This window comes from Nicotiana sylvestris, chromosome 12, assembly GCF_000393655.2.
Source record: "Nicotiana sylvestris chromosome 12, ASM39365v2, whole genome shotgun sequence".
Taxonomy (NCBI): Eukaryota; Viridiplantae; Streptophyta; class Magnoliopsida; order Solanales; family Solanaceae; genus Nicotiana; species Nicotiana sylvestris.
In genome coordinates this window covers 166,123-238,211 of record NC_091068.1, presented here as the reverse complement: position 1 = coordinate 238,211, position 72,089 = coordinate 166,123, and the positions used below count along the sequence as shown (strand labels likewise).

Here is a 72,089-nt window from a genome sequence, read left to right as displayed (position 1 = left end):
GGCCCATCAAAAATGGCCTAAGTAACAATAGCCATCGGCTCACCATGGGCGTTACTCTTTTTTGGCGTTTTAGGACCATAAAACGGGAACTCCATCTAATTACTCAATTTTCGTGTGATATTGCCCTCGCCTTCTGCATGGGTTCGGGTGACACGACCCGAATCGCCAAAAACTTTTCCAGCCCATCAAAAACGACCAACGGAACAATAGTCACTGCCTCGCCATGATCCTTTTTTATTTTTTGGTGTTTAAGGGCCACAAAATCGGAATTCTGTCTGATTCCCAAATATTGGTAAGCAATAGCCCACACCTTCTGCATGGCCCCAGGAGACCAGACCCGGATCGCAAAAAGTTTTGCCTTGCAATCAAAAACAACCTAAGGAACAATAGTCGCTATCTCTCCATGTCGTTACTCGTGTTTTTGGCATTTTAGGGCCATAAAAATAGAGTTTTTCCTAATTCCTAGATGTGTGATATAGCCGACGCCCTCTGCCCGGTGATGTTTGGCTAGAAATTCATATTTTTGTATGTAATTTACCTTGCATTATACCTCGATTTTGTTAATTTGTATGTGAATATTTGTGACTCGAGTTTAATAATGTTATTTATATGTGTAGGAGTTAATTGGAAGTGATTTGGAAAGTTTTCATGCAAAGTGAAGTAAAACAAGGAAGAATCTGGAGAAAGTATAAGTTTGGTGCCCAGGTCCCGGACAGCGAAGCAAGGGTCACTTTGCAAGACCGGGACAGGAGCAGAAGAAACCAGAAAAGCCCCGGACAGCGAGGCGAGGGTCACTTTGTGAGACTGGGGCCAAAGCAGAAAAAGGGGAGAACACTTTAGGAACATTATTTGGAGGCAAGAACAGCACGTGGAACAACGTTTGTAGGAGAAAATCATCGAGTTCTTCATTCCTTCATCTTTTCTTTGTAATTAATTTATGCAAAATACTTGAAAAATTATTACTACGAACATGAGTGTCTAAGAACCCTAATATTCTGGGGTCATGGGTGCTACATGAATGTGATGTTTGAAGTTTAATTTGACAAGTTTGAGTTTATTAGACTGGATTATTTATTTAATTCTATTTTTACTTATTATGCTGAGTAGCTAACAGTGAAATATTATCTACGAATCTAGAGTTGAACTCAAAAGTGGGAATTCTAGATTGCGTATAGAATTAAATAGAGCAAGTTCCTGAACTTGGGCATCGGGGAACAGATTCGCAATTAGGATAAACATATACCTAATTGTCTTGGTTGGTTGAAATAGAGGAATTATAAATGCATTCTTGTTAATCTTAATTCCATAGACATATAGGCATTAAGTTAGCTTGAATAGGCAAGTAAGAACTCGACAGATTATTATGAGTAATATTAACCCTGTCAATCAATAATCCAGATAAAACAATTAGTCATTTTAAGCCAAGAACGCAACATGATCGTTACCTGGCCCGTGACCCTGTAATATCCTCTCCTACTGATTGTTATCCAAAATTACTTAAGTGCTGTGATTGATTGATTTCTATTTATTTCGTTGCTTGATAGTTATTTTAGGTAGTAAATTAGTCAATTCCATATTTTGTGAGAAATGTCTTGAATCGATAAGTTATTTGAGTTTGAATCAGTCAAAAGTTAATCATAAATCTTCGTGGTAACGATACTTTACTCACTACTCTATTACTTGACGACCGTATATATTTGCGTGAGTGTGTTTGGTCGCAACAAGTTTTTGGCGTCGTTGTCGGGGACTTAGAAATTATCTACTTGATTGAGTTAAGCTTTTATTAGTTATTTGTTCAAGTTTTAATTTTTAGTTTGCCTTGTTTGCGTTAACGCAGGTTCTTCTCTTGAATGCGGAGGAGTAGAAGTACAAACAACCTCGTTCCTTTTGATCCAGAAATTGAATGAACACTTCAAAGAGTGAGGAGGGAAGTCGAAGCTAGAACTAGAATTGAAAGAGAGTTGGTCATCGTAATTCAACCATAGCCAATAGAGATGGCAGTAATGAAGAGCGCCCGGTGATAGAATTCACAAGGCCCAATCTTGCTAATATGACTTAGGCTATTGTGAAGCCTGACATCATGGGGCATTTTGAACTCAAATAGTATATGGTACAGCTGATTCAATCCATAGGGAAATATATGGGTCTATCTCATAAGACCCGCAGAGGCACATTCAGAATTTCCTAGAAATTACGGACACTTACAATTATTTGAACGTTTCCAAGGACTATGTCAGGTTGACATTGTTTCCCTTTTTACTACTAGGGAGGCTAAGGAATGGTTGAAAAATGAGCTCGCGAACTCTATCCACACTTAGGATGATTTGGCAAGGAAATTCTTAATCAAGTTTTTTCCCAGTAAGAAGACAAAGTTGCTGAGGAGCTAGACTCTTGGGTTCCAACAACTAAATGGTGAGACTCTTTGTCAAGCTTGGGAAAGATACAAGAAGCTACTCAAAGACTTCCTGCATCATTATCAGACTGATAAGGTGTTGGGTCATACTTTTGTTGATGGGCTAGGCGAGACATCAAAGATGAATCTGGATTCAACTTGTGGGGGTAGTTGCATGGCAAGGTCGTATAGTGAAATCCAACTCCTGCTAAATAACTTCACTGCTAATGATCATAATTGGCAAGGATATGAGGAATCACGAAGAGCAATTAAATAGAAAGAAGCCAGTGTAATTAAGCTTGATGACTTCTCAGCCATGAGAGTAGATATAGAAAAATTGGCAAATTAGATTAATAGAATGACAATGCATCAAACACAACATGTACAACATATGTCTACTTGCTGTGAATTATGTGGTGATAGTCATATGAGTGACATGTGCCCCACGAATCCTGAATCTATTTACTATATGGGGCAACAGAGCAGGGGTCCGATGAACTAGCATGCACAATATGGTAAGACTTACAATCCAAATTGGAAGAATCATCCTAATTTCTCATGGGGTGGAAATCAGCGGAATCAGAATCGCTTTAGGCCCCAAGAAAATTTCAATCAACCTTAGAAGCCACCCCAGCAAATAGAAAAGAGTACGGATGACTTGTTGAAGAAGTTGTTACATGAAAATCAACAGGTCAGGACCGATTTCAAAAATCTTGAGAGGCAAATGGGGTAGTTAGCAGCAAATCAAAATACTAGGCCCGCAGGCACTCTTCCTAGTGATACAGAGAAGAACCCTCAAGTTAATACAGTTACACACAAAAACGGGCGGGAATTAGAAAAAGTGCCAAAGAAGAGAAAGGAAAAGCCTATACTTGAAGGGGAATTGATTCCTTAGGCAACACATGAGTCAAAGAAAGATGATGCAAGTTTAGAACCAGTGAATGTTGCAAGGCCACCACCACATTTCCCCCAAAGATTGTAGAAGAAGAATGATGATCGCATGTTCAACAAATTTCTCTCTATGTTTAATCAGGTTCAATTGAATATTCCATTGGCAGATGTGCTTCGCAAAATTCCAAAGTATGCTAAGTACATAAAAGATATAGTGGCTCACAAGAGGAGATTGACTGAATTTGAGACAGTCACACTTATGGAGGAGTGAACCTCATGGGTCCAAAACAAGCTTCCTCAAAAGCTTAAGGAACCTGGCAGCTTCACTATCCCTGTGCAAATTGGTAATATCAATGTGGGTCGTGCTCTTTGTGATTTGGGGGCGAGCATAAATCTAATGCCCTTGTCCTTGTTCGAACAATTGGGTGTAGGAGCTCCAAGACTAACCATTGTGATGTTGCAACTAGCTGATAGATCCATAGCGTACCTTGAAGGAGTAATTGAAGATTTGTTGCTGCAAATTGGGAAATTCATCTTCCCACCAGACTTTATTATCCTAGATTATGAAGCTGATAAACAAGTTCCGATCATAATTGGCCGACCTCTCTTGGCTACAGGTGATGCGATTATAAAAGTAAGAGAGGAAAAAATAATTATGAGGGTGGACAACGAGGAAGCAGTCTTTAATGTCTACAAGGCGATCCAACTTCCCCGCAATTATGAGGAGCTCTCTATGATATCTGTTGTGGAGGTGGATGAGCAACTTCTTGACACTAGTGTATATCTAGACAATTCTCTAGAGAAAGCACTCATGTTATTCGATAGCTTGGAGATTGATTATGAGGTTGAGGAGATGATGCATATCCTAGATGCATCATGTGCTTACATGCAAGGATTAAACCTATTTGAGCCCCTAAATAGGTCAAATGGGCCTTCTCCAAAGCCGTCGATTGAAGAAGTTCCAAAATTAGAACTTAAACCCTTGCCCCCTCACCTTCAATATGCCTATTTAGGTGGTTCTGACACTCTAACTGTTATTGTTTCCTCTGACTTGTCTAAATTGCAGGAAGAAAAGCTATTAAGAGTGCTGCGTGAGCACAAGCGAGCAATTGGATGGACGATGTCTGACATTAGAGGCATTAGTTCATCCTTCTGCATGCATAAAATCCTCATGGAGCACAAGCACAATCCAAGTGTAGAGCAACAATACCGTCTAAATCTAATCATGAAAGAAGTGGTAATAAAAGAAGTGATTAAGTGGCTTGATGGAGGTATTATATTTCCAATCTCTAATAGCAAATGGGTAAGCCATGTCCAATGTATGCCTAAGAACGGGGGGATGACTGTAGTGGTTAATGAAAATAATGACTTTATTCCCATAAAAACTGTCACTGGGTGGAGAATTTGCATAGATTATAGAAAATTGAACAATGTCACCCGAAAGGACCACTTTCCCATCCTATTTATTGACCAAATGCTTGATAGATTAGCTATCTAGGAACACTATTGTTTCCTAGATGGTTATTCAGGGTATAATCAGATTGCTATAGCCCCAGAGGACAAGAGAAAACTACATTTACGTGCCTCTATGGCATGTATGTGTTTAAGAGAATGCCCTTTGGTCTCTGTAATGCACCTGCGACTTTTCAAAGGTGTATGATGGCTATTTTTACTGACATGGTTGAAAGATTTGTAGAAGTGCTCATGGATGATTTTTCTTTTGATAGTATTTTAATGAACCTTGATAAAGTGCTTGCCAGGTGTTAAGAGACGAACTTGGTGCTAAACTGAGAAAAGTGCCATTTCATGGTACGTGAAGGTATAGTCTTGGGGAACAAGGTGTCCAAAATTGGTTTGCAGGTGGACAAATCAAAGGTGGAGGTGATTGAAAAATTGCCCCCACCGACGTCCGTCAAAGGCATTCGCAATTTCTTGGGCCATACAGGTTTTTATCGTCGTTGTATTAAAGATTTTTCAAAAGTTCTTCTCCTTTCCAAGATTCTTGAGAAAGATGTCCCCTTCAAGTTTGATGATGCATGTTTGAAAGCATTTGAGGAGATGAAGGGAAAATTGGTGATTGGACCAATTATCATTGTCCCGGATTGGGCACAACCATTTGAGTTGTTGTGCGATACGAGTGACATTGTAATCGGAGTTTTTTTAATGCAATATTGCATGATTGTCATGCTTCTCTATATGGAGGTCACTATGGTGGGGACAGAACTGCCCAAAAAGTGCTTCAATCGGGTTTGTATTGACTAAAATTGCTTAAGGATGCACATGCCTTTGTTAAAAAGTATGACAGGTGCCAAAGAACCGGAACGATCACGAAGAAGCACGAGATGCCTTTGCAAAATATTCTGACAGTGGAGCTTTTTGATTTTGGGGGGATTGATTTCATGGGACCGTTCCCATACTCTAATGGTCACAGGTACATTTTGGTGGTAGTCGACTATATTTCTAAATGGGTAGAGGCCATTGCTCTTCCTACTAATGAAGCAAAGGTAGTGGTAAACTTTGTAAAGAAGCACATCTTCACACGCTTTGGGACTCCAAGGGTGCTGATAAGTGACGGAGGTACTCACTTTTGTAACAAATTATTGAATAATGTTTTAGCAAAATATGGAGTTAAGCACAAGGTTGCCACCGCCTATCACCCCCAAACGAGTGGTCAAGTGGAAGTGTCAAACAGAGAGGTGAAGCAGATTCTGGAGAAAACAGTAAGTGGAAATAGGAAGGACCGGGCCAGAAAGCTGGACGACGCATTATGGGCATATCAAACTGTACACAAGACCCCCATAGGTACTTCTTCGTAAAGGTTGGTTTATGAGAAGGTGTTCCACTTGCCCGCCGAGCTTGAACACAAAGCCTATTGGGCGATTAAAAAGCTAAATATGGATATGGACTTAGCCGGTGAGAAGAGGTTGCTACAACTCAACGAGCTTGATGAGTTTTGATTGCACGCGTATGAAAATGCCAAATTGTATAAAGGAAAGACCAAGAGTTGGCATGACAAGCACGTCCAACATCGAGAGTTTGAGCCAGGTCAAGAAGTTCTCTTGTTTAATTCGAGTTGAAGCTTTTCCCCGGAAAGCTTAAGCCTCGTTAGGCAGGTCCTTTTGTTGTGGTAAGTGTGAGGCCTCATGGAGCGGTGGAATTGTGTGATATGAGCTCAAGTGGTACCTTCATGGTAAATCGGTAGAGAGTAAAACATAATTGGGGTGGTGACATTGCACGTCACAAGACCTCGGTAGACTTGGCCGACGCTTGAAAACGTGTTGAGTCGTGCCGCAATATTAAATCAGGCGCTTGTTGGGAGGCGATCCAGCTTTACTACTTTCTTTTATTGTTATTTATGTAATATTTTGTTTGTAGTGTCTATTTTAATTTTGTAAGATTATAAGCATAGGAAGCAAAGTCATTGGAAGAGTGCAAAAGCGAGCTGGATGGTAAGAACTAAGTGTGGGGTGCACATACAAAGGATCATGCCTGGGTGAAGTCTCAGTACCTCGTGAGACGTGATTGCTTCAGCCTTTGGCCTTTCAGGGAGTTTCTTGTCCACCTACATTATTGTTTTGTTTATTTATGCATTGGGGATATTGCACTCTTTTAAGTGTGGGGTGGGAAGACTTATCTAGATAATTGTTAGTAGTATGTTAGAAAAATGTTAACTTTTTTTTAGTAGTTGTGTCGTATTTTAGTAGCCCTAAATAACAAAAAAAGTAGAAAACTTTGACTTTTCCCGACGATAGATATCATAGACAGTTTTTTGAGGGATTTAAGTCTAAGAAAAAGGATAAAAAGATTTTCTTTGTAGGTAGTTTAGTAATTTCCCCTTGGTTTTTCTTTGTGTCGCGGTTCTTTTCTAAGGGTTTTGTTGAACCGGGTGTAGTTAGTTTTATTTTTTTAGGAGTAGGATATGTTGTGCTATAAACTAAATTGAAGCAATATCTCTTTAATTTATTATGCCTTGAGAATAGTGAGTACTTTGGTTGTGAAGCTTAGACTCGACTTTTGACTCTCGTAAGTACCTTAAATTATATGATCTTAACTAATCTTGAATGTTTTGACTAGAGTGTCTTGATGAATCCAATCCTGAGTGAGTTATGTGTCATGTGTGTGTGAGGTTTGTATGTTATTCTGTGCATTGAATTTGATGTCTAGAGCTTTCCCCGTATGTTTGCAAAGTGAAATAGTAGTTTTGTTCAGTCTTTGAAATTATATAGGCATTTCTTTGTTGAGCCAGATATATATAGTTTACTCGCCTAATTGTTATGTAACGTAGTTAACCCCTTTAATCCTGTAATCCTATTTCTTTGGCAACCATATTACAAGCCTTACCCATTTGTTTGAATTAACCATCTATTTGAACCTTTTCACCTCTCATGAGCACTTGAATTGTTATGAACTTTGAAAACGTTAAAGTGTGAGGTTGTTGATTTGGCTTTTGAGTGGAGCTAATGAAATAAGGAGAAAGGTGCACTATTTTAAAAAAGTAAGAGAAACTTGAATTCAAAAAGATAAAAAAGAAAAAAGAAATAGTGGTATTGTTATGAAAATATTCCTTGATAGTGGTGACTCTTTATGTAATTGTGCTTAAAGAAGTATGGAGTTAATATACATTGATGTGAAGGTGGAGTTATGGATTGACGTAAGTATGGGGTTTGAATGTTAAAGTGTATATATTAAAGTGCTTAGGGAGGTGCAGTCACTCTTATATCCAAATATATCCTACCGATCCCGCAACCTACATTACAACCAATTAATGTCCTACTTAATCCTAGACTGAATGAGCTCGATTGGTAGAGTAGTACACTACGGGCAAGCCTATGATGCATCTATTGTGGCATATGAATGTTATTTCTGAGAGTGAGTGGATTCTTTCTATCTTGAGTTCCTAATTGTGCTTAAATTTTATTGTGTATGGAACTACTCTCTTTTGTTGTGTGAGGGCACTTGATTCATGAAGGAAAGGTAATGTCATTGACCTCTATGTTAGAGTAAGTGGGTGATATGTGAATAATGCATGTTACGTGTGAGTCAAATCTTGAGGTGAAGATGTTACACTCTTGTGCTTAGTCTATTTTAAAAATTCTTGGTGTGATGAGTTAGGAGACTTGTTGAATAAGGTCGTGTCTATATAGAGTGTAGTTTGGTTGCTCGAGGAGGAGCAAGAGCTTAAGTGTGGGGCGGTGATGTTTGGCTAAAAATCCATATTTTTGCATATAATTTACCTTGCATTATACCTCGATTTTGTTAATTTGCATGCGAATATTTGTGACTCGAGCTTAATAATATTATTTATATGTGTAGGAGTTAATTGGAAGTGATTTGCAAAAGTTTTCATGTAAAGTGAAGTAAAACAATGAAGAATCTAGAGAAAGTATAAGTTTGGTGCCCAGGTCCCGCACAGCAAAGCGAGGGCCACTTTGCGAGATCGGGACCGGAGCAGAAGAAACCAGAAAAGTCCTGGACAGTGAGGCGAGGGTCACTTCGCGAGACCAGGACCGAAGCAGAAAATTTTAGGTTCTCCTATCCGAATTAGGAGAAACCCAATTCGCCCAAACAAACCCTAGCCTCTATAAATACATCAAGAAAACGTGCTTTTTAAGGGGGAGAGACTACTTTGGAAGGGGAGAACACTTTGGGAACATTATTTGGAGGCAAGAACATCACATGGAACAACTTTTGGAGGAGAAAATCATCGAGTTCTTTATTCCTTTATCTCTTCTTTGTAATTTGTTTATGCAAAATACTTGGAAAATTGTTACTACGACATGAGTGGCTAAGAACCCTAATATTCTGGGGTTATGGGTGCTACATGAATGTGATATTTGAAGTTTAATTTGACGAGTTTGAGTTTATCATATTGGGTTGTTTATATAATTCTGTTTTTAATTATTTTTCTGAGTAGCTAACAGTGAAATACTATCTACGAATCTAGAGTTGAACTCGAAAGTGGGATTTCTAGATTGCATATAGAATTAAATAGAGCAAGTTCTTGAACCTGAGCAAGTTCAAATCGGGCGACCGAACCCGGATAGCCCAAAATTTTGTCGGACCATCAAAATGACTTAAATAACAATAGTCACTTCCTTTCCATAACGGTTACTCGTTTTTTGGTGTTTTAGGACCATAAAATTTGAATTCACCCCGATTCTCAGATTTTTGTGTGTTATAGCACCCGCCTTCTGCATGGGCCTGGGCGATCAGACCTGGATCGCCTAAAATTTTGTTGGCTAGTCAAAAATGACCTAAGGAATAATACCCACTGCCTCACCATGACCGTTACTCATTTTTTGGCGTTTTAGGGCCATAAAATCAAAATTTTGCTCGATTCCTAGATTTACGAGTGTTATAGCCCACACCTTCTGCATAGATCCGGCGACCGAACTTGATCGCCTAAATTTTGCCGGCCAACCATAAATGAACTAATGAATAATAGTCATCGCCTCGCCATGACCGTTACTCATTTTTGGCATTTTAGGCCATAAACTGGAATTCCACCTGATTCCTAGTTTTTTCCTGTGCTATATAGCCCACGCCTTCCGTATGGACCTGGACGATCGAACCCGGATCATCTAAAAAATTTTAGGCCCATCAAAAACGACCTAAGGAACAATAGTCATAGACTCGCCATGATCGTTACTAATATTTTGGCATTTTAGGGACATAAAATTTTAATTCTGACTAATTCCCAGAGTTTCATGTGCTATAGCCTACACTTTCTACATAAGCCCATAAGACTGGACCCGGATCACCTAATATTTTGTCGAAGCATCAAAAACGACCTAAGGAACAATAGTCGCCGCCTCGCCATGACTGTAACTCATTTTTTTGGCATTTTAGGGTCACAAAACTAGAATTTCGCCTGATTCCCAGATTTTTGTGTGCTATAGCCCATACCTTCTGCATGGGTCCCAGGGAATGAACGCGGATCGCCTAAAATTTTACCGGTCCATCAGAAATGACATAAGAATGAATAATCACTGCTTCGCCATGACCGTTGCTCGTTTTTTGGAATTTTAGGGCCATAAAGCTATACTTCCGCCTGATTCCTAGATTTTCATGTGCTATGGCCCACGCTTTTAACATGGGCCCAGGCGACAGGACTCGGATCGCCTAAATTTTGCTGGCCCATTTAAAATGACCTAAAGAACAATAGTCGGCGCCTGGCCATGACCGTTACTCATTTTTTGGCGTTTTTGGGAAATAAAACCGAAATTCCGCATGATTCTCAGATTTTCGTGTGATATAGCCCACTCGTTCTACATGGGCTCGGGCGACCGGACACGCATCACCAAAAATTTTGCCAGCCAATCAAAAATGACCTAAGAAACAATAGTCACCACCTTGCCATGATAGTTAGTCGTTTTTGGCGTCTTAGGGTCATAAAATTGAAATTCTACATGATTCCTAGACTTTAGTGTGTCATAGCCCACGCCTTCTGCATGGGCCCGTGCGATTAGACCCGGATCACCTAACATTTTTCTGCCCATCAAAAATGACCTAAGGAATAATAGTAACCACTTAGCCATGATCGGTACTCGTTTTTTGCATTTTAGGTCCAAAAAATTAGAATTCTGCCTTATTTGCAGATTTTCGTATGCTATAGCCCACGCCTTCTGCATGGGCCCTAGAGACCGGACTCGAATCACCTAAAATTTTGTCGATCAAGCAAAAATGACGTAAGGAACAATAGTCACTGTCTCACCATGATCGTTCCTCATTTTTTGGTAATTTAGGGCCATACTATCTGATTCCCAGATTTTCATATGTTATAAACCGCGCCTTCTGCATGGGCACGGATGACAGTACCCAGAACGCCTATAATTTAGCCAACCTATCATAAACGACTTAAGGAACTATAGTTACTTTCTCACTATGGCCGCTCCTTATTTTATGGCATTTTAGGTCCTTAAAACCATAATTCCGCCTGATTTTCAGAGATTTTCGTGTGCTATAGTCAACGCCTTCTGCATGGGTCAAGACAACCGGACCCAGATCGCCTAAAATTTTGTTGTCCTATCAAAAATGATCAAAGGAATAATAGTCACCGCATGGCCATGACCGGTACTCATTTTTTGGTATTTTAGTTCCATAAAACTTGAATTCCACCTGATTCTTAGATTTTTATGTATTATAACCCACGCCTTCTGCATGGGCCCGAGCGATTGGGCCCAGATCGCCTAAAATTTTGTTGGCCCGTCCAAAAAAACTTAAGGAACAAAGTCACTGCCTCGCCTTGGCCGTTACTAATTTTTCGGCACTTTAGGACCATAAATCTGGAATTATAGCCCACGCCCTTTGCATGGGCCTGGACGACCGGACACGGATCGCATAAAATTTTGTGGCCCATCAAAAATGACCTAAGGAACAATATTCATCGCATATCCATGACCGTTCCTCGTATTTTGATATTTTCAGTTCATAAAACTAAAATTCCGCTGATTCCCAAATTTTTGTGTGCTATAGCCCACGCCTTCTGCATGGGCTCGAGCGATCGGACTTGGAACGCCTATAATTTTGTCAGACCATCAAAAATAACCTAAAGAACAATAGTCACTGCCTCACCATGATCGTTACTCGCTATTTGGTATTTTAGGATCATAAATCTGGAATTCCGCCCGATTCTCAGATTTTCGTGTACAATAGCCCATACCTTCTGCATGGGCCGGGGCAATCGGACCCGTATCACCTAAAATATTTTTGGCCTATCACAAATGGCCCAAGGAACAATAGTTACCGCATCGCCATGACCATTACTCGTTTTTGGCATTTTAGGGCCATAAAACTTGAATTCTTCCTGATTCTTAGATTTTCGTGCTCTACAGCCCACGCCTTCTACATGGCCCGGGAGACTAGACCCGGATCACCTAAAATTTTGCCGGTCATCAAAAATGACCTAAGGAACAATATTCACTGCCGCACATTTGACTGTTACTCGTTTTTTTGGTGTTTCAAGGCCATAAAACTGAAATTCCGCCTGACTACCAGATTTTCATGTGAAATAGCCCACATCTTCTGCATGGGCCCAAGCGACAGGACCTAAATCGCCTAAAATTTTGTTAGCCTATCAAAAACAACCTAATGAACAATAGTCATTGTCGCACCATGACCGTTAATCATTTTTTAGTGTGTTGGGATCATAAAACTGAAATTCCGCCAGATTACCAGATTTTCATGTGTTGTAGCCCACGTTTTCAGCATGAACACATGCGATTGGACCCCGATCGCCTAATATTTTGTTGGCCTATCAAAACGATCTAAGGAACAATAGTCACCGTCTTGATATGATCGTTACTGTTTTTTGCGTTATAGGGCCATAAAGCTAGTATTTCGCTCCCAAAATTTTGCCGCCCTATAAAAAACAACTTAAGAAACAATAGGCACCGTCTTGATATGACCATTACTCATTTTTTGACGTTAAAGGGCCATAATACTAAAATTTCACTACCGACTCCCATATTTTCGTGTTCTATAGCACAAGCCTTCTGCATGGGCCCGGGTGACCCGACCCGAATCGCCTAAAATTTTGTCGGCCCATCAAAAACGACCTAAGAAATAATATTCACCGCCTATCTATGGTTGTTCCTCGTTTTTGGAAATTCAGGGCCATAAAACTAGAATTCCACCGATATCTAAATTTTCGTATGCTATAGCTCATGACTTCTACATGGGCCTATGAGACCGGACCGGTAATGTCTATAATTTTGCCGGCCCATCAGAAATGACCGAAGAAATAATAGTCATCACCTCGCCATGACCGTTATTCGTTATGCTATAGCCCAGCCTTCTACATGGGCCCGGTCCACCGTACCCGGATTGTCTAAAATTTTGTCGGCTCATCAAATACGACCTAAGGAACAATAGTCACTGCCTCGCCATGACCGTTCCTCATTTTTTGTGTTTTAGGGCAATAAAACTAGAATTCGGCTCAATTTTCTAATTTTCGTGCACAATAACCCACGCCTTCAACATGGGCCCAGGCGACCGGACCTTAATCGCCTAAAATTTTCCAACCCATCAAAGACGACCTAAGGAACAATAGACACTGCCTCGGCATGATCTTTCCTTGTTATCGGTCATTTTAGGGCCATAAACCTGGAATTCCGCCTGATTCCCAGATTTTCGGATGCTATAGTCTATGCTTTCTACATGGGCCCGAGCGACTTAACTCGGATCGCTTAAAATTTTATCGGGCCATCAGAAACGATCTAAGAAACAATAGCCACCGTCCTAGCATGACTGTTACTCCATTTTGGCGTTTTAGGGCCATAAACTGAAATTTCGTCTGATTCCTAATTTTTCATGTGCCCCACGCCTTCTGCATGGACCCGAGCGACTGGACCCGGATCGTCTAAAAAATATTTTTGGTCCATCAAAAATGACCTTAGGAACAATAATCATCACCTCGCCATGACCGTTCTTCCTTTTTTTGAGTTTTAGGGCTATAAAACTGGAATTTCGTCCTATTCCCATATTTTTGTGTGTTATAACCCACGCTTTTTGTATGGACCCGAGCTACCAGATCCGAATTGCCTAATATTTTTCTGGCTAGAAAAAGGACCTAATGAATAATAGTTGTGGCTTCAGCATGAGAATTCCTCGTTTTCTAGCATTTTAGGACGAAAAAAACTAGAATTCGATCTGATTTCCAAATTTTTGGGTGCTACAATCCACGCCATCTGCATGAATCTGGTAGCTCGGGCCCATGCAGACGATCTAGTAGCCCAGATCGTCTAAATTTTGCGGGGCCATTAAAAATGACCTAACGAACAATAATCATGGCCTCTACATGACTGCTCCTCCTTTTTTGGAATTTTAGAGCTAAAAACTGGAATTGTGGTCGATTTTCAAATTATTGTGTGCTATAGTCCACGGCATCTGTATGAATTCAGGCTACCGGATCAGAATCGTCAATAATTTTTTGGGCCATCAAAAATGACCTAATGAACAATAATCACGGCTTCGACATGACCGCTCCTCATTTTTTGGCATTGTAGGGCCAAAAAACTTTAATTCGGGTCGATTTCCAAATTTTATTGTGCTATAGACCATGCCATTTGCATGAATCTGGGCTACTGGATTCGAATCGCCTAAAATTTTGACCTAGTGAACAATAGTCATGGCTTTGTCATGGTTGTTCCTCATTTTCTTGCATATAGGTCTGAATATTCTGAAATCGGGCCGATTTCCAAATTTTCTAGTGCTATAGTACATGCATCTGCATGAATTCGGGCTACCGAATTCGAATCGTCTTAAATTTTGTAGGGGCATAAAAAATGACCTTATGAACAATAGTCATATCTTCGGCATGACCATTCCTCATTTCTTGGCAATTTAGGATCAAAAAATTAGAATTTCAACCGATTTCCAAATTTTCGTGTGCTCTATGCCATTTGCATGAATGCGGGATGCCGGATCCGAATCGCCTAAAATTTTGCGGCGCTATAAAAAAGACCTAATGAAAATAATAGTCACGATTTTTTTGGTATTTTAGGGCTAAAAAACTGGAATTCTAGTCGAGTACCAAATTTTCATGTGCTATAGTCTACACCATTTGTATGAATCCGAGCTACCGGATCCGAATCACCTAAAGTTTTGCGACGCTAGCAAAAATGACCTAATGAACAATAGTCATGGCTTAGGCATGATTGTTCCTCATTTTCTAGCATTTTAGGGTCACAAAGTTGGAATTCTGCCGATTTCCAAATTTTTCGGTGCTATAGTCCATGCCATCTGCATGAACTGGATCCAAATCGCTTAAAATTTACCGGGGCCATCAAATATGACCTAATGAAAAATAGTCATGATTTCGGCATGACAGTTCCTCGTTTTTATTATTTTATGGCCAAAAAATTGAAATACCGATTTTGAAATTTTTTGTGTGCTATAGTTCACACCATCTGTATGAATCCGGGCTACCGAATCGCCTAAAATTTTGCGGGGTCATAACTAATGAGCAATAATCATGGTTTCGGTATGACCGTTCCTCATTTTTTGGCATTTTAGGGCCAAAAAATTAAAATTCAGGCCGATATCCAAAGTATAATTCACACCATTTGCATGAATCCAGATTAGCGAATTCGAATAACCTAAAAATTTGGCAGGATCATAAAAATTGACCTAATGACCAACCGTCACAAACAAATGAAAATGTGAGGTAGGGGTGTTCAAACCCAACCGGAAAACCGCACCAAACCGATTAAAAAACCTGACTAGGTTTGATTTGATTTGGTTTGGTATTGAGTAAAAACCCGAACCAAACTGACATATAAATATATAATTTTTTGTATATACTTTTAAGACTTTGTATTGAATTTTCTTTAAAAATTATAGAAATATTTGAGATCCACTCATCGGATGGAGTAATATATAATAGCACTGTGAAGTGCATTCATTTTTATTTACTATAATAATGAGTTGTATCACTTTCTTATCAAGTGTTACTGAAATGCGTCAATCATCTCTTTATTTTACCATATTCATATGTCAAGATTTCTTATATCTTTTTCGAATTTGAAATGGCATTTCGATAATTTAAAATTAAATAGAACATATCATTATTTAGGTATCATCTTGATTTTTATGTTTAATGATTAAACTCGATTAACCTTAAAAGCGTATATTAACGAAAAATTATTGTTAGACAATTAAAAAAATAACTATCATGTGTTACTAAAAAAAATTCTCATAAGAATATTTTAATAGATCATACGTTTGTCAGTTTTTTAAAGTTTTACTAAACATATATTTATTTATCAAAATTTTATCTATAACTTTAACAAAATAAGATTGAAAAATATTCATGTAACAAAAAAGTCCAAAAAATCCGAAAAACCCGACAAAACCGAATTAATCCAAACCGATATAGTTGGTTTGATTTGGTTTTGACAAAAACCGAACCAACTCGGTCCATTTACACCCCTAATGGGAGGAATACATCTTATAATATGGTTACACTCCAGCGTCTAGTAAAAAAGTATTCACCATCTCCCACGAATATCAAATGGCAGATGTGTTCCCATAAAACCAGTAACTTGGAGTGAACATGGCAAGAGAAATTAGTTCAACGATTATCTTGTTCCAATGCAACATCTGAAATAAACTACAGTCACAAGACATCATCAAGTTCCTTACAACGTAAAGATAATGAGAACTCAATCACTTGAAAAGAATTTTAAGGGCAAAAGAATTGTGAACTCAACTCTCTTCGGATCCCTATGAAAGTTACACAATCATGTACAAAATCAACAATCTACTATCCTACAACTACTAACTTCTCCTAAGGTTACACTCTTCGAAAAGAATGTCTTCTAACAAGTAAGCTAGTACTATATGCATTTCGTGTTTACAATCATTTCTACAGTGAAACAAACATACAAGCTTACAAGATAGACGGCTTCAATAAGTTCTGTGCATATGCTGCAAATTTTCATGCATCCTAAACTTGGGTTTTCTCAGGTTGCCGAGAAACTTCCTTATCAGCAAAGTGAAGGAGCCTTCGAAGCCTTAATACCATGTCACAATGAAAAGGCAAAGCAGATCTTCTCTCCAAGTATGCTGGACTTACAGTCATCCATGATAAAGCATGGAGCTCTGCAGCTATGTTCTCGAGAATCAAGTGAGTCTCTACTTCAACGTCTCTCGTTTCTGAGCTTGCACCCCTTCCCCCAACCTTGCCGACACCCTTCAAGAATTTTTCCTGGATGATGTTGCTGCCACCATAGTAATCAACGAGCCCGACAGAAAGAACTGAGGGCCATTCCTCTTTAGAGATGCCCCTTGCATCTCTCCTCATTGTAGGTACTGCTTTTGAAACCACAAAACCAGTTGAAAGAGGGATAGCACAGCCCTTGCTGTGGAGAAGATGGGCGAGTGGTGGTGATTCAGCAGTTAGGCAAGTGCGAAGCTGAAGACCAACAGGAGGTAGGAATCGCATATTTGGTGACGGGATTAGAATATAGGAGGTGGATGTAGAACCAAGGGACTTCACTGGAGTATAACCTTCAAGATAACCTGGCTGACTCACAACGCCACTACTTTGACTTGTCCCTGCAAATTTTACATATTCATATACGATCATACACAAGTATGAAACAGATATAACCAGGCATAAAAATGTGAACTGATGATAAATCCAAAGAATATTTTTCCATATGCTAAACACCAAACATCCCCCCCCCCCCCGAAAAAAAAAATTACCATCACAGAAGCCAATGCTTACCCCTATCCTGCTTTACTCCCTTGGTAACTCATATCCTAACCACAATTCCTTGATATTAGGCTATTCCTCCCTTGAGTTTCTCAAAAGAAAATTTTCAATACCTCCAACTAGAGAAGCAATTCTCTTGGAGTTATCTTAAAAGAACATTATGCTTACAAGTGGCCTAGTGCATTTTATTGGTTTAAGTATTTAAAAATAACATCTCCTTTACAGTCCATAGCATAAGAGATTCCAGAAGAAAGGCAAGGAGCTTTAACTCAATCAGAGAAAAAAGGGAATCAAAACCAAAAGAAAATGGGAAAAGACAACACCTACCATGACTCACTATATCTGCTTGGAACATAAGCTGTAAGGAATGATCAATTGAAACAGAGACAAAACTAATGCTTTGCACCCATTGAAGTAAACCCCTCGAGTTGTCCACCATACCCTGTCCGCCAATTAACTGCTTCCTTGTGGATGGTTGCCCCATGCCACCTTTCATGAAAGAGGAAACCTTTGAGTGAGGACTGTACAATGGACTAGGGGAGGAAGGAAGTGCTCTTTCCTGAATCAGACCTATTTCCTGTTGCTGCAAGGATGCCCCATTACTACTTGCCGACATTCCATCAGGCACGGATCGTCTTAGCTGCAGAGACCATTTCTTCACCTCAGATCCCCCAATTGCATACAGGGCTTTTTGCCATTCTGCGTCCAGAAAATTGCATTAATAAGATTAGCAACTTCAGCAACATTACAGATGAATGATCAACCAAGCAGACACTTTATTCTAGTCCCTCAAAAGCCAGCAAGTCAATGGCATCAAAATTCAAAACCAGTGAGGATCGTAAAGCAACAATCGTAACAATAAGCAGAAGATATTGATAGGATATGTTTACCCTGGCATTCAAGCTCAAAGAAGCTTCCAATACGTGCAATAACAAAATCCCTAGGCTTGGCAATGGCAGACTCGGGAGGGCATGCCTGAAGTATCTGGCATCCTTGCTGCAAAATTTGCACAAACAAGGATTGCAGACCTTTCGTATCCTGCCTACTACTAATTCCTCCAAATGGATATATATAATTATCAAGCAATTCTCCCCTGGAATCTGTCCATATACAAACCAGCCAGCGCCAATCCTCAGTCCATCCATAACAACAATGCAGGCTTGGAAGTGACTTTTGATGTGCAGAACCAGAGCCATCTGGTTCAGATGTTTCAGACTGTGTGTTTGGTCCAGTGTCTCCGCCACCTGAAGAAGCTGAACTCTGCATAAAATTTCCACTTGTACCATCATCTAACAAAAGCTTTGAAGATTCAGCCATTAGATTACCCGACATAGGAAATGAGAGTCCACGATCCAATGAACCTGGTTCAGCAAGAATGTAAAGGGGCTCAAACAAATAACGAACTTCATCTTGGATAGAAAAATCCCCAATTCTGTTTGGATCACATCCCAGACTTCCCCCTCTTGATGTTTGCCAGTTGTCCCAACTACCAGACCTTAGGCTAGCATCAAGTTCAGCCTCTCTCTGAAGGGAAGTTCCTATGCTTCGAGGACCAACACAGTCCTTCCACATACCTGGAACTGGGGAAGTCATTTGCATCAAGACCGGGTGAGATCTACCAGACATGGATGATGACTGAACCATGTCACTGGAGGACCCTCGAGATATTCTGCGGGCTTTGTTATAAACTGTGAAAGCAATTTCCTTTAGGACGAGAAGCTCACTCAGAGCAGGACTTGTAACCCTAAAAATTGCATCAACAGTTACAATCTGCAATACCAACTTAGGAATACAAAACCCTGAAAGTGTTAAAACATTTGAGAGTGACTCATCCACTGCTGCTGAGTAACTTAAGGCCTTCCCGACTTGATTCTGCAGTGTAGATCGCCTCTCTTTGTCTGAAGAAAGAACCACTGATCCAACAGCAATAGAAGATTCAACCACCGTCTGTAGGACCGCAAGAGGCTCAGGGAAAGGGCAAACCACGTATATCACCTGATTTGACATTCAAATATACACTCCGGTATCAGCTTCTGTGAAACAATTGGGTATCCTAAACTAATAGAAAAGAAAAAACCAGTAATTATTGACTCAGATATGCAACCAGGAGTATAAGAGCAATTTAGCCTTAGCCAAAGTTGCTTCATCTCAATTTTCAAAAATCTTGCCTTACTAATTAAGCTTCTCAAATGTTTCAACTGGTCATAATATATCCTTCTTTATATTAAGAAAACGTTTTAGCTATTGGTACGTCTAGTGAATCTCCTAGGCTTACCAATAGTACTAGTATTGTTTGTTTTTGAAATGAGTACTAGTATTGTTTCTTATTCCTGGTTCTTTATTATTACATGTTGTATCATTCGTTTCCGTTGCCCTATTACATTGTTGTTGCTATTGTTTGTTGCTTTATTTTCACTGTTCCTTGAGCCGAGGGTCTATTGGTAACAGCCTCTCCATCTTGTGAAGGTATTGGGTTTATTGTTGTTGTTGCTACGTCTAGTGAATCCAATCACTTCGTCTGCTGCTCCACTTTAGAGATTTATCACTTTTTTTTATTTGCACCGGGTGTCCGAGTCTCTTCGAGCCCTGACTACTCCTGGGGGTGCACAGGCCATCGGCAAGGAGTTTCCCGTAAGTGCACCACGGTTAATTCAGGTTTTACCCAATCCGATGGCCCTCAGAAATTGTTTGCACCCAGTGGGTTTCGAACTTGAGACCTTGAAAGGGAGCAAACCCCAAGGCTCAAGTCAATTGCCACCAGGCCAACCCCTGAGGGTTAGATTTATCACTTTTGAAGCTGACTAATCTCCTTTAACAGATATATTTTAAAAGAAAATTTTGACCCCTACATAGGACGAAACACTTATAAATGCCCCCTACTGTATTCGCCCATCCAACTAATGAGCATTTCACTAGCCTCGGGTAAGTGAGAACTACTCTACCATTGGTCAACAGAAAATACACATTGGGGTAACAATATTATAACAGACCAAGTCATTCTTTCACTATCAACTTGACAGCTCCTCAACCCCAAGCCTTAGCATCATAAACATTGTTGTTACGACCAATCATATTGAAACAAATGGCTATGTAGTGGAGGCACCAGAGACAGTAAGAAAAGTTCTAGTTGCCAAGTTCTTTCCAATTTGTCCTTTCGCATCCTCTTATCCAGAAGACATGGAATCACTCTTTTCTCTCAATCTATTCTTTCCGTTTTGCTTTGCTGGCGAAGCTTAAGTGTATAAAAAGGTTCCCGTATCAAGAGAAAGGGGTGGCACTGTCCTAACATACAACAACAACAACAACAACCCAGTATAATCCCACTTAGTGGGGTTTGGGGAGGGTAGTGTGTACGCAGACCTTACCCCTACCCTGGGGTAGAGAGGCTGTTTCCAAATAGAGCCCCGGCATCCTTCCCTCCAAGAACTTCCCACCTTGCTCTTGGGGAGACTCGAACTCACAACCTCTATTAACAGGGTACACTATTTCCACCAATCCATAATGGACTCAACGAATTTCAGTTTAATGATCATCTTTGACTTTATAGTGCAATAGAGAAATGAGAGGGAAAAGAGAGAAAGAAAAAACAACAGCGAGATAAAGAGGTGAAAGTAGACGAGGAATAAAGAAGAACAAAGAGAGTCACAACTTACTGTACATGGACCAGTACTTCCTTCTTTTGGATTCATGGTCATGCATGAACTAAGCTTTAAATTCCTGAGAACTTTTGAGAGAGACTTCAGATAGCTTTCTAAATCCCAGCCATTGGAGAGGGATAGGAAATAATCACTGATTGATCCCAGCATAGATGTGCTACTGCTGTCTATCTTCATTGACTGAGGGCAATCAATCAGAACAAAACCAGAAGATACATTCTTCCCGGAGTCTATCTCCATCTCATTTCCCATACATTGAGGTGAATGAGTTCCCAGTTTGCATGTTTCATAAACTGAAAGAAAGAAGCATAGTCAATATACAAGTCAAGGACAAAATTTCATTCCTCAAACATAGAGGTAGCCATATTAATATCCAAGTCAAGGACAATTTTGAAGCTTGATTTTCGAGAAGAACGTAATAATATGATCTCCCTTTTTCAATTACTTTAATATACTCTTTCCAACCACTTCCAACCAAGAGGTTGTGAGTTCGAGTCTCCCCAAGAGCAAGGTGGGAAGTTCTTGGAGGGAAGGATGCCGGGGTCTATTTTTGGAAACAGCCTCTCTACCCCAGGGTAGGGGTAAGGTCTGCGTACACACTACCCTCCCCAGACCCCACTAAGTGGGATTATACTAGGTTGTTGTTGTTGTTGTAATATACTCTTTCCAACATTCATCTCATCTTCTTGTGCAATTAAAAAAAAAGATCTTAAATTAGTATACTAATTTAAGATTGAGATATAAAATGCAGAATATTAAATATGAAACAGCCACCTTGTAAAATCAACTCGAATTTACACTTTTCAGATACCTGAAGACCTTCTTATAACCATAGCAGCCAGTATATTATTTTCTATTCAGATCAGCATCAATTTAAGTATACTAACCAGTTCCAAGCTGTTGGAAAAAATCAGTTGCAGCTGTTGTTAGAGCATTGATGTCTGGGCAGACAACGTAATATGACATCTGAAAAATGTTGGAAAAAATGGTTAAGGAAAATAATAGTTAACGAGATATGCAAAAGAGCTTCTTATAGATAAACTTGCTACTTGTGTTATCTATCTTAAACTTACATGCTTGGGCATTGCATAAGGCTCAAAAGGTGCCTTTTCCCAGAGCTGAAGAGAACTAGGTGATGTCTTAAGCCAATCGTCTTGGTATCTGCAACGTAAAATAACTTTAGTTCCTACTTTATAAAAGCGAAATTAAGACCAGAAACAGAAAAGTAACTCCAAATAATTTGGTGATCATAAATACATTGTAACAATGTCCATGTGAGTCCTCTCCACTAACAGGTGAATACAAGAACCAAATGCAGCTCCGGTATGCTTTCAGTTAATTCAGTTATCACCAGGTTGAAGCCTTAGGTAATCCATATGAAAAGAAGTCCTAGAACTTAGTGAGGTGTGACAGATTGCAACTAAGTAAAAGGTAATCCATATGAAAAAAAGTCCTAGAACTAGTAAGTGGTGATAAATTGCAACTTAGTAATTCAACTAACACCATCAGATTTTAAGGCTTCAGGAGGTCTCTTAAGGGGCTTCACGCCGCCTTGTTCAGGGAGCATTATCACCTAAGGGTCATCCATCTTTTATTTGCAGATGACACTTTTTGGTTTTATGTGATACAGTTGCTTCTCCGCTCTCATATTTGAGGCAAATTATTATTTGGTTCCAGGTTGTCTCAGGTCTCAAGATCAACCTTAGTAAATGTGAGATCACACCAGTGGGGGAGGTGAACAATGTTGAAGAGCTAGCGCAAGTCTTGAATTGTAAAGGTGCATTACTTATTACATACTTGGATCTACCGTTGGGCTCTTCAAACAAGGATCTTGCAGTGTGGAACCCGGTGATTGAGAAAGTCGAGAAGCAGCTAGCAGGATGGCAGAAGAGGTACTTGTCAAAAGGAGAGAAGGAAGTGTTGAATAAGAGCACTTTGTCTAACATGCCTACATACTTTATATCATTATTATAGGCACAGGCTACCGTGACAGAAAATCTGGAAAGACTTGCAGCAGAATTTGTTATGGGATGCTCCAGACAGCACAAGCAAGTTTCATTTAGCGAATTGGAAAGTCGTCACATCTACGAAGATAATCGGGAGGACTTGAGTGAAAGATCTTAGATGGTCAACAAAGTCCGTCTAGGAAAGTGGATTTGGAGGTTTGATACGGAGGAGAATATTGTACGGAGGGGATTTTTTTTTTAGAAACAACAGACCCAGGGTAATCCTACAAGTGGGGTCTGGGGAGGGTAGTATGTACGCAGACCTTAACCCTGCCTTCAACAAGGCAGAGAGGTTGTTTCCGAAAGAACAGGTTTAGTACACAAGATGTGAAGTTATCCAAAAGAGTACATAGAGAAATACACAAAAGATCTTATACCTAAGCTAGCCTCACAGGTAATACAAAACCTCAAAAATATGATCAACTTCCTCTAATGTTTCTTGTTTACACCAAAAATAGTACAATACTAAACAATTTATCTTCATCTTCTGGATGGTGCTTCTTCTATCTTCAAAACATCTCTGATTCCTCTCATTCCATACTATCCACCACATGCATGCAAGGACAATCCTCCATCTCTCTTTCAACGGGTTAATTTGCCATCTATGTTCCAACTGGCTAGTACTTCCACTACTCTCCCTGGCTTACCTCACCTTATACCCCTCAGATAATTTTCCATAGCTGGTATGTCCATTTCCAGTGTAAGAAAAGATAGTTGATTGTCTCTACTTGATTCCCACAAAGATAACATCTGGAGCATAGTTGGAATTTTCTCTTCACAAAATTGTCTTGTGTCAAAACTGCCTGTCGCCAATAGCCACGTAAAGTAGGCAACTCTTTATGGTACTTTAACTTTCTATATTATCTTGCATGGTCAATATCCAACCCGATTGTTTGATATATTGTATTTTTCATAAACTGAATCATAGAGAACATTCCTTTGTTATCATTTTGCCATATCAAACAGTCCTCCACCCAGTGTTGGAGGAAGCGAGCGCTTCACCACTTTAAGTGTGAAGCGAAGCAAAGGGTAGTTCGCTTCAAATGACGGAGGCAAAGCAGTTTTAATGAAATGAGCGCTTCATCCCCTTAAGCGCGAACTGTGTGCAGCGACTGAAGCGAAGAGGCATGTGTTTTTTATTTTTTTATTTTTTATTGTTAAAAAGAAAAAGAAGTACCAGACCTGTGTGTACATGTTTCTCACCCTTGGTGTGACTTTCTTGTGCAAGTTGCGACTAGGGTTGGGACTTTATATTGCCCTTCTTCCTCAAGCTCCAGGTATGGCTTTCTTTTTCTCCCTTTTTCTTCTCCTTCTCTTCTTTGTTTCTCTGCTGCTGCATTTTTTTTTTCCTTTTCTGCTTCTTCTCTTATTCTTTCACTTCTTCAGCTTTTATTTTATTCATCTGTTTGACTTTTTGTTTCACCATGTTAATTTAATTGAATTCTTTAAATTATTCTATTTCTTTTTCCAGCTATATTAAGTATTTATTTATCTATTTGTCTTCTTCTCTCAGTTTTTTCCTCATTTTTTTCACTTTGTTAATTTAATTGAATGTTCAAATTGTTCTTTCTTTCTTTTTTTGGTTTTCTAATTTAATTAAATTTTATTTATTTATTTTTCTTCTTCTATCTGTGTTTTTTCATGTGCTCTAATGTTTAGTTTGAATATTTTTTTAAAAACTGCACTTCACTTCAATGAAGTGAGCACTTCACTTCTCGTTTCGCACTTAGTGAAACGAGCCCTTGTCGCTTTTTGTCCCTTCACGCTCTAACAATTACTGCCTCCACCTCTAAAATCCCTTTGAAATATGCTATGACACCATAGAACTTTGTTAATCTGTCCACCTCCCAATCATTCAACAACCTTCTTAAGCTCAGATTCCACGCTTGATCTGACCATACCTCACCCACAGCAGCTCTTTGTTGCTGACACAGGTTGAAGATGTAAGGATACAACTGCCTTACGATGCTTGAACTAACCAATTTTTTTTCCATATGATCCTTTCTTGCCGTTACCAATGTTTAAGTGTGTAATCATCTCATCTAAAAGCTTAAGTTGTTAGAGAGAACACACTTGTATTTACTTAATTATGTCTTCAATACGCCCCCTCACGTGCGGGCATGAATTTTTTATGAGCCAAGCACGTGGGATTTTTTTTTATATTGGGTGGCGATGAGACTCGAACCCAAGATCTCAGCCTGCTCTGACAGCGTGTGACCATCTCATCTAAAAGCTTAAGTTGTTAGAGAGAAAACACATTTATTTATTTAATTATATCTTCAACAGCCATTTAAAGCGTACGACAAGGTTCTTAGAGAAGTTCTTTGGAGATGCTTAGAGGCAAAAGGCGTGTCGGCTACCTACATTTGGGCAATTAAGGACAAGTATAATGGGGATAAGACTCGGGTTAGGACTGTAGGAGGCAAGTCTGAGCAGTTTCCGGTTGTTATGGGGTTACACCAAGGTTCTGCGCTCAGCCCATTCTTATTTATCTTGGTGATGGACGCGTTAACACATCATATTCAAGGGGAGGTACCATGGTGTATGTTATTTGCCGATGACATAGTTCTGATTGATGAGTCGCGAACCAGTGTTAACGAGAGGTTGGAGGTCTGGAGACAAGCTCTTGAGTCTGAGCGGGACGAACACGGAATACCTGGAGTGTAAGTTCAGCACTGAGTCGAGGGAAGTGGGCGTGGAAGTGAGGCTTGAATCACAGGTCATCCCAAGTAGTGGCAATTTAAAGAACCTTGGGTCGGTTATCCAGATGGGAGGGGAGATCGACGCGGATGTCACACACCGTATTGGGGTGGGGTGGATGAAGTGGAGGTTAGCATCTGAAGTCCTGTGTGACAAGAGAATGCAACTGATACTCAAAGGTAAGTTTTACAAAGCGGTGGTTAGACCGGCCATGATGTATGGGACTGAGTGTTGTCCTGTTAAAAACTCACATATCCAGAAGATGATTTCCGAGGACATGGCCCTTGATAGGAAGTTGTGGAGGCCGAGTAATAGGGTTGTAGGTTAGGAGGTAGTTGAGTCTTTCCTTACTTCGTACCTTTGTGAGGAAGTCTAGTAAGGTTTTTGTCGAAGTCAGCAGCTAGGGGCAATGTTGTGTCTTACTACTCTTCCATTTTCCATAGTGCTGGGTCTATGTATTGTCTATCGCTTTTGCTTTGCATCTACTTTCTCATTTTCATGATGTTATTTTTCCAATGGTTTCTATTGGTGGTACTGATATTGTCTCTTTTCGTCTTCTTAAGCTGAAAGTCTTTCGGAAACAACTTCTCTACTCCCTCGGGGTAGGGGAAAGGTCTGCATACACACTACCCTCCCCAGACCCCACTAGTGGGATTTTACTGGGTCGTTGTTGTTGTTGTTGTCTTCAACAACCAACTTTGAGACTGGATTTCCTTTTGATAACTGGCCATAAATTATTTATGGATCTCTACACTCAAAACGTATAATGTGTATTTCCTGGTTTTGTTGTCCAATTGCCTTCAATCCCATCTTTAGTTTTAAACTTCTAATAACATCCTTCCACAAGGATTTTTTCTACAGAAGCAAACATTTCAACAAGCAGCTTTGGTTATGAATCTTTAGATTTCTAATTCCCAAAACCCCCTCCTTTTTTGCTAACAGTTAAGGAATTCCAGTTGACCAAGTGAATTTTTTCCTTCTCGCTATTGCCTTGCCAAAAAGCAAAACTTCTCCTAAGAGCATCCAACCTTTTAGTTACACTTGTTGATGCAGGAAAAAAGAGACATCATGTATGAAGGTATTGTATCTAGTACCCTGTTAATCAGAATTGATCTCCCTCCCAAAGACGAATATTGACTTTTCCGGTTTGTCAACTATTTTCACATCTTTCCAGTACTCCATTCCATATTACTTTGGATTTATTCTTAGCACCCCCAAGTATGCTATAGGTAGATTTCCAATACCCCCCCCCCCAATGTCTGTCAAAGCTTGTATCTCCACTGTTTCATTCACTGGGTAAATATGACACTAACCCCAGTTAATATGTAATTCAAAGGTCGCTTCAACCAGGATAAAAATCACCCTCAGCATTCTAAATTGATCTTCCTCAGTATCACGAAAAATTAGAGTATCATCGGCATATTGAAGGTGAGATATATCCGGGCTATTGTCTACCCCGGAGTTCACCTAAATCCATTGATCCAATCATTCACCTTGGCAGTTTTTAACATGTTATTATACCCCACCATTGCTAGGATGACCAGAAAAGGAGACACAAGATCCCCCTATCTTAAGCCTCTTTGGATGAGAAAAACCTAAAGGAGACCCATTAATCAGGACCGAGAACTTCACCGTACTAATGCAGAAATTGATCCAATTGATCCATCTATGACCAAACCTCATCTTTTGTAGAATCCCCAGCAGAAAGCTCCAATTTACATTATCTATATCCAACTTATGGAATTGTGCAGGGGTAACTCACTTGTAGTGGAGAAGTATGGAATTATGGAAGGGGGTGGAGAACTAGAAACATCACAATCCGTGTGGATGCGGTCTTTGGAGGGGCATTATGAAGGGGTAGGAAGATTTAGGGTAGGGGATGGCAACAAGATTAGTTTTTTGGGGCATAGGTGGTATAGAGAAAGTAAGCTAAGATTTTCTTTTCCCAATCTATATAGACTATCGTGCCAAAGAGAGTTGACCGTCCAACAAATCTGTGGAACACATGGGGGAGTTCGTTGGGGCTTAAGGTTTAGGAGGAACATCCAAAACTGAGAGATGGACGAATTTCAAAACCTGGTTGATCTATTGTACGGGAAAAATGTACTGAATGACACTGCTGGCTTGTGGAGATGGAGAAAGAGAAGGGACGTTTGTTCATAGTTAGATCATATTACCAGAGTTTGCTAGTGAGAGAGGAATCAACCTTTCCACAGCCTACCCATTTGGATTCCCAGGGCGCCCAAGAAGGTGTGCTTCTTCACGTGGTTGGCAGTGAGGGAAGTGATACTGACAGCAGAGAATCTGAGGAAGTGAAGGATCACTTATCTTAGTTGGTGTTTTATGTGCAGATGTTCGGGAGAGGATGTCGACCATCTCTTGCTACACTGCCAAGTGGCTACGCTTGTGGTCAGTGATCTTAAGTTGGTTTGGAATTTAATAGGTGATGAGGTGTGGCACAGATGGGCCTTCCGAGGAAGGAAAAGAAGACCGAGAGCATGGGACGTTGCACCATTAGCCATTATCTGGGTTTCATGGAAAGAGGGAAACATGAGAGTTTTTGAAGGAGTTGTTAGTGATTTCGTTAAATTACGGAGTAGTCTCTTGTTTCTAATTTTGTTTTGGGGTATCCATGAGGCTCTTTCATGTAGCTGATTGGGTTTCTTTTGTAGAGAACCATATTCTGGTGTACCCATGAGGTTCCTTCATGTAAAGATGATGGGTTTCTTCGGTAGAGAACCATATTTCGGTGTATCCATGTGGTTCCTTTATGTATAGATGATTTGGGTTTTTTTATGAATACAGGAATGTCCTTCTTATAGACAGCAGGGGTAAATGGACCAGCACATGAGAAATATAGCAATTTGGTATATAACGAAATTTGGAGAAAAGGCAACCTGCATGTTCACTAATTCAAAGAGGAATGGACAAGGATCAACCACCTTCAGTATAAAATACATACCCAACAAGTATAGCAGGATACGGTACTGCAGACAATGTTGGCCTAAGCCTTGAGCCTGGTAGCTGCTCTGACTCTGATAGGCAAGTGTCTTGGCTTAATCTGCGTTCACTTGCCTCATCCACCCTAATTCCATCTGGAACAAAAAAGAAATTTATCAAAACCCATGGCAGGATAATTGACAGTACAACCATGATAATTCACACCTTTCAAACTAGATCCGCCAGCGGAGGACTGAGATGGACTTATAGGTTCTCCAACAGAAAAAGATATGGTACTTGAAGAATCTCGACATTCACTTGCACTTGCAGTGGACTCTGCAGAAAAACCATCACCAGATATTCCCCCATCATTTGATTGACTGCGACCTTTGCACCAATCAACAACAGATAAAGGACCTTCCATAGTACCAAAAGCAGATTTCATAGCTGTTTTTATATCATTCTGCAGCAGAGTGAGGGTAAATGATGCCTGAACCTGAATGAAGATGTTCACATATTAAGTTGTGAAAGGTGAGAAACCCAAAGTTATATAATGTACGAAATTTAGCAACAAGTAATTGTGCATCTTCTCACCATTCAAACTAAAAATTTGTTTCAGGTGCTTACCCATGGAATCTATAATGAGAGTAGTCGCATGCTAACAAATGTGAAGAAGAAAATAAAGAAAGGAAAAAAAATCACAACTGAGAAAGAACTTTCCTCCGACTCAGATGCTAACCATGTGACACCAGTGAGAAAGAACTTTCCTCCCACTCAGATGCTAACCATGTGACACCTAAATTGATAAAAAGGAAAACTACATACTGGGGAGATAAAACTAATAAATAAAGTAACAAATTCTACACCATCTCATTGGTAAAGATAATGATCAAGAGAAAAACTCTGAGCTGAAAATACACGGATAGAATGCAATTTAACATCTCCATGCAGCTACACTCATGGATGTTTATAAAAATCTTGTTTAAATATTCTTTTCCTCGAGACTATCAGATAGCACTTCCCAATCTGTCCACAGTATCATAATCATGAGTAATAGGTCATCTGTGGTATCATTGCATTCTTATGAGACTTCACCACCAGCATAAACAAGCCACGGTAGCCTAGGGTAGTAGACAAAGCAGGCTAAGAGTATGCCAGAGGTGCCTCTGCTGAAAGGGGAGAGGAGGGCTACATTCTATCAACTGTGAACCCATACAAAAAGCATTTACTTAAAAACAAAAGGCTTACATCAGCTGAAAGTGGATCAATAAGCTCCACGCCAGCAATATCCAGTGAATGACAGGAAGCCAATACTCCCCCACAACCTGCATGAACCATGGATGGTCCACATGAAAAGCCACGCCTCCACTGCTCCTGCAGTGCGAGCCAACCATAAGGACCATCATTATTATCAGCATCTAGTGCAACATCAACAAGAGATGTAGCTTGCTGCACAAGTAAAGCCATCCCATCAAGGAGTTCCTGAAGCGGTTGCCGTAGCCCATAAGCTAGCATACTTTCCTCAATGAAAGAATTATGCTGAACAGAGTGGCAAGCTTCTAAAGCAGATGATGGTTGTTTCATGCCCTTAGAAACTCCAACAGAGCGCCACACACCAACTGGTGCATTAAGGGTCCCATCCAGTAATCCTCCATCAATATCACCCGCTATCCTGACTGGTATTATTTCTTTCTTTTTCATCTCGGATTTGCTTGACAAATTGTCCACTGTAACCACTGCTTCACCTTGTGGCTGGTTTATAATGGTACTCCCTGACATCCTGCTCGCGCCAACAGGAAGGTAGCTGCTTGAAGATAATAGTGTATGCCGTATCTTACACATAAATGCCTGGCACATAAGGCATTCAACTTCTGTTGCTAGCACAGTTTTCATTGATTGACCAAAGCTGTCTGCTTTTAGTAACACTTCATTGGCTTTCTGGGTTTTATTGTGGATAGATTTAACAGAATTTGTCGAATTGAAACCATAAAATGGAGACTGTGCTACTTGAGCCTCACGTGTAGCGCAACTATGGTCAGAACCACACAACTTGCCGTCGTTTTTCTGTTTTCCACTTTCAATATGAGTGTAATATCTCTTTGATTGAATAATGGAGCTTGTATCACGCTTTCCAGCACCTGTTTTGAGGTTTACAGTAACACCAGACTTCTCCTCACATGCGTCAAAGCAAGGCGATAAAGGTGGGGTTGCAGAGTAGACATAGCTATTTGAGCTTGAATTTGAAGTATCCACTTCCCGGGACTTCGGGAGATAGGGATTCCTAAAAATCGAATGGGGCTTCTCACCTGTAGGGGTTTCAACTGCTCCATACTCAGGAGCAAATGTCATCAGAGCTTCAGCTTTAATTAAGTGATCGAATTCACCAGCAATAGCTGCTGAAGCATTGTTTACTTGATTAGTAACTGCAGTGCTTTTTATAACTTCTTGCTGTTTGCCCAGTGAATCATCCAGACTTGCTGGCGGTGGTGGTTGATTAAAGCTATCAAATGATGGAAAACCTACTGGCAAAAGCATCTGATCTTGCACATCCATCATCGAAGGACAGGGGCTGCTACCAACATCCGCACTATCTGCTGCAGGAAACATAAGAGCCTGAGACTCTGCAGTTCCTGGAGGCTTCAAGAATAAAAAGGAGAAATTAGCTCATTTACTGGTTAGGGAAGCAAAAGAAGAAGAATATCTACTACAACAAGGTGACTCGCATTCATCTGGCAAAAAGCAGGCATCTATTAGCTACCAATGATGTCCTATTATGTCCAATTTATTCATAGCTCCATGTCATCCAGTAAAACAGCACATCCATCTCTTATGTGCATTGAGCTAACTTTGCAGACTCCAATTAATAACTTACACCCAAACAGCAGTGCATTCAAATATCTTGAAGCAATTAAACTTTACGGTAAATCTGTATACAAGTCGTAGAATTCCTATCTCCCATGGGGACATAATATGTACACACTCTACTCCAAGAAACAAAAACAAAAATGAATCATATTTAGGTTGTGTTTCACGCAATGGAATTACTGGATCATCTGTTCCCTTGAGATGCTTTGGTTTGCTTAGTTCCATACATTAGCAAAGCCTTCCATATGATACAAGAAGGCTAATTGGTTTGACAAAAATCAGCAACTCAACTGTAATACACATTTATATTTTACTAGCTTTAAAGTACGCGCGTTGTGCGTGTTCTCCGTATCAATGAATATAAAATTTAGAAAAAATTGCACAAATATTATTAAACTATATGATGAGTTATAAAATAAAAAATTTAAAAAGTACAAGCTCTTGAAAAATATTGAATATTCATCCTATTTAGCCAACTTAATAAAGAAAAAAACTATGTCATGCAAAAGTATTCTAACACCTTTACATAACTTCGATATAGAAGTTGTGCATTTGCTTTAATAGCTCAAATAGAATTGAATAATACATTGACTTGTATTACTATACTATGTTATCATAGCCTTAAAGAAATAAATTCTATTTGCTCAAAGTACCTAACATAAATTTCATATTATTCATATTGAACTCAAATTGAAAAATACGACAAACAATAAGACACTCCATATTGTTGGATAAAACTGTCATACTAAGAATTTTATTAGATTAGTAATATTTAAATCCAACAAAAAAAATTCCTAGAAAGAAATAAAATGATATAAATTAAATCATTATATCATTATGATATAAGTTAAAATTTGCTGAGGTTGATGCACTCAAAATAAGTTAAATTATTTACATTGTTAGAGTATTATTTAGCTGCTAAATCCTAATGAAGGATTTATTGTTGGGGTGCAAACCCCATACTCAGACATCAATAGACAACTCTTAAATAGAGAATTATAATTTGAGATTCTAATTAATATAAAAAATATGCTTGCACATTTCTCTTTTGGTGATATATACCAAATTTATAAAAAGTGTATTTTTGTATGTCACACATGTAAAAGTTCCCAAAATAATTTAAATGTCTTAACGCTTTGTTAGGAATTTTCCTTAGAAATGTTTATGTGTGTACACACTTGTATAAGTGGTAAAGTTTGGTTTTTAAAGTCAAAAAATGTTATGACCTTTTACATTGTTTATGTAAAGAAAAATTTAATTAAAAAAAAATTAGTTGATATCAAAATCCTAAATTTTAGGAAAAATAATCAATTGACTATTTTGTCTAGTGTGAACTCTATTTTTAAAGGGTAAAAAAGGTGAACGACATTTCGCTAAGGGCCTTCGTGCTTTTAAAATAGTATAGATATAGATAGATAACTCTCAGATTTTCAAATTTAACTTCTAAGTTCCAGGTCGAGAAATAATCAGGGTCTTAACAAGACTCTACCACATACAGTTGAGATGATGCAACCGCACTTTGGCATCCATGGAAAATATAACTACCTCTCCAAATGGCAAAACATCATTCTCAAAGAAGTCACCAAAATCTCCAAACTCTGAGAGAAGTGCCTGAATATCCATGCCTACACCTCTATCATCATCATCCCAACCCCACTGAAGCCCAGTCTGGTCATTTCCTCCAGTTATTGCAGAATTATTAACTTCCATTGAGGCATAGTCACTTGTTGATGGATTTATCACTGCTCCTGCCTGACTAAATGACTCTGAAATCCCAGTTCGTGACCTCTTAAAGCCCTGCATAGAAACACGAAATGTCATTTCAGCCAATTCCTGTAAACACATGCACACCATAAGAATTGAGTGGAGAAAAGAAAAGAGCACTTGGCACATGCTAACAACATGGATAACAGGAACTGTGCACATTTTAGTAACATTTATGCAAACATTTCAGAGAAATAGGGTAATAATCACTAGTCAAACAAAGGTGGGAGCAAATACTGTAACAGAGTTCCTCTTCAACACCCAAAAGAAGGGGAGAAGAATCTCTATGCCAAAGAAATTGATCATCATCGACCTCACAAAGAAAAGATCAATTATATCAATGTCATAATTATGCTACAGAATCTATGCAATTCCATATTTCTGATACACATGCTGTGCCAATTTAATACTTAAATCAAAGGCAGATCCAGGATTTAAAATCTATGAGCTCAACCTTTAAGATTCTTAGCATTGATGCTCTTGTATTTTTAAAATTAAGGGTTCATACCTACCGTTTGTTGCAATTTTAGTGAACTTTTACACATAAATTTATGTTCCACGTTAAAAGTATTGGATTTAGATGAACCCGGCACCGCAACTCAACATCCGCCCCCAACTTATACTACAAAGAGAAGCCTTTATGCTGGGGGGACGGGGCCTCCTAATCTTTATTAGCTTCCAAATTCAGCTAGAATATGTGCATCCAGTGCAAAATACGTCTTATCCACCCTCCACTAACTAGCTTCATTCAGATACTATTATCTCTTAAAACTCTTCTCAGATCCTTCCTCTTGGTTCCAACATTCCAGATCCTTCCTGTTTCCTTTAGCAAAAGAGGTATAATGAAATGGACAAACGGTTGTGCGTCTCTCTTCTATAATCATAAATTATCATATTTATCAATACTAATTATGCCACTGTTACAGAGATAACATAAGCAACAAAAAGTTCTGAGAAAGTCCATCCATACTAATCTTTTTCATTAGCATCATTGCCTGCTGATCAGAGCAAAAGGTTCACAGCCACAATAACATTTTTAGGTTTAAGAATTTGACAGATATCTTTTTTCATAACCAAACAATCAAGTGAAAGAAGTAGAAGCAGCCAAAACAGAAATTGCAGAAGCACAATGAACCAAAAGTATTTATCTTTAAAGCAGAATTCCTAAAAATGAACTCAAATTTTAAAACTCCAGATAAGTTGTTGATTATCTTCATTTTGAATGTCAAACTTAACAAATTCTCGTAGTGGACTCACAATTTCTATGTTTCTTATTACTCTGACCTTTTTCTTTCTCTATTAGGAGCAGAACAATGAAACAATCGAGAAGCCGGTATGTGGACCTGAGACCTCAAGGTTTGATTATAGAAGATACAAAGAGAAGAAAAGACCAACAGTATCGGCGTCAGCATGGTTGTCAGTTTTGCTGCAACAAAGTCCTGAGATGGAATAAGCTTTCTATTTGTGCACTATGGCAGAGAATAAACACAGATATACAAGACTTCATGCTTCAACAATTCATAGCTTCTAAGTCATGTTATACTTTCTTTAGTAGATTCCTCCTTGGATGGACATTGAGTGAGGCACATAGAAGGTTGCAACTCAATTCTAAGAAGGTACTATGAGCCCGTATGGATTAGCTGATTTGGAGTAGCTGATAAGCACTAGGTGCTGAAAAGCACTTTTAAGTGTTGAAACTGATTTAATAAATAAGCAGTTACGTTTTGGGTACAAGTGCTGAAATTGATAATAAATTTCTGCAATATTTGATAAAAAAGTGATGATAAGCTCTTTTTCTATTAAAATGACTTAATAACCTTAGAACTATTTATACTTATAAGAGCGTAATTTCTTCAAAATTTTAGATTCCAAATCGTTTCAAATACAAAATATTCTACTTGTCATTTTATTTTAAATATAATTGTGCTTAGATAAGATAATATTTATGAAAAATATAATTTATTTTATGATAAGCATATAATCATAGGTAATAATAATTAATAAATTGACAAAAGTTTCTCAGTAAAAAATAAACCTAAATAGGACAAATTATTTGAAGAGAACAAATATTGTCTTCATCACCACAACACTTAGAAAGCAATACACCAAAATTTTGATATTTCCTCATTTATTACATACAGTTCAAAGATTAATACACAATCACATAGATATAAGTATGCAAAGGAATAGAGAATTTGCTTATCTTAAATAGTCAATGAGAATTGCAGACTTGAAGAGGTTGTGGGAGGGGGGGTTAGGTTGAATTCTTGAGGCAGTGAGTATCGATGTAGGAGTTTTGTTCTAAAAAGAAATATTTTAAGGATAAAATAGTAAAAATCTTGGTCAAACTTATAAGTGCTTATATAAGCTAAAAATTCATAAGCTGGGGGTGACCAACTTATGGCTTTTGGCTTATTTTTTGACTTATAAGCACTTGGCTTATAAGCACTTTTAACTTTACCAAACGCGTAGATAAGCCGAAAAGTGCTTGTAAGCTAGTTTGACCAGCTTATAAGCTTAGCCAAACACCCTCTATGTACCTCTTTGAATTTTAACAAAAAAATGAGATAGCAAGATAGTAATAAGAATAGTTTCCAGTTCACTAGTCATAGCAGGTTAAAGAAAGTTAAGATCGAATCAGGACTACATATTTAAATATAAGATAGTGCGTACAGTCCAGAGGATACAAATTAGAGAGAACTCAAAATTATGTACAGGAAGCATACCGCTTTAAGATTGTCATTTTGAGACTGATCCACAGAAGATAATCCAGATGGTCTACACATCAAAGAATCTGCATCTGCTTCAAGATCGCCAGCTCCTGAGATCTTGTAGTCACTATCACTGGAAGAGGTACTTACGCTGCTAACACTACTACTATTGCTATTACTACTACTGTTATAATGCCGATTTGAGCGCGTGATGTTTGCGTCAAGCCAAGATCCATCTGTCGAATTGACTTTGGCATCACTATTAAAATCAAAACTGCAAATATTGTGGATTAGATGTATGAGATAGAAGTTCAACCTAAAAAAAGTTATGGAATGAACTGCCAATATGAACAAGCTGAGAGTACCAATGCATAAAGGAGGATGTAAAGGACAATGAGGGCCCAATCCAGTTCTGCAGCCAGAATCTGCGAATCGAATGTTTGAATGTTAATTTATTCTCTTTTTCATCAGTGGAAAAAGAAACTTGAACAGTTTCTAATTGTGCATGTCATCCTTGCATGGAACCATCTTAATAATCTCCTCTAAGTCATTCTAATTTTATCAAATGTCCATGGAGGAACTCTTCATGATTCTCAAGCAAGATTTTGGAGGGGAAAAAATTCAGAATCATTCTAAATCATTCAATTTTTTTTAGAATCACAATTCTCAAGTAATAGAAAAGGCAAAGTCCCAAGGGAGGTTCTATGGAGATCTTTGGAGGCTAGAGGTGTTCCGGTAGCTTACATTAGGGCAATCATGGACATGTATAATACAGCTAAGACCCAGATAACATCGGTGGGACGAGACTCAGAACACTTTCCAGTAGTGATGGGTTTTTATCCGGGATCGCTCTTAGCCCGTTTTTATTTGCTTTGGTGATGGATGTATGATGCATCACATTCAAGGGAAGGTGTCATGGTGCATGTTATTTGAAGACGACATAGTACTGATTGAAGAGACGTGCGGCAGCGTTAACACCAGACTGAAGGTTTGGAGACAACCCTTAGAGTCTAAAGGTTTCAAGTTGAGTAGCACTAAGACAGAGTACTTGGAGTACAATTTCAGTGATGTGACTCGTGAATCTGATATGGAAACGAGGCGGGATTAACAAGTCATCCCCACGAGAGAGAGTTTCAAGTACCTTGGGGCTATAATCCAAGGTAATTGGGAGATTGACGAGGATGTCACACATCGGATTGGAGCGGATGAATGAAATGGAAACTCGCATCTGGTGTCTTATGTGATAAGAATGTGCCACCAACACTCAAAGGTAAGTTCTACACAGTGGTGGTTAGACTGAAATGTTGCATGGGGCAGAGTATTGACCAGTCAAGAACTCTCATGTCTAGAAGATGAAAGTTACAAAAATGAGGATGTTAAAATAGATTCAAGAATGAAGATATTCGGGACAGGGTAGGCATGACCTCCATGGCGGACAAGATGCAAGAAGCAAGGCTGACATGGTTCAGGCATGTCAAGAAGAAATGCGCAGACGCCTCCGTGAGAAGGTGTGAGAGGTTGGCGATTGTGGGCCTGAGAAGAGGTAGAGGTAGGTCGAAGAAGAATTGGGAAGAGGTGATCAGGCGGGATATGGCGAGTCTGCAGCTTACCGAGGACATGACCCTTAATGGGAGGGTATGGAGGTCGAGGATTAGGATATAAGGCTAGTAGGTAGTTGCGCGTTTTGCTTTTCTTGCCGGTAGTATCATTAGTATTTTCGTATTTCCTTGTTCTTAGTTCTCCAGTACTCTTCTGCTTCAGTTTTCTTATTATCTTGTTGTTGTTACTGTTTTTACATCATTATTGTGTTTATGCTTTTCTTGAACCGAGGGTCTATCAAAAACATTCTCTCTACCTGCACAAAGTATCCATAAGGTCTGTGCACACACTACCTTCTCAGGCTCCACTTGTGGGATTACACTCGGTTTATCGACGTCGTTGTTTAATTCTCAAGTAAATTTGAACTGAAAGGCACCCTAATCACACACAAATAGCACTAATATGCACTTTTGAGTAAATACTCCGCACACATGGATGTCAAGCAAGAATATATTGATTTGTCAGGTTGATTCTCGGTAAGGGCCAAGGTTAAAGCAACTAAGCAAGAAACACTAAAATTAGCATCAAAGTATGAGATGTCAGTATATAAACTTTTGCTTAGAGTGGAAACCACAGATATAGACTTCCCAGAGAGAACTTATTCACCATAATCTATCAGCCACTCACATCGACTCTCTGATAAAGTTTTAAGAGATGAAATCTATTACAGCAAAACCTTAAAAGATGGAAGACCATAATATTTCTACAACCTAATAGGGGATGGATGGTTATCTGGCCCTTACTGTGGTGAAAAGGCCAGATATTTAAAAGAGTAGTTTTCTGTCATTAATGTGGAAGGTCACAGATTTGTCTTCCAGCACTCCATTGAAAACCTTCTACAAGACTGAAAGGACACTAGTTAAATGTTGACTGACACTAGTTTAATGTATCTCCTTTTTTATCTGCAACTACTTTAATGTAATCTTCTTCCACATCAGCTAGATGCTCTCTCTCTCTCTCTCTCTCTCTCTCTCTCTCCAAAAAGGAATGAAGAGAAAAAACCTTGTCAGAATTTTAACAAATATACCTTTTTAGAGAAGATCTAGCACATGCTGTTTGCACCACTGGAACAAGAATAGCCTCAGGAGGGTAAATAAGCATTCTTGAACTTTCTTTTATATTGTTGTTTCCTGGTGTAGTGCAGCCAAGGCTAACTTCAACATAGCAATTCTGTCCCTTAAGCTGATAACCAGATCGAGAAACATTGCATGGTAGCCCAACAATACCGTTTGAAGCACTAAACTTGCAGGAACTGTTTGAGCAAGTCAAATAAGAACCACAGTAAGGCAACCACATTAAGATGAGCTCTATCACTTTGAAAGAATGATGCTCACAAACAAGAAAAGGAGGGAGTGAGAAGGAAAAATTTTAAAACAACCCAAAAAAGAAGGGAGAAAAAAGAGGCAAATTTGACCTAAGATACACTTGCTTCACAAGATCAGCAGGGCAACATCCAGTGAGCCTCCCACGCATTCCATGAGGTGAGACAATAACTGGAAAAGAGGAAAAAAAAGGGAGAAATGAAAATACGAACATACCTAACCATTCAGGAGCATAGTGATGGTGCCAAAAGGTTTTTTATTGGTTGAAAACCAAGTTCAACAACAACAACAACAAAAAACCAGTAAGTTCCTACAAGTGGGATCTGGGGAGGGTAGTGTGTACACCTTACCGGCTTACCCTATCCTGGGAGGGCAGAGAAGTTGTTTCCGGTAGACCCTCGGCTAAAGACGAGATGAAAAGAATCCGTGGCAATAAGTGGTAACAACAACAAGATATTAAGAAACAATAACAACAACAACAACAAACCCAGTGTATTCCGATAAGTAGCGTCTGGGGAGGGGAGGGTAGTGTGTACGCAGGCCTTACCCCTACCTTTAAGAAGGCAGAGATGTTGTTTTTGGTAAACCCTCCAAGGTATTAAGAAAAACGAAGCGAAAAAAAGTAATCAAATAGTAGGTAGTACCAGCAATCCAAGAATGCAGAGATACCATGCTAACACTAATGCTACCAACACGTTTCTTTAGCTTCCCTTAGATTCCATTAGGTTGTAATGAGTGTAATGATAGCAAGAATCGCGCAGGTTCTGGAAGAACCTATTGGGTAAAAGGGCAGCCCGGTGAACTAAGCTCCCGCTATGCGCGGGGTCCGGGAAAGTGCCGGACCACAAAGGTCTACTCTACGCAGCCTTATCCTGCATTTCTGCAAGAGGCTGTTTCCACGGCTTGAACCCGTGACCTCCTGGTCACATGGCAGCAACTTTACCAGTTACGTCAAGGCTCCCCTTCGAAGAACCTATTGGGTGATTAACAAAATTCAGCATCTGAATGTACATCCAAGCCTTTAATTGTTTGTAAAAGCATTGTTTTGCAGAGAAACCAACCTGGAAGCCTCTCACCAGAGACATTAGATGTATCCTCTGATATTTTATCAATGTCACCACTTGAAAGTGCTCGTATATGCCTAGAAGAAGGTATGAAGAGCAATAACTTATTACAGGACCAAATAACAGATAGCCAAAAGGATAGATTGCAATTCCTCCCTCAAATTAATAATGTAAACAAGGGTTCACTAACTTACTTTGCAGATATTATAACGTGGACAAAGATAGCCTCTTCCGTAGCAGAAAATATGAACTCAACCACTGGCTGTCCCTTCCTTTAAGAAAGCAGCAATTACAAATCAGACAGATATAAGGGTTAATTAAAATGAAATCGCGATTAGAATGACAGAAGAATAACTCGGGAACTAGCATATATCAAGGAGAACAGTAATACAAAAAACACTTAGACCATGATTAGTATCCAATTCAAAAAATGAAAATGCAAATTCCAGGCACTAGGGAAGCTATGAACATTAGCAGGCAAATAAAAAAGATACAGCTACTACAAGTGCCACACCCAGAAAAGATTAAAAAGATATACATTTTCTCAAACTTCTAACTGTACATAAAAACAGAATGACTCCACAGATTGAGGTTGTAACTGAAAAATCCAAAAGTATACTAGATTAGAATCAGCACCACAGTCCCTTTATCTCCATAACAACTTCTAAGTCGAGGAGCGCACGATTTCATGGCAACATAAGGAAGATAGTACGGTAACAAAGGAGGTTATAAAATCATAGTAAAACCATAATTCTTGATCTCCGTGGTGTCAAACCACTTAGGCCAACAAAACAATGTAAGCATTAATAAACATACCTGAACAACTCTTCATTCTGTGAAAATGGATGGTGTCTAGTAAATACATCTCCATATCTCACATATGAAAGTCCTCTTAGTTTTCTGCCATTTCACGTTAACAAGTAAATAAATAATAGATCACGGAAACCTCTAACATGTGAGAATAATAAACATTACCTTTCCATGCAATTCCTTAAGGCCTGAGATAGCGCAGCAGCAACCTCTTCTGAATCTCCAGGAGCCACCCAGAGACCAGATGCCAAAACTGCAAAAGATATGATAAAGATTGTTAAGCAAAGCAAAACGAAAAACAAAAACGGGAATCAGGATAAGTTCAAGAGTTAAGTGCAACTCAATTACAAAAACAATGACAATTGGTCAACCAGTCCATCAACAACGCCTCAATCTCAAACTAATTGGGACCAGTGATATAAGTCCTCTACATATTCCGCTCTATTCAGGCCCGTCAATATTGGTAAGTAACTTGTCATTTAACACAGATCCCTAGTTCTCTAAGATTGGAGGTTTTCAAAATTTCACACTTGTCCTCGCCAGACCTAACTCAAGTGTAAAAACAACTAAACCCTTAATCTCAACTAGTTGGTATTGCCTAGATGGATCCTTTGCTTCCATTGTATTCTACTCTTGGCTAAACCTGCTTTGATTCCTAAAGATTGTAGGCATTTTCAGACAATTTTCTTCATGTAACTTTAGGTCTACCTCATCCTCTTTTAGCACCTTCAATCATCATAGTGTCGTCTAATATAACATACCTCGTAATTTGGATACAGCTGACTGTGCCTTTTCAACAACAGATGAATGCTGCCCAGGGAGAAAAAGCCAGAGCTTGATCTTCTCATCTGAAAACTAAAAGCAAGCAGAAGTTAGACAACTAAGAAATTTACAGTTTAATTACCTTGCTGACCATCCATACCAGGGTTATGAAGACCCTGAGATGGGTCCCAAGGTCCAACAAAGGAATTGGTCCACGTGCTGAGAAACCCTTCCTTCTGCAATTGCAGATGCGATGAGAGCACGAGCCATGTAGCAGCGTCTTTCTTATCCAGCTTCACACTTTAAAACAGATCGCAGAACACGAAGAATTAAATAAATTTTACAGGTAGTTTATTCAAAGGAGACTATGCATTAAATGGACTTTAGACTGCTCAAATATCAAACCTCTTGTCCACCAGAGAGCTGACATCAGATTCATGAGGAAGAAACTGAAACCAAGATATCTGATGTAAGCCACCCTGCAAAACCAGAAAATAATAGATGAGTTCAAGGCAAATATATGCAATCATAATAAGCATCACAACATCAGGGATAGTTCAAGAGTACCATATTAGAAGAAACTATATCTCTTTCTCAGTAATTCTAGAAAATCAGTACAAATGGCATGAAAAAGATGCACACAAGCCACATATTTATTAGGATATACCATCAAAGCAGCTGGGTCTTCCTCAAAAGAAAGAAAGCTGGAGGCCTGATAAAATCCCCGAACAGGAAAGGGAATTACCATTGGTACTACATTATATGTGAACCAGTTTTTGGATCAATCTGTGTGGTTAAACTTTTGGGAGCACCTTACGAAAGCTACAAATATCTGGAATGGTGTAATTGAGAAGTTTGAGAAAAGACTAGCTACAAGGCAGATGCAATAACTTTCGATGGTTGGCAGACATACTAATAGTTAGTGTCCTTGACAGCATACCAACTTACTACATGCCACTCTATCCCATGCGAAATAAGGTTCTTAAACAGCTTGACCAGATCAGAAGAACCGTCTTACGGGAAGCTAACAGCAAGAGCCACAAATTCCACCTAGTGAAATGGTCCAAAGTCACAATTCCAAAGCACCATGGTGACCCGGTATAAAGAATCTGACTATGCACAACAAATGATTGCTCATGAAGTGATTGTAGAGGTCTACACAGGAGGATCAAGCTCTATGGAAGAAGGGTGTCAATGCTAAATATGAAGTTCAGAATCATTGGTGTAAAAGCTGCTTAGAGTTCCACATGGAATATGCGAACTTTGAGGTCAGTTCTCTCAACTCACTTTGCAGTGGACAATGGTTTACATATCAAATTTTGGAAGGACAATGGTTGGGCAGTTGTACTCCTAATGGATGATTACCAAACCTCTTTTCAAATTTCACGCGTTCCAGATTCAACCAAATTCCAGAACAGAGAAGACAGTGCCTGTAACCTATACAAGATTGCATATTTGAGGACTTACTTGACCTTCACTCTAGACTGGATAATTGCATAGTGAATAACCAGGCAGTCGACAACATAAAGTGGGGGCAATGCCAATGAAGGGAGAGTGGGAGACACTCAGTCAAAGCAGGCTACAGTTTCTACTGTGCACAGAATGAACAGTTGATTATTAGCCATAGAAGCTAATATGGAAAAACTAACAACAACTGTTATATGTTTCAGCTGGAAAACTGTGTGTGAAGCATGTATTACCAGGGATAACCTCGGTAAAAGGAACATTCAGATTGTGAGTAGATGTTATACGTGCCTTCAAATACAACAACCACATGCCACAGAGTACTAAGCACGCCTTTGAATGTTGGAGCACTTGGAAAGTTGGTAAAGCCATCAGAAAAATTTGGAAGATGATCCCTTCTAGAAATTTTTTATAATGGTGGTGTCTGGGACAATTTGCACGCACTTCCTACCTCCTACCAGCACTAGTACGGGATAACTCGCCCACCATGACTTAGGTAGATCGGGAAAAAATTACCCAGTGTCTTTTGCCTCCGAGGTTTGAACCTGATTTTTTCATGATTCTTTCCACTTCATTGACCACTAGACCACACCCTTGGGTGCGATCCCTACTCGCATTTGTTGGTGTGCATGGACATAATGGAACAGAAGATGTTTTGATTGTTTATCAACCCCAAATCATTTTCTTAAGGCTAGAAGTCTATTGTATCTCTTTAGTTGGCATAATGTGTCCCATGTAGATCCCCTAATAACTCTCTTGAACTTTGTTAGCTCCCCGGACTTAGCATAGCCATTGCAGCAGATCTATGGAGTATGTTTATATCACTCTTTGGGCTTAGATGGATCATGCCACATAATAACAGGGATGCTTTTGAGTCTTGGAGTTACTGGAAAGTTGATAGCACCATCAGGAAAGTCTGAAAGATGATACATGCAGCTACTTTTTGGAGCATTTGGAATGAGAGAAACAGCAGATGTTTTGATGAAGGCTAGATACCTCATGTATCTGTATAGTTGGGCTTATCTATCCCCTATAGACTCCTCTGATAGTTTTTTGAATTTTGTTAGCTCCCTACTATAAACATCTGTAAGGAGCTAGCAATCCCCCCTTTTTTTTTGCTATACTCTTTTGTAATTCAGCATCTTCTTGATGCCAGCAATGAAACCAATTACTTCATCAAAGAAAGGACTTAACATAGCCATTATGTAATGGAGCTAACATCCTATATTATGCAATCTTACATTTTGTGCTCTTTTGCATCTTCTTGACGGGAAGCTACTTACTTCATCAAAAAGACATTAGAAGATGGAATAGGAATGTATATGCAAGGAAGAAGATCACGTTGAGGGAATTGATGACAAGTTCTGGGACTCAAAGAGGGTAGGAGGAGAAGGATTTTACTGGAGGAGAAAATGAGAAAAAGGGTGATAACGGAACTAGTGGTTGTGGTAAGTTGCTAAGGAAATTAGCTGAAAGCAAACGAGAGTGTTCAGTAAAAAAATTGTCTGCATGTTCTGCTGGTTGGGGAAAAGTATTTGAGGAGGAAGAAGAGGTTAGGAAGGCAATTGAGGGCCTCACTGCTCTCCTTTTTTGTGGGGGGGAAGGGAGGCTAAGCTATGTCGATCAAACTCTTCAAAATCCATGTACATCCATGTCGACACAACATGGGTTGGGTCTGGGTATGAATCCACATCGAATTTGGACAACTTGGGTGCTTTGACTATATCTATGACCGAGAAGTATAGATTGATTAGTTTGATTCAGGGTTTATGTAATATAAAGTATGAGAATGCTTTGCTATTACGCGTATCTTATGAACACAATATTAGGTGTTTATAAGGAATTAAATTTTACTAATTTTTGTTTAATAACTTAAAGTCACTGAAATATAAGTCTTAATATATATATATATATATATATATCCGAACTGGGATCCATGCACCCAAATCCTAAAATTTATGTGATGAAGAATCCGTCCTCTAGATCTGCACCCTTATTGGATACCCAAACCCGAGCCCGAGCAACATAGAGGAAGTACAATTGAGGGCTTGTACCCAAAAAAAAAATATACTCTAGCAGGACTAGAAATAAGAAAACGCGTGTTAGGTTAACTAATTGAATTCCATAGAAACGGGATAATAGAACGGACACAATTTCATTACTAGGGTTTTCGAACTTATAAAATTAAGCAAGTAAAAATAACAAATCAACAATAAAAACTTGCAATTTAACCCTCAAAAATAGTAGTCCTAATATCACAGCAAAGGCAAGGGTCATGAGTCATAAAAGGATATAAGGCAAGAAACATACGATCTTGAACACATTTGTCCACATTATTAGATAATTTTGAAGCCCTCTGAAGTAAACACGTGTAGTTCTCTGAAATTTGGATCTTAGGGTATATGACGTGTATCGAAGGCATGAAGCATTTCCTTGCACAACAAAGGGGCTGCAGTTCCTTCTAACAAAAACATGGAAAAACGAAAAATAACAAAGGATTAGTGTTTGTAAGAAAAAGATAAAGGGACTCAATAATCTCACCCCAAAAAAAGTAAGCTTCTGTTTTTCTAGGACAACTAGAGAGCAACCAACTACTTGTATGTTACTTGGGGAGATCCTTTAAGCTAATGGTAAAGCAATCAATAGATTAAGCGTAGAACATAATTCAAAACTTTAACTCCAGATCTCTTCAGTATGCAATAACTTTCCAACTAAAAATATGGCATCTCTCTCACTTCCAGCATCAAATCATACAAAATTCCCTCAATCAAATAAGAACAACAAAACACAAACAGAAAGGCACAAGATCAGAATCCAAAATTATCACTCCGCATTATAATAACACCAAGGAAGGCGATATTCATTTCAGAATTAGAATTCTACATAGCAAACAAATTTGAGATCAACAAATAACAAGGCAAAAGTATTATACATTCGCATTTTAAATGAAAATTAAGTTGAGTACAACTAGACAACAAGAGAAAAACTGCAGACGAAGCACTACCGTATGTACTAGTGACCAAGGCTCCAGGTTAAAATAAAGAAGAGTCTTTCGAAATCAACCCCGTTTGTTAAAAAAAAATCAGTAAGCCAAAACTCACAAATCCGAATAGATTAACTTAAAAGATTTTCTTCTAGAATAATAAACAAATAAATTGAAAAATTGGTTGCAACATGAAAACTTGCAACTGGAGAATTGGAAGATAGCACCATCGATGAAGATTTTACCCATAGAGATTTTGAACTTTTTAATAAATTATCAAATATTCTCTTCGTAATTCGAGAGAACACTTCTCTACCTTCTTTCGTAGGTTAAGGTCAACTTACCCTCTACCTCCCCAGATCCCAACTAGTGGAATTACACTGGATTTGTTATTGTTGTCGTTGTAATTCGAGAGAACATTTCAATTGGAGTTGTCTTCGATGAACATGGAGAAATGCTCGGGCATAGCTTATTTCAAGCGTTTAAAGATACGGAAGTTAGAAGAATTTAAAGGATTTGGGGCAAGAATTTTGGAGTCTTAGGGGTTTGATGTAAAGGGTAGAAAAACAGAATGCCTATAAATAGCAGGGTGTCTATAACTTGCTTTTATTTCCTCTAGATTAAACCCTAAAACCTCAAAAATTCATATTTCAAGTCCCTAATACATATTAATACTAATTTATGGGTGTTCGTACGGTATTTACATATTTTGGTTCGGTATTTTCAGTATTCGATTTTTTAAAATGCTATATCAATACCCTACCTAATTAAATTCAGAGTTTTTTTTCTTTAGGTTCAGTTTATTCGGTTCGGTAACTTCAATTTTTTCGGTGACTACTAACTAGTGCGTAGAGTCGTAGACTATAATATTCTTAATTAAAGTACACAAAAGTACAAAACTAAAAGCATTTGTTGACAAAAGTTTTGTCCAAAACCAGCAAATATCAACCTAGAGAGAGAAAATTATACATGAATGAATAAATTTGATCATTAAAAATGTTTTTTTACTTGCTTAGAGTTAATTGATGAACTTAGAGAATAAAGGAAAGCAAAATTTTAGATTTTTTATATTTATATTTTAACTAACAATATGTGTATTTTGCAATATAATATATATTTCGATACGATATTAATATTTCGGTATTTCATTTTAAAATACCAAATATCATACCTAATATCAAATTTTTTTAAAAATTAAATCAAATACCATATCGAATACCAAAATATCGAATACCAAATACCAAAAGTTTTGATTTCGATACGATAATTCGGTATTTACCAAATTATGCACAGCCCTATGCTAAATTCCATAGATTCCCGAGCATTTTTTACTATGTTCACTAAAGATAACTCTAGTTGAAATGTTCTTGAATAACGAAGAGAAAATTTAATAATTTATCCAAAACTTCAAAAATTTCGCAGTTATCTTCAGCAGTGACGCTACTTTCAAATCCTTTCATTGAAAGTCTGCAATTTGTAGCTAAGTTTTCAATTTATCGTTTTCTATTTTTTATATAACTTTCCTTTAATTAGGTAAGGCTTATTAATGGTACTAAAAAGATACAAATGATCTGCAAGGGACGGTCATGAAATAAGTTACATCCTTCTTCTAAGCAAGTCTAGGAAATCCATGCATTGACTAAGACTATGCAGCATACAACCTTTACTACAAAAGTACAAATAATATATTTTATGTAACTTGTTAACTGTTTTACTTCTAAATATAAAGAAGTAAACATACCAAAGAGACAAAAAGAGTCGGTATATAATAATAAAAATATATTTTTTATCTATCTAAGCAGGATAATTTTTTAGCGAAGGGGGTGTCACTTGGTAAAGAGTTGCTCCGCCACAACCAAGAGAATGATTCAACAAATTTATAAAAAGAATATACATATACGTGTGTACTAATAAATTTTAAATAGATATTTTTATAGTCAGTTTTTTTCGATTTTTCAGTTATTTTTTGCTTCAAACCAAACTTGATCGGTTTTTAAAATTCAAAACCAAATCAAACCAAAACATTGTCGGTTTGATTCGATTTTTCTGTTTTGCATGAACACGTTAGTACTTGGCTAGGGAATTAATTACTATAAATAAAGGTATATAAAAAGGAGCTAATTGCAACAAAAAATTAACCTTATAGTCCATGACTATGATAATAATACAAAAAATAAGGTTATTTAGGTAAATACATAAAGCTATAGCTGGTTATGCTCTCTCATCGATGAAAGGTTCCCTCCTTGCACATCTCAAACCCTACTTCTGATTTGCGGTTTTCCTCTCTGCTAACCAAGGTTTTAGAGAAATCTCCGATCATTTTCTTCTCCTAAAGGTTAGATCTGTGGAAGTTTCTCTTCGTTTCTAATACTTTATTTTCTGACTTTTGATATTAATGCGAATTTCTGGTCATCGATTTGTAATTTGTCAAGTCATATGTGACAACTTAGTCTATGTTTCTCTGTGAATTGAATCCTATATTGAAGATACATGATTTTAAGATCTATGACTTGTTAGTTCAAATTATTAATCATCGGCGTTTTATGATTATTTCATTATAAGATCAAAAAGGACTAGTTGTCTTTTACTTGAGGAGATCCTTTTTAGCTAATGGTAGAGCAATCAACAAATTAGCTGCACAATCAAAATCCAACACTTTTACTCCTAGTCATACAAAATTCTGTTAATCAAATAAAAAGAACAACACATTGATGCAAGATCAAAAAGCTCAAGAATCCAAAAAATTCAAGAAGTCCAAGAATCCATTAAAGATTAGAATTTCTTTTCCATAAAGAATATGATATCTTATTTCTTGTTTCCTAGGAATTTGATTCTTATTTTAGTTGGATTATATTTATAGTTCTAGTCAAACTAGAATTGTTAATTGGTAGTTCATTCCTACTAGAATTCTTTTTCCTATTTTCGTTAGGATAGGTTTTGTAAGCCTTATTCTTATTCTAGTTTAATTAGGATTAGTTTTCCTCAACCTCATCAAATTTACTCATTGTAAGGCCTATTTAAAAGGGCTCAATATGCTGAAAATAAATATTGGTAATTAGTTTTTCTAAGATCTTGCTTCAAAAAGGTGATTTATCTTTTATTTCATTCTTCTTCCTTTACTTAATACTTCTTGCAATCTTGCGGGATTAAGGAATGACTGGGTAAGGTTCCTTTCATCTTACATTCTTCTCGCGTTAGTTTGAATAACACTTTCGCTAGTTTGTGCTTGAGAGATGCAAAACCTTGAAAGTACATTAATTTGGTATCAGAGCATAGGTTCTAGGTCTGAATTCTTGGGTGGCTATCATATTCATCATGTCACCACACAAGCAAGTAGCAAGTTCGGGATTCTCTCTAATCGAATTGGAATTTAAAATTCAGAAATTAAGAACTAGAGTCCTTGAACGAGATAATGAAGAAATTAAAATGCAGCTAGATAGCTTAACGGAATCCATGAAACATATGATTGAATTGGTTGAAGGTTTAGTGCTTCAAAATTAGCTACCAAATCTGCCAAAACGCCTATAACCTCTACCATCACATAACATGCCAATGCTACCGCCACGTTTACCACTTTGATATCGACCAATTCATCCGCAAAAAACAAGATATATTAAGAAAGTTGAGGAGATTGAAGCTTACCAAGGCACAAGAGTACCAAGGCACCATGCCCAATATGATAAATATTCAGATAATCAAGGGCGTGAAAAGGACGAAACTGATGAAGACCATTATCAAAGAGATGAGGAATATTTATTAGCTCCACAAGATGAGGATTTACCACCAAAGTTTTACGACGATCCACAGGAGTATCCAACAACGTACATTATTGACTTTTCGCCTTTCAGAGATGCTCAAGACAATATTGATTTGATTGTTGGCTTTACCATTCCAAACAAGGCATCCTTTTGCGTTAATCCTAAAGTCCATAAAAATATGCATGAAGAAGAGTTGAGATTACCTAAAGGAGTGGATAACAGAGACAACAACAACAAGAAAACTCAATAGTTTCCCACAAGTAGAATCCGCGAAGGGTAAGATGTACGCAGCCTTACCCCGACCACCGGAAGGACAAAAAGGCTATTTCCAATAGACCCTTCTCTAAAGAATGACTGAAAAAGAAAAGGTAATTGTAACAAGTAGCACTAACAGAAAGATGAATAAGATCGAATCCAAGAATGTAGTCAAACTCTAGGTAGTAATAGCCATTTATGAAGAAAAGATATCATGAGTGGATAACAGAGAGTTAGAGGTATATTGGAGAAACAAGATCTCTTCATGACATAACTATATATGGCTATCATCATAGTGGTCGTTGGTGTACAAGCGTTAAAATTGATGCATATCCAAGAAGAGCGTTGATCTCCATGCTTAATTTAAAGCTAGACATGGAATTGGTTGTGTTCCATGAAGTTCTAATACCAATAACTTCATATTGTAAATTGAAATTTGAGTGTCAACATAAAAAGATCATATGGAGAAGGCTTGGTAGAAAGTTAAAACTTAGAAAGTAGGATTTACTTCGACTACGTGCTAAGTTTTCTTACAACGTGAAGAATCTTTATGACAAGCTATCAAAATATAATTTTAAACCTGGTGAGCATTGGGTCCCTATTCTTTATTGTAGCAAATCTTGCACCATATAGGGAAGCTGTTAGACTCGAGGACGAATCTTTTTTCAACCAGGGATGTAACGACCTGACCGGTCATTTTGCCTTCTAGAACACTATCCCCCTAAATAAGACTTCTTGTAGGTGCTTTTACTATTTAATGACTTGCGGAGATGGTTAGTTTGGGATTTGAAAGGGTTCAGGTTGAAATCGGAACACTTGGTTCCTTAAGGTTGGCTTATAAGGCTAAGTTTGACTTCAGTTAATATGTTGAGTAAATGACCTCAGAATCTGGGTTTGATGGTCCCAATAGGTTTGTATGATGATTTTGGACTTGGCGGTATGTTCTGATCGGGGTTTGGACGACCCGGGCGTATTTCGGTGCCTAATAGTGAAAGTTGGCATTTTGAGTAAATTTTATAAGTTTGGGTTGAAGTGGATTTTTATATTCTAGATGTCTGTTTAGGATTACAAGCCTGGGAATAGCTCCATATGGTAATTTTGGACTTAGGAGCTCATCCGGAAGTGGATTCAGAGGTCCTAAGGTCATTTCGGGGTCATTTGGTGAAAATGGGAAATTTGAAGTTTTGGAAAAATTTGACCGAGAGTGGACTTTTTGATATTGGATTCAAATTATGATTCCGGAAGCTGGAGTAGGTCTGCATTATCATTTAAGACTTTCACGCAAAATTTGGTGTCATTCCGAGTAGTCTAAGTATGATTTGGCGTGTTCAGAGCGATTAGAAAACTTGAAGTTCAAAGTTTGATTCAATTTGATTTTGGGTGTGATTCTTGATTTCGTTGTTGTTTTACGCATTTCTAGAGTTTGAGCACGTCCATATCGTGATTACAGACTTGATGGTGTAGTTGGACGAGGTCCCGATGGGCTCGGATATATTTCGGACCGCCCGGAGCTAAATCTGAGAAACCAGAAATTTCTAGTTCTGGTTTCCTTCTTCGCGAATGCGGGAGGGCCATCGCGTTTGCGAAAAAGGATCTGGGGCAGTGGGCAAATTGTCCTTCGCGTTCATGGTAAGGAACATGTGTTCGTGAAGCCTTTTAAGCCTAGGCCTTCGCATTCACGAACCCCCACTCGCGTTCGCGTAGGGGAAATGGGGCCGGGTAGGATTAGTGGGCCTTACTCTTCGCATTCGCGAAAGAGCTGTCGCGTTCGCGATGCCTAGTCAGTGTAGGCCTTCACGAACGCGAGGCTTCTTCCGTATTTGCGAAGAAGGTCGTCACAGCTGGGCATAGCCTTATTTTAAATACGGGACTTAGCCTTTTCTCTCTCATTTTTCACATAATTAGGCGATTTTGGAGCTTCAACAAGGGGGATTTCAACCTAGCTATTGAGGGTAAGTAATACCTAGTGTGAGTTTAATATATAGATTTTGGGTATATTTTAACATGTAAATTTGTGGAAATCATGGGTTTAGGTGAAAACCTAGGTTATTTAACCACGATATTTATTATGGAATTTGGTGAAAATCATATATTTAAGTTCATAGGGTTATGGGTAACAACTTTCTTCAAAAATTTCAGGAACCCTGACATGAGGGCCCGGGGTGAATTTTAGGGATTCTTCAAATAGGCTTGGGAAATCACTTTGATAGTTAGGATATGAACTTTTAAGGAAAAATGCATAAGTATCCCCCTGACCTATACCCGGATTCCCAACTACACACTTTTTCTTTGCGGGAATCTTATTATCCCCCTAAACTTATTTTAAATGGAATTATTTACACCCTTAATGCTGACGTGGCAGAGTGTGTGTGTGAGAAAGAAAGAAAAAATAATTTTCGGATTATTTTTATTCCTTTTTACCATTTTTTCTTACTCTTTTTTCCTTTTCCTATTCCTTTTCCTTTTTCTTTTACTTTTTTTTTCGTTTCTTCTTTAATTCCGGCGGATATTTATTCACCGGCGACTTTGTCTAACCGCTTTTCTTCCATTTTTTCTTTTCACACACAAATTAAACTCTCAAAAAGATATATTCATAAGCTAAGCAACATACACTCAGATTTGGATATATATATATATATATATATATATATATATATATATATATATATATATATATATATATATATATATATATATATATATATATATATATATATATATATATATATATATATATATATATATATATATATATATATATATATATATATATATATATATATATATATATATATATATATATATATATATATATATATATATATATATATATATATATATATATATATATATATATATATATATATATATATATATATATATATATATATATATATATATATATATATATATATATATATATATATATATATATATATATATATATATATATATATATATATATATATATATATATATATGCCGCCGGTGACCAAAAAAAAGAAAGAGAATGAAAAAACAAAAAAAAATGAGAACAATAAGAAATAAGAAAAAAGGATAAGAAAAAGAAGAAAGAACAAAAAAAGTACTAAAAATACATGTGGGGGCGCGTGTAGCTCACCACTTGCCAAGAGTTTGATTGTCTAGTTTTAGGGTGCAAATAATTCCATTTAAAATAAGTTTAGGGGGGTAATAGGATTCCCGCAAAGAAAAAGTATGTAGTTGGGAATTCGTGTATAGGTCAACCGGTTACTTATGCATTTTCCCAACTTTTAAGCATGTATTAATTAATTTATATTATATTTGACTAGCTTCGAGTCGTTTGGCGCCACATTGAGGGTTTGGGCACAATCTTGGATCGGAAAGTAGGCATTGAGATGAAGTAAGTTTCTTTTCTAACCTTGTAAGAGGGAATTAACCTCATAGGTGAATTATAATTAATATGCGCTCTAAATTTGTGGGCGATACATGCGTACGAGGTGATGAGAGCCCGTATGTAGCTACTAATTATGCTATTGTCGGGGTAGTTTAGGACCCATATCATGCTATACCTACATTATTTGCCCTACTTGATAACTTAATTGCCTAAGTCATATTGAAAGTTGATAAAAGAAGTGTAAAAGGTTAAATTTCATATACTTGAAGTTGTAAATGAGACACATGATTGTTATTTAAAATTTGTGTTTCTTTGAAGAATTCTCTATTTTTGGAGTGGGTTGAACGCCTCGGTAGCAGATAGATGCATCTATGGTTCGTGTCGTTCGACCTTCGAAAGTGCACCATTAAAATATTATGTTAGATCGGGCCGTACGACCTCGGTATAATTTACGCATGACAAATCTTTGGAACTTTTCATTATTGATATTGCTTAAATGCCTTGAGATACAAACTTTTAAATGATGAAAATAACTTGGAAATTAATATTTGTGAAAGAAGTATTTACTATTCTCTGTTATCGAGTTTTTAATATTATTTATGTAATCCATGCTTAGTATATAAATTTTGATATATCATTGTTAGCCCATAGTAAGTGTCAAAGTCGATCCCTCGTCACTACTTCTTCGAGGTTAGACTGGATACTTATCGGGTACATGTTATTTATGTACTTACGCTACACTTCTGCACTTAAATATGTAGGATCCGAAGCAGGTACATCTGGTTATCAGTCCGGGGTGCACGCTTGACTTCCGGTACGAGACTATATGGTGAGTTGCCCTTTGAGACATATTGCAGCAGCCGAAGTCTTCCTTTTGTTATATTTTTCTATCTATTTCATTTCAGACAGTAGATTAGTATTCTTTTGTATAATCTACTAGAATGCTCGTACACTTGTGACTCCGGGTCTTGGCACTCACTAGTAGACTTATGATTTTGGGTTGTATTTCTGCGATTATGATTGCATTTAGCTGCTTTCATTTTGATTATTTAAAATCCCTTATTCATCAAATCTTTAAAATTAAGGAAAGTTATATACTTGAAAAACTTATAAAATGGGAAATTACTAGATTGTTCACTGTTGGCTTGCCTAGCAACGGTGTTGGGGGCCATCACGGCCTAAAATGGAATTGGGTCATGACAACATGGTATAAGAACACTAGGTTCACGTATGTCTCACAAGTCATGGGCAGACCTAATAGAGTCTTGTGGATTAGTACGGAGATATCTGTACTTATCTTTGAGAGGCTATAGGGTGTTAGAAAACTACTCTTTGTTCATCTCCTATCGTGTAGTGATGATGTACTAAGTTTCTTCTCTTATTCTCTTACAGATGGTGAGAACGCGCACAACAGACGTTCCGGATTCGGGAGGAGTTGCTCCCTCTATTGCTAGAGGCCGAGATAGAGGTCAGGGGAGGGTACCAGCCGAGGTAGGGGATGCGAATGCCCCAGAGTTTCCACAGTTGCACCACCAGCAGATCAATGAAGGATCCCCACGTTGAGAAAAAGGGCGAGGTGCTCGCAGCAGAGCCAGACCCGGTAGATTTCATGTCAGCATCGGGCTTTCAAGAGGTCATGGGTCGTATGTTGCGGTTCATGGATACTATGACTCTGACTTGTTTATTTCCAGCAGACCCAGCTACACCTCAAGTGGGAAGGGGAGCACAGAACCTACTACCCAGGCTCCAGGGCATGTGATTGTCGTATATAGACCCCGGGTGCACTATCCGTTGGCGGAGCCCAGCCAGTTGCAACAGCTACACCTGAGCCTAGACTAGCCGCGACCGGCGATCTGTAGAAGCTATTAGACAGATGGACTAGGTTACACCCTCCTGTCTTTGGAGGTGAGCGACATGAGGATCTCTAGGACTTAATTGATAGGTGCATGGACAGACTGCACAACATGAGGATATTGGATTTCCATGGAGTGGATTTCACTACTTTCTAGTTGGAGGGCAGGGCCGGTAGGTGGTGACAGTCTTATTTTCTCGGTAGGCCAGTGGATTCTCCTCCCATGACTTGGGACCAGTTTATAAGCCTATTCTTGGACAGGTATATTCTACCCTCTTAGAGGGAAGAGTTGCAGTTTCAGTTTGAGCAGCTCTAGCAGGGTCAGATGTCTGTGACCGAATATGAGGTGAGATTCTCTAAGTTGTCTCACCATGCACTTATGATACTTCTATTGATGCAGAGAGAGTGCGGAGGTTTGTTGGGGGGTTGCACTCAGGTATTCAGGCTATGGCCCGAGAGGTTGTAATGGGGACTTCTTATTAGCTAGTAGTGGAGATAGCTTGGAGGATTGAGGGTTATCGTTTGAGAGGTAGAGAGCAGATGCAGAGGGACAAGAGGGTCCGATATTATGGGGAGTTGAGAGGTTCCACGTCTGGAGGTCGAGGTTAGTCTGGAGGGGTCAGCCTAGCAGGTCCACATATCCAACACCACCACCTCCTTGGGGTGCTCCGGCGCGACCCTATTTCAACGTCATGCCAGAGAGGTCTTACTGCCCACCAGCCATTCAGGGTTCTTCTAGTGGGTACTCGGGTCAGCAGGGTTCTTCCAGTGCTTACTTCAGTGTCATGCCAGAGAGTTCATACTACCCACCAGCTATTTAGGGTTCTCTTTGGGGCAAGGCAGTGCAGCAGGGACACCAGCCCATGATTACAGCACCAGCTGTCCGGCCGCCCAAAGGCGGAGGGTAGGCGGGTAGGGGCCATCCTAGAGGTGGAGCCAAGCAGGGGGAGTTCAGCCAGCTATTGTTCAGTCAGGCGGAGTCCAGCCAACCAGAGCTTCAGCCAGGTTCTATACCTTTCCGACCAGACCAGATGCAGTGGCCTCAGATGCCATGATCACAAGTATTATTTTTGTCTGTGGTAGGGATGCTTTGGTTTTATTTGATCCAGGGTTCACCTATTCATATGTGTCATCTTTGTTTTCCCATTTACTAATATTCCTCGTGAGTCCTTGGGTACTCATGTTTATGTATTCACTTATGTAGGTGATTCTGTCATTGTGGATTGGATCTATCGGTTCTGTATGGTTACATTCTGTGGTTACAAGACTAGAGCGGACCTCCTATTGCTTGATATGACTGACTTTGAGGTCATCATGGGCATGGACTGGCTATCCCCATATTACGTCATCATTGATTGCCATGCAAAAACTATTATTAGTGATGCCAGAGTTGACTAGATTGGAGTGGAAGGGTTCGTCTGTTAGTACATCTAGTCGGGTTATCTCGTTTGCGAAGGCCCAACACATGGTCGAGAAGGGTTGTTTAGCTTATCTTGCCTATGTTTGGGATACTACCGTGGAATTTCTGGCGATTGATTCAGTACCAGTAGTCCAGAAATTTTCCGATGTGTTTCGTTTTGATCTCCCATGCATGCCACCAGATCGTGATATTAATTTCTATATTGATTTGGCTCTAGGTACCCAGCATATATCTATCCCACCTTACCGCATGGCTCCGAAAGAGTTGAAGGAACAACTTGAGGAGTTGTTAGCAAAGGGGTTCATTAGGCTAAGCGTGTCACCTTAGGGTGCGCTAGTGTTATTTGTGAAGAAGAAAGATGAGACTATGCGGATGTGCATTGATTACCGCCAGTTGAACAAAGTTACCATCAAGAACAAGTACCCATTGCCACGTATTGATGATTTGTTTGACCAGTTGCAGGGTGCTAGGGTGTTCTCTAAGATCGACTTGAGATCGGGGTACCATTAGTTGACGATTCAGTACTCGGATATTCCAAAGACTAACTAGATATGGCCATTATGAGTTTCTTGTGCTGTCATTCGGCTTGACTAACGCCCCAACGACGTTTATAGATTTGATGAATATGGTAATCAAGCCTTATATTGATTCATTTGTCATTGTCTTCATTGATGACATATTGATCTACTCACGTAGCATGGAGGAGCACGAGCATCATTTGAGAATGGTGCTTCAGACATTGCAAGAACGAAAGTTATATGCTAAGTTCTCCAAGTGTGAGTTTTGGCTAGAGTCTGTAGCATTTTTGGGGCATGTTGTATCAGGCGAGAGTATTAAGGTGGATCCCAAGAAGATTGAGGCAGTTCAGAGTTGGCCTCGTCCCACTTCGGCGACTGAGATCGGGAGTTTCTTGGGTTTAGCAGGTTATTATCGCCGATTTGTGAAAGGCTTCTCATCCATTGCAGCTCCTTTGACTAGATTGATGCAGAAGGGTACTCCATTCCATTGGTCCGATGATTGTGAAGCGAGCTTTCAGAAGCTCAAGACAGTTTTAAATACAACACCGGTTCTAGTGTTGCCTTCCGGTTCGGGGATGTATATGGTGTATTGCGATGCTTCACGCATCAGTTTGGGATATGTTAATGCAAGATGGGCGAGTTATTGCATATGTTTCACATTAGCTGAAGATCCATGAGAAGAATTACCCTTTGCACGATCTAGAGTTAGCCGCGATTATTCATGTTCTTAAGATCTGGAGGCATTATCTTTATGGGGTGTCATGTTAGGTTTACACTGATCATCGCAGCTTACAACATTTGTCCAGGCAAAGGGATCTCAATTTGAGTCAGCACAGATAGCTTGAGTTACTGAAGGACTATGACATCACCATTCTTTATCATCCGGGCAAGGCGAATGTAGTAGCGGATGCCTTGAGCAGAAAGGCAGAGAGTATGGGTAGCTTGGCATTCATCTTAGCAGAGGAGAGGCCATTAGCTTCGAACATTCAGTCCTTGGCTAACAGACTTGTGAGGTTGGACATTTCAGAGCCCAGCCGAGTTCTTGTATGCGTTGTGTCCAGTCTTCACTTTTGGAGCAGATCAAGGCTCGACAGTTTTGATGATCTGCATTTGATGGTTCTTAGAGAGACGATACTACAAGGTGGTTCCAAGGAGGTTTCTATCGGCGAGGATGGTGCTCTACGACTCCAGGGTTGTTTATGTGTTCCTGATATACACTACAAAAAAGTATGGAATTTGCCACAATTTTTTAGCAACAACCATAGTATTGTTGCAAAAATGAACAAATAGCAACAACCTCATAAAGTTGTTGCTAAATCATATAATTTTTAACCACAAAATTTTTCTTGTTAGCAAATATTATGATATTGTTGCTATATTCTATTATTTAGATAATTAATTTTAAATTAAAAAAATTGGCAACAATTTTTTGCTACAATCACAGTGTTGTTGGCTTATTGTAATAAGTGACAACAACGTTAAAAAATTATTGCTATTATCATAGAACTTTTAGCAACATTTGATTCATTGTTACCAACCACTGCATTGAACAGCTGTACCCAAGGCAGTGCCAATTGTACTGTGTACTTGGCTTTATTCAATTCCTTCACATTTTAATTTGCTACGTGTAAATAGCATTGTCCTTTCATTTTGGCCACCTACACTGACGGAGCTACCAAGAATCCTATCTTTGACACCGTTCTCAAATTGCTCTCTGTTTCTTTTTGTAATTGTAATGTCAATTGCTCTCTGCTTCAAAGACTACTCCCCAACATTCTTCAATTCAATGACACCATTACTCTTTCAAAATTCTTTTTTGTCAAAGACGAATCCAGCTAATTCATCACCCATGAATTTGAAATTTTTGAAGAGAACTAGAGGAAGATTTTGGTAAAAATTGAAAGAAAAGGAGCATCGATATAAACATTGACCCCGCTCGCCGCAAAAAGGTACGTTTTTCATCAATTTTTGTGGAATAGCAGCTGAAATTTAGTTCTCTGATTTCCTCATTAGTTGCAGATGTAAATATGGCTTAAAATAAATTAATGAGATTTTGCTTTGACACTAGCAACAGTAAATTTGTATTGTTGGCAATACACTTTATTTTTGCCTACAAAATAGGTGGGTTGTGGCCTAAAACTTAGCTAATTATTTTCCAGTTTTCCGCCAAAATCAAACGCGCCAAAATTTTCTCTTGTTAATCACTTTTTTCGGATTTTTAGCCCACTATTTTAGTTGCTTTGGGTAAGTTTTTTGTTGCTGCCATATTTTATTTGAAAACATAGTTGTTCTAAAATATAATAACTAAGCAATAATTTATATTTGGTAGAACCCTTAATTGTCTCAACAAGTTCTGTTCACACCTTAATTTTCTCAACAGGTTTGGTTAGTGGCCTAAGATTTAGCTTAGTATTTTTTAACTTTCCGCCCAAAGAAAAGCGGCAAACCAGTTTCTTCCTTTTAATTATTTTTTCCTTAATCCTTAGCCTATTTCAGTTAGCATTCTAGCAAGGTTTTCTCCTTTATTATTCTAAAGCTCTGAGCAATTGGTTATGGTCTATTCTTTGCTTCATTATTTCTCGTCTACAAAGTCTGGTGAGTTTTGCTGATTACTATTTATCTATAGTGTGTTCCTTCGCTTGTATCACTGCTCGTTCAATTTAGTCTTTCTCTGACCTTTTCTTATTTATTTTTTTGCTAAATTAACAGCAAAAAATTGAGGGACAGTTAATATTTTATATTTTTGTAGGTTATTATATGATGGATAAAAGTTGGATACTTCTTAGGAATAGGGCATTACGAGAATACTTGAATGGCGTGGAACAATTTTTAAACTTTGCATTTTCAAATCCTAATGTTGGTTTAAGAATTCAATGTCCATGCACTAACTGTAACCATGTGCGTAGGAAAACACGAGAAGAAGTGAAAATAGATTTACTTAGGTGGGGTATAGATCCTACATATAATAGGTGGATTTATCATGTGAGTCAGAGTCATCTTCAGATGATGAAATAAATTCTAGTGCAAATTCAAATTTTGGAAATGATGATGATGCCACTTTCGAGATGTTGCATGACATGTATCATGGTGTTCCTATAGATAATATAACTCATGATCCGTCTGATGAGTCGGCTGAGTCTAGATATGAAGAACCTAATGCAGAAGCTAAGGGTTTTTATCGGTTGTTAAAGGATGCAGAGCAGAAGTTATATCCAGATTGTGAAAAGTTCTCGAAGATCTCTTTTGTAATGCGTCTTTTTCAAATGAAATGCTTGCATGGTTGGAGTAATACTCCATTAGACTCTTTGTTAAAACTATTAAGTGATACCTTTCCCAAAGGACATGTGCTCCCTAATTCTATTTATGAAGTTCAAAAGATTATTAAAGATTTGGGTTTGGATTATGTGAAAATAGATGCTTGTGTTAATAATTGCATCTTATATAGAAAGGAATATGTGGATCTTGAGAAATGTCCTAAATGTGGTGAGAAAAGATGGATAGTACAGAAAGAAGGAGAAGATGACAATGAGGTTGCTTCAAGTAAATTGAATAAGAGAAAGAAAGGAATTCTTGGAAAAATTCTTAGATACTTTCCTTTGATCCCAAGATTACAATGATTGTTTATGACTAAACGAACCACAGAAGATATGATGTGGCATAAAAATAAGCGAGATGATGATGGAGTATTAAGGCATCCAGCTGACTCACTGACATGGAAAACTTTTGATGAGAAGCATTTGGATTTTGCATCAGATCCGCATAATGTAAGACTTGGACTTGCTTCAGATGGTTTCAACCTTTTGGTTCCATGAGTAATGCCTATAGTATGTGGCCAGTATTCTTGATTCCATATAATCTTCTCCCATGGCTATGTATGAAACAGCCTAATATTTTATTGTCCTTGCTTACTCCTGGCCCAAAAAGCTCTGGTATGGATATATATTTGTATCTTCAACCTTTGGTTGATGATTTGAAAAATTATGGGAGGATGGAATTGAGATTTATGATGCTTTTAAGCAACAAAATTTTCAATTACGTGCTTCTTTGTTGTGGACAATTAATGACTTTCTATCATATGCCATGTTGTCCGGTTGGAGCACAAAAGGTATATTTGCTTGTCCAGATTGTCATGTAAATACTTGCTCCATTTACTTGAAATATGGTCGAAAGCATAGCTATATGGGTCATCGTAGGTTCTTGAAAATAAATCATCCTTATCGTCGGACCAAAAGTTCTTTTGATAACACAAGGGAAGAAAGACCTGCACCACAAGCATTGAGTGGAGATGATGTGCTTGCACAACTAAATACATCCTTACAAGGATCCATGAGTGACAACACAAGAAAAAGAAAACGAGATACAGAAAGACGTGACAACTGGAAGAAGAAAAGTATATTCTTTGAACTCCCATATTGGAAGACTGTATTGTTGAGACATAATTTGGATGTAATGCATATAGAAAAAAATATTAGTGAAAGCGTGATAGGAACGTTGTTGGATATTGACGGAAAAACAAAGGACACATTGAAATCTCGATTGGACATACAAGAGATGAGAATCAAAAAGCCTCTTCATCCAATAAAAAGTGGGGATAAGTACATACTTCCTCCTGCTAGTTATACAATGTCCAAAACTGAGAAGATTAAATTCTGTCAACTCATCAAAGATGTCAAGTTTCCTGATGCTTGTGCTTCTAACATTAGTCGTTGTGTCAATCTTAAGGAAGCTAGACTTTTTGGACTCAAAAGTCACGGTCACTGTGTTCTTTTCCAGCGTATCTTTCCATTTATCATCAAAGGGATTTTGCCAAAGGATGCATATGATCCGTTAATTGAATTGTCATTATTCTTTAGCGATTTGTGCGCTAAAGAGTTGCATATGGATAAGTTAGATAAAATAGATAAAAGTATATGGATGACAATTTGCAAACTAGAACGTATATTCCTACCATCCTTCTTTGATGTCATGATTCATTTGGCAATCCATTTAGCAAAGGAGGCAAAGGAGGGTGGTCCTGTTCAATTTCGATGGATGTATTTCATCGAGAGGTTAGACTTTTACAACTCTAAATTTTTCTTTTAGTTGAAATTTGCTCAAAACTAATATATCTTTACTTAACAGAATGTTGCGCATATTAAAAGGTTATGTACGCAACATGGCTCGCCCAGAAGGGTCAATTGCTGAGGGCTATCTTGTAGAGGAATGCATGGCATTCTGTTCCAAATATTTGACTGATATGGAGACAAAAGAAAATCGCCCGGATAGGAATTCTAATTCTTCCAACATGGATCCTAATGGCTTATCTATATTCAACTGTCGTGGTAAGCCATTTGGAGGGGGTGATTGGACAAAATTGAATGATCTTGAAATCAAGCAAGCGCATTTTTACAACCTCCAAAATTGTGCAGAAATTGGCCCTTTTATCGAGTAAAAAAACTTTTCACTTAGTTTACATTCTTTTCTTCTTATGAATTCTTTCAATGACTATCTTGTAATATTTTCATTTTATTTTAATTTTCACCATCTATAGGGAACATTTAGAAATATTAACAAAGAAGAATAATAGAAATGTTGCCAAGAGGCACAAAGAGGAATTTCCTTTATGGTTTCAGAAAAAGGTAACTTATATAATTCAATGTTGGTTGATATTTATTTAGGACAATTCATAAATTTTATTTTTAAGTAGTACTAATATTTGTGAGTTTGTAATTAATAGGTGCTACAATTAAAAGATAACGGTGACAGTCAAATTACTGATCAATTGCTAGCTTTGGCAAGAGGTCCAGATTTACGAGTTGAATGCCATAATGGATATGTTTTGAATGGTTTTAGGTTTCGAACAATGACATCTGAGAAATTTTTAAAAACTCAAAATAGTGGTATAGTTGTAAAGAGTGATGAATATACAGAAAATGTTGATTATTATGGAAAGATAAGAAGAATATTAGAAATTCAATATTTGGACAAAATTCAGTGATATTATTCCAATGTGACTGGTTTGAAGTTCCGCCGCATGGTCGAAGTCAAAGTAGAGGTTACCAAAGGGATGAATATGGATTCATATGTGTGGATGTGACACGACTTCATTACACAAACGATCCATTTATTCTAGGATCACAAACTCAATCTGTGTATTATGTTAAACATGATCAAAATGAGAATTGGAATGCAGTGGTAAGGGTAAGACCATGAAACTTGTATGATCTACCCGAATAAGATGATGAAAGAGAACCTTATCAATTAACTGACCTGGTTGAAAGGGAAGAGCAAAATCTTCAAGTAGAATCAGACACTGATATAATTAGAATACAAAGAGAAGATATTGATGGATTGAGTGTTGAAGCACCTTCTCTCAATAATGAGGAAGTAATAGACTTAGAAGTTGTAGATGAATCAGATCATGAAGATAGTGATGACTCAACTGATGAAGAATATTTATCTGAGGATGAACATGATGAAAATAAGGATGGTAATTGGCTGTGAGGATGAATGTGATTTTTCACCACCTTGCCCAAATGGTTAATTTTTCCTTTCCGCTTCTCTTTTTATTTCTTTATTATGTTTGTTACTATTTAACTTCATTTAATATTTAGAATGTTTAGCTTCATTCCATGCCAAATAATGAGTCAAAAATATATCTGAATACATGATTTTATAACTAACAATCGTTATTTAGTCACTATATTTGTTTTATTTTTACTTAAATAGTCTGTTTGGCATACACCTTAATCTATAGTTATGTTTTTGGATAAATTATTTTCTGATTGACAATATGTGCAATGTTCTGCCTTCACTTTTACTTTCAACTAGTTCCAGTATAATTCTTTTTATTATGTCTTGCAGACTATCATGAAGACAAATGCGCATGTTTCTGCTAGTGTTGAATCTGCAGGAGTAATTTCAAACCCACAACCACGTGAGTTGATTCATTTAGTAAAAAGTAACTTTGAGAAATATCATGCTTGTATGACTTAGTAGAAACAGACTTTTTATGCCTTCAAATTTGGTAATAAATTCTTATAAAGAGTAGGATTTAATTATTTGAGTAATTGATTTGTTTTTAGTCACTTTGAGTGAAGTATGATAATAATATATACTTTAAATCATAAGCTTTTTTGAACTACTAATCTTTTAAATTTTCTCATGCATTTCAAGTAGAAGATACAATAGGTTGTTAGTTGCTATTTATTGTATAGACATTCATTTTGTAGAGGAAAAGAAATTGTTCTCCATCTATTTGTGGATTAGAGATCACATCTTTATATTATTTGTAAATTGTAATTATTTTGGAAGTTGAAGTTTGTAAGGACTTCATATGAAAAATACCATGCCTAAGGTCGATACATCTATTTCTTTTCTGTAGAGTATTTTTCTCAGTGATGAATTGATGTTGAAGTTTTCTGGAGTCTTTTATTTTAATATCCTTGTGTATTGTTGAAGGACAAATGAGAAAAGGAAGGGGGAAGACTAGAGGGTTTTTAATCCAAACGAAACGCAAAAATAATCTCAATGGAAAGGTGGAGGTGATTATCCCACCCGATCGAACAATAGCAGTTGGTCCTGGAGCTAATAATTTTGTTGTCGAGCTTTCAGTTACAGTTGACCAAAATGCTAAGCATGATGTCAAAACTTGGAAGAAAGTTTCTGATCTAGCAAAAGAAAGGATTGTTGCTCATATGCTGGTAATTCTCTTTGTATATCTTAAGTTCATAGTTTTTTATTCTTGAATGAGTAGTATTCAACCAAATGACATATTTAGTAACATTTGCCCATTATACTAGTAGTATGTATAAAGAACAGTAGGCATATTTTAATCTAATGGTTCCAGCTTTGAAATCCTTTATTATAGGTTCCACATACAAATCTATTTGGTTGCTAGTAGAGTCTTAGGTGACAAAGCTATCACTTCTAATTTTTTGATTTGAGTGCAGGACGCCTTTGAAATTCCAGACTAGGGATACTATCCTTCATACAACTAATAATTTGTATCGATATTGTCGTAGTAGGCTCCATGATCATTTCAAGAAATTTGCTACAAAGAAGGAACGATTGCAAAACATACCAGAAGATGTCACTGAAGTTGAATGGAAGTTCTTGGTGGACTATTTCGACTCTGATCCTTTCAAGGTAATTAAATGAAATATGCACAATAGCTATTATTTAGCTAAAAGAATTCTGAAAAATGTCTACGTCAACTAGGGAAGTTACAAAAAACTAAGAAAGCAACCTATGAAATGGAACTTAAATTCTCATCACCAGATCCAAAGTCTTGTTTATTTCTTATTTTACTTTTTATACTTGAATTATAGGATATATCATTAATTCATATTCAATGCAGAGAATGAGTGCTAGAAACAAAATAAATAAAGCAAAACAAGGAATCAATCATATTTGCGGTAGAAAATCCTTCGGGGCAATCTCTTTTGAAGAGGTGAGATATGTCTTATTTAATGAATTTAGTAATTCTTTCTTCAATAACATAATTTGATTTAATTTGTTAGAGAGATGCAATCACCGAAAAAGAGCCAAACTTTCAGAAACTTTGGGAGAAAACTCACATGAAAAATAGTCATTGGGTCAACGATGCCACTGCTGAATTGAATGTATTTACAAAACTCTAATCTTTAGTCATATGATATGAGTTTATTAAAACAAATATTGAAAGCTAAAGCTTGTATGCCCTGTTTTTAGGATAAAGTGAATGAATTGGTTGCAGAGTAAATTCAAGAAACAGAAGAGGGTACTGATGATATGGACCCTATTGTTAATGCGTCCTTTATGAAAATTATTGGAGAAAAGTCAGGCTATTACCGCGGCCAAGGATCGGGACTTAAGCTAACAAATAAGCGATCCATGCAAGGGCTTCAAGAGCAACTGCAAGCACAAAAAAAAAGAGGTGGAAGAAGAACGTCATAAACGAGAGAGTGTAGAATCTAAACTTAAAGAGGTGCAAGAGCAACTTGAGGAGGAGCGGAAAAATCTAGAAGTCATAAAAGCTCATGTAGGAGTAATGGAAGCCCGTGTAGGACGTAAGCAGAAAATGTTAAAAGAGGGCATGGCGGGACTTACATCCCTTATACAAAGTTTCCAGGTATTAGTATAAGCACTAAAGTTTCTGTAGGTTCCTTATGAAGACCAACTAGTTATTTTATAAATCTTTTGAGCTAAATTAGAAGTTGTAACATGTAACAATGATTCACGTGTTATATCTTTAAACATTTCTAATGTTCCTCTATTTGGCATCATTCCACCTAAAATTGGTCTTTTAGACAAATTTGAAAACCTTATTATATTTGGAGATAACTTAATTGGTACACACCCTTTAGATATATCCAAGATTTCTTCTATCAAATACGTTAATCTTTCGAATAACAGTTTTAATCTCACATTGAAAGTTCACAGTGGTTGGGTTTGGAGGGTAACTTACTTACTGGAAAAATGCCAAAGATTTTGGCTTTGCTTCCAAATCTTGAACTTAGGTTAGGTTATTTTAATAGTTATGAAGGTGGAATTCCACCTGAGTTTGGTTATATTAGTACTCTTAAGCTGCAAAGATTCTTTAAGTTTGTTAACTAACATATTAATTGCACTTGTAGTACTCAGTGCTTTCCAATAATTCTTTGCTATTGTTCTGGAAAGTGAAACTTGTCAGCCTTTTTGATATTACAAAATAGTTTCATCCTTGGCCCTATCATGTTTAAGATCTTTATTTATGCTCTGTTTAACAGTCTCAACTTCCTGCTGTACTTTTTAATATTATTACAAATTTAAGTGGTTCAGATGAGGCAAGTCTTGCAAATCCTATGGATGACATCATGGTAAGTAAACTCCACCTAATAATACTTGATATCTTTTTGTTTGTTCAGTTGATACTCTTACTAAACCACATAAAAGAGTGTTGTATGTTTAGTTGGTTGCACCTCAGTTCTTACAGCCATTTTAGTTTAATGAGGTTAAGGAGTTTCTGAAGTATTTTCTAATCTATTTTTATTTAATTTTTTTTGGAGTAGATACTTGATATGATATCTTGGAGTTTATGTTATAATATTTTTTTAGCTGAATATTTCTACCCCTACCATACTGTCTAATGTAAATAAGCCTATGTGGTTCCCTCTATTTTAAATCAAAGTCTAATTATTATTATTTTTTTGTAGGATGATGATGCGTAAACCAACGCTTCTTGCAATATGGTTCATGTGCTGCACAAGTCGGAAGATTTGTCTTTTGGGTTCTATTAGATTAGAATTTAGTGATCTAGGACACGTGATGTTTTTATCCTTTTCAGTAAAAACTTTTAGAAGTATTAGATTTTAGAAGGGTGTAAATATCTAGTACAGCAATTTTATGTATTGACCAGTTGCATATATATATATATATATAATATTCAGTAGTTTATATACATTTGTTAAAAATCTAAAAGCATATAGGAATTATGTATATAGCAACAATTCATAAGTTGTTGCTAAAAACATTTCACGGAGCTTATATGCAACAATTAATGTTGTTGACACAAAGTAACTTATTGCCACAATAACGCTTGTTACTATAATTCTTGATAACAAATTAACTAGCAATTCCCGCCATTTTTTTTGTAACAACTTATATTGTTGGAAAAATGATTGATTTGTCGCAAAAATTATTGTTGTTGCTGAATATTTTTATAAACCACAATTATATGCCTTTATAACAACAAAATAAAATTTATTGCAACAACAAGATTTGTTGTGATAATTTAGCTTTTTGGCAACAACATTGGTTTTTGTTGCATAGATTTTTAGTTTGCTACAACAACGTGCAACAACTTATTTTTTGTTGCGAAAAAACGACAACCAACATATTACAACAAAAAATGTTAGCCCCGTAACTTCGGGAGAAGGGGTGCCTCCTCACAAAGGGGGTCGCAGTGACCAGGCCCGTTGCAAATTTCGTAGTTTCTTGTAGTCGATGGCTTAAGGGAGAGGATTCTAGAGGAGGCACACAATTCTCGGTATTCCATTTATCCAGGTGCTACGAAGATGTATAACGACCTGAGACAGCATTATTGGTGGCGGCGGATGAAGAAAGACATAGTTGAATATGTACCTAGGTGCCTAAACTGCCAACATGTTAAGTATGAGCACTAGAGGCCAGGTGGCTGATCGAAGCCTACCCTACACTACTATTGAGTAGCGAGAGAGGGTCCAAGCAGCTTTTATCCGATTTAGGGTCGGAATCGATTTTCACAGAGAGCTAAAAGTTGGAGTCGGGTATCTATCTAGTTTGGAGTCGTGTATGTGTTCCAAATTACACTTCTAAACATTTTTTTAGGCTTTTGTTTTACTTCTAATTTTATGAAACACAATGCTAAATTAAACTAGAATAAGCTAAGAGTAAAATATTGCGGGTTGTTCAAATGGTTTAAAAGGCACTAGGGTAGTGACTTTCGCCTAGGTGGTCAATTGACGGATACTTGAGTCTAAGATATGATTGACATATTTGGGGAGTATGATATAACCTTTACACGATTTTACCCACTCTACACCTCTCGGTGGTTCAAATAATTTTGCCCGAATTGACTTTCTCAAGACCAATTGGGTATACAAATTTGCACAAGCAATCAAGGTTCAAGTCGGGTATTACTCTCTCGAGGTTTAACCCTTTAATTCGGGCTGTAAGCACGTGATTTTTGCCCTATATGAGAATTACTCCCAAAAAATTCAAAAATAAAATAATTTTTCTTGGTGTGCCATTTTGTGATATTTTGTGACATTTTGAATAATTATTTGTATTTGTCTGTGCGTGTTTATTTGATAAATTAATAAAAAATACAAAAATATGTCGCATTTTGCATGTAGGATTTAATTCTATAGTTGTTAGTAATTAAATTTGTTTTACAAAAATTTAAAAATTACAAAAATAAGCATCGTTTGCATTTTTAGCATTTAATGTCCAAATATACAATTTTATGCTTAATTAATACTTAATTGTGCGTTAATTATTATTGGGAGTTAATTTGCACTTTTATAACTTAATTTAGTTCTTAATAATAGTTTAAGTATTTTTATAATTTAGTTTTAGAAAAATAAAAGAAGAAAAGAGAGCGAAAATATAAAGAAAGTCGGAATTGGGCCTCTTCTTCAACTTCAAGCCACAGGCCCAAAAAATGGCCCAATCTTCCCTACGACCCAGTCCAATTCGAACTGGGTCGACCCAGTCCATAACCCAAAAGACCCAAACCCCTTTGTCTTACCTTTTACAACACAAAACAAAAGAAAAAAAAAAGAAAAAACCCTAAAAAATAAGAAAAAGACCCGCCCCCCCCTATCTTCCTTCTTCTTCTATTCTTCATCTTCCCAAAGGCTCCAAAACTCCATCAATGGCTGCCCTCAACCAACTACTTTCGCTTTCTTCTTCCTCGACCAAACGACACAAGTCCCTCGATCTCCAACGACCCACCATAACACCGTCGCTACCATAGCTTCATCTCTTTTGTCAAGCTCAAAGCTTGATCGACCATGGCTTCCCTTGCATCGTCTTCTTCAACTACCCAGCTGCGTTGGTGATCCAAACAAAAGCTAACGAACAGCTCGTCACCACTGTTGCTCCTTCTGCCTCACCATCCATCGCGACTTTATCTTCGTCGTTCGACGTCAAGCTCGAGTTTGAGCTCGACGTCCATGGCAGCCCTCAACCGCACGTCCAAAAGACCAGTTGTTCAAGCTTTTCCTTCTCCGACCATGGATGACCCTAGCTGCCTCGTCTGCTGCTGCCCGCGCCAGCTTCTTGACGTAACCAAACACGTCGCCGCTACTTCTCCTCCTTCCTCCGAGCTGCTGTCGCGGTGTTGCTTCCCGTTCCACCTTCTTCTTCACTTCCGGCTGCTGCTACTTCTGTGTCAACCTCGCCGTCCAGCTGCTGCCTCATCGAACAACCATGGCCAGTCTCCATCGTTGCTTCTTCTGCATTCAGTTTTCTCGCAAACAAATTAACTGCTTCCGTTCATCACTTCTGCCTTCGTTTGATCGAGTTCTAGTTGAGGTCGTCGAGCGTAGTTTTGAGTTCGTCAAGTTTACAAGGAAGGTGAGTTCGTCGTTGAGTCCGAACAGACTTATGCCCATTCGAGGTTTGTCGAAATAGTCCAATTCGTCGTTGTTCATTTCCGGTTAGTAGTTTTTGCGTTTTATTTTGTTCGTATTTGGTTTTTATATTTTTCGAATCTAAAATCGGCAAATGTTTGTTTTGTTTATCGTTTGAATTAATTTTTAGTTCATGTTCATGTGTTGTTTGTTAAATTAATTTTTCAGATTCCAATTGAAAGATTAATTAATTGTTTTTCATGTTTATTTCGTGTTCGTATTGGTGTTTAAGTGAACATTTGTTAGTTTAATATTTGTTAGATTCAAATTGAAATTTAATTAATTGTTTCTTCAATTTGTTTCATGTATTTGATGTATTTTCCGGAAATTGTTAATATTGTTAAGTTCAAGTTTAAATTCATAATTGTTTCTTCTTAGTTTTTGTTTTGTCATTTGCCTAAAAAAATATAGTTGTAATAAGGGAAGTATGTTGGTTTTAGTCATTTGGATCCGTCGTTTTTATTTTTAGATTTAATTCATGTTCATATTATGTTTGTTTGATTTTTGAATCCGAAATGTTTATAGTTTGATTTCTTGTTTACCATTTATGATTATTTCTTGAATTGTTCTCATAATCTTGTTTAAAGTTTAATATAAGAATTGTTTGTTGTAATGTTGTTAGAGTTGATTTTAAGTTCAATATGATTGAATTTAGAAATCTTCATACTTTGTTTGTTGTTGGTGTTGAATCCGAAAATAGGATTGTTTGTTGCTAAAATATTGTTCAATCAAATTTTAGTTGTTCTTGGTTGTTCAATTTGTGTTCATATGATTTGTTGTTGAAATGTTGTTAAAATCATGTTCATGTGATATTGTTGTTATGATGTTCATCCATGTTCATATTGTTGTTTGAACATTGTTAGAAATTGATCATATTGTCTATATTTTGGTTAAGTTTGATTAATTGATGTGTTATAGCTGATGGGTAGTTTGGTAAATTTGTAATACGTTCAGGGGTAGTTTGGTAATTTCAGTAAGGTCGGAAGGGGTAGTTTAGGAATTGTACATTTTGTAATTGTTTATTTGAAGCATGGGGGACAAAATGAAATGGGGTGGTTTGTGATATTATTATTTAATATAAAGGGGGGACAAGATTTAATTTAAAGGGGAATCTTGCATTATTTTAAAAGAAGCATGGGGGACAAAATGAAATGGGGTGGTGTGATATGTTTTTTTAATATAATGGGAATGAGTGGGAAGATAATGGGTTTGGTAGAGAAAGGGATTGATTTTAATTGATTTATGGGATGAGATATATATATGTGAAGTCTTGAACACAAGAAAGGGAGAAGAAAAAAAGAGAAAAAAAAAGAGATTGAAAAAAAGCTGAACATTTATTCCGAAAAAAAAAAAATTGAAACTCTCAAGAAAAGAAAAAACATACAAAGAAAGAAAAAAAAAATTTGAAAATTAGAAGAGAAAGTATTACACACCTGAGAAATATTCTGGTATACAGGTGTAGAAATTAAGGATTGAAGATTAACTAGCCTTTCAGAAATCTGAAAATTTCCTTTGGTTTCTGTCCATTATTTTCGGCATTCCTGGATTTTATTTTGAATTTTTCAAAGCTGTCACTGGGATTTTCGTTGACTGGTTATTGCTGGTTATTGTTGCTGTTGCTGTGTTACGTATTACGTTGCTGACTTTC

The 72,089-nt window shown here is 37.7% G+C and overlaps 4 protein-coding genes across 16 annotated transcripts; 3 read left to right on the top strand and 1 right to left on the bottom strand.

Moving 5' to 3' along the window:
- Window positions 1-3,680: 3,680 nt before the first annotated feature.
- On the top strand, window positions 3,681-6,099 carry LOC138884227 (uncharacterized). The gene is made up of 4 exons (XM_070165302.1): window positions 3,681-4,554; window positions 4,813-4,910; window positions 5,144-5,517; window positions 5,715-6,099. Exons 1-4 carry the CDS (start codon window positions 3,681-3,683, stop codon window positions 6,097-6,099), a joined length of 1,731 nt encoding a protein of 576 aa, XP_070021403.1.
- Window positions 6,100-16,326: 10,227 nt separating this feature from the next.
- Window positions 16,327-46,717, bottom strand: LOC104222816 (mediator of RNA polymerase II transcription subunit 13). 3 transcript variants are annotated; one of them, XM_009774132.2, is made up of 24 exons: window positions 46,492-46,717; window positions 45,475-45,625; window positions 42,106-42,179; window positions 41,861-42,000; window positions 41,700-41,786; window positions 41,104-41,191; window positions 40,945-41,028; window positions 40,323-40,400; window positions 40,126-40,205; window positions 39,157-39,235; window positions 38,770-38,994; window positions 36,509-36,568; window positions 36,159-36,417; window positions 33,214-33,465; window positions 30,052-31,440; window positions 29,029-29,299; window positions 28,826-28,958; window positions 22,231-22,318; window positions 22,045-22,123; window positions 21,155-21,450; window positions 18,392-19,496; window positions 18,072-18,200; window positions 17,829-17,990; window positions 16,327-17,341 (listed from the first exon to the last, which is right to left on the bottom strand). In XM_009774132.2, the coding sequence occupies exons 2-24, from the start codon at window positions 45,496-45,498 to the stop codon at window positions 16,731-16,733; spliced, it is 5,793 nt and encodes a 1,930-aa protein (XP_009772434.1). In that variant the 5' UTR covers window positions 45,499-45,625; window positions 46,492-46,717; the 3' UTR covers window positions 16,327-16,730. The 3 variants fall into 3 exon arrangements, with proteins under 3 accessions (XP_009772434.1, XP_009772431.1, XP_009772433.1); XM_009774129.2 differs by having other exon boundaries at window positions 17,829-18,200; XM_009774131.2 differs by having other exon boundaries at window positions 17,829-18,200; window positions 45,475-45,622.
- Window positions 46,718-57,433: 10,716 nt separating this feature from the next.
- Window positions 57,434-58,003, top strand: LOC138884226 (uncharacterized mitochondrial protein AtMg00860-like). The gene has a single exon (XM_070165301.1). The coding sequence runs from the start codon at window positions 57,434-57,436 to the stop codon at window positions 58,001-58,003; it is 570 nt and encodes a 189-aa protein (XP_070021402.1).
- Window positions 58,004-58,989: 986 nt separating this feature from the next.
- On the top strand, window positions 58,990-67,721 carry LOC104222814 (uncharacterized). 11 transcript variants are annotated; one of them, XM_070164880.1, is made up of 10 exons: window positions 58,990-59,275; window positions 60,076-62,374; window positions 62,448-62,753; window positions 62,857-62,944; window positions 63,043-63,844; window positions 64,170-65,008; window positions 65,333-65,453; window positions 65,665-65,757; window positions 65,828-65,929; window positions 66,018-67,721. In XM_070164880.1, the coding sequence occupies exons 2-5, from the start codon at window positions 61,407-61,409 to the stop codon at window positions 63,301-63,303; spliced, it is 1,623 nt and encodes a 540-aa protein (XP_070020981.1). In that variant the 5' UTR covers window positions 58,990-59,275; window positions 60,076-61,406; the 3' UTR covers window positions 63,304-63,844; window positions 64,170-65,008; window positions 65,333-65,453; window positions 65,665-65,757; window positions 65,828-65,929; window positions 66,018-67,721. The 11 variants fall into 11 exon arrangements, 10 of the variants coding, with proteins under 10 accessions (XP_070020981.1, XP_070020979.1, XP_070020982.1 ...); XM_070164878.1 differs by having other exon boundaries at window positions 58,990-59,921; XM_070164881.1 differs by having other exon boundaries at window positions 58,990-62,374; window positions 64,170-64,242; window positions 64,920-65,008.
- Window positions 67,722-72,089: the final 4,368 nt, after the last annotated feature.

Coding starts and splice junctions, on each gene's coding strand:
- LOC104222814 (XM_070164880.1), top strand. CDS start 61,407: ATGTTGTCCGGTTGGAGCACAAAAGGTATATTTGCTTGTCCAGATTGT. Junction 62,754..62,856: donor GAAATTGGCCCTTTTATCGA/GTAAAAAAACTT, acceptor CACCATCTATAG/GGAACATTTAGAAATATTAA. Junction 62,945..63,042: donor CTTTATGGTTTCAGAAAAAG/GTAACTTATATA, acceptor TGTAATTAATAG/GTGCTACAATTAAAAGATAA.
- LOC104222816 (XM_009774129.2), bottom strand. CDS start 45,498: ATGTGGACAAATGTGTTCAAGATC. Junction 42,180..45,474: donor GGACAAATGTGTTCAAGATC/GTATGTTTCTTG, acceptor CTGGTTTTGCAG/GGTGGCTTACATCAGATATC. Junction 31,441..33,213: donor ATGTTTTGCCATTTGGAGAG/GTAGTTATATTT, acceptor TTATTCTTGAAG/CCTCCAGGAACTGCAGAGTC.
- LOC138884226 (XM_070165301.1), top strand. CDS start 57,434: ATGGTAATCAAGCCTTATATTGATTCATTTGTCATTGTCTTCATTGAT.
- LOC138884227 (XM_070165302.1), top strand. CDS start 3,681: ATGCCCTTGTCCTTGTTCGAACAATTGGGTGTAGGAGCTCCAAGACTA. Junction 4,555..4,812: donor GATTAAGTGGCTTGATGGAG/GTATTATATTTC, acceptor ATGGTTATTCAG/GGTATAATCAGATTGCTATA. Junction 4,911..5,143: donor GAGAATGCCCTTTGGTCTCT/GTAATGCACCTG, acceptor ATTGGTTTGCAG/GTGGACAAATCAAAGGTGGA.